Source organism: Anas acuta, chromosome 3 (genome assembly GCF_963932015.1).
Source record: "Anas acuta chromosome 3, bAnaAcu1.1, whole genome shotgun sequence".
In the NCBI taxonomy this organism is placed as follows: Eukaryota; Metazoa; Chordata; class Aves; order Anseriformes; family Anatidae; genus Anas; species Anas acuta.
Window position 1 is genome coordinate 63,027,587 of NC_088981.1, and position 72,089 is coordinate 63,099,675.

The 72,089-nt window shown below is 38.9% G+C and overlaps 2 long non-coding RNA genes across 2 annotated transcripts; one reads left to right on the forward strand and one right to left on the reverse strand.

Annotated features, from left to right (window-relative positions):
* The first annotated feature begins 18,440 nt into the window (after positions 1-18,440).
* LOC137854275 (uncharacterized) lies at positions 18,441-24,850 on the forward strand. Its single transcript, XR_011095052.1, has 3 exons — positions 18,441-18,846; positions 20,006-20,075; positions 22,703-24,850. It is a non-coding gene; the product is annotated as an uncharacterized lncRNA (long non-coding RNA).
* A 24,614-nt stretch (positions 24,851-49,464) lies between these two features.
* Positions 49,465-55,798, reverse strand: LOC137853025 (uncharacterized). The gene is made up of 3 exons (XR_011094168.1): positions 55,709-55,798; positions 52,255-52,471; positions 49,465-51,622 (listed from the first exon to the last, which is right to left on the reverse strand). It is a non-coding gene; the product is annotated as an uncharacterized lncRNA (long non-coding RNA).
* Between the last annotated feature and the right edge of the window lie 16,291 nt (positions 55,799-72,089).

A 72,089-nucleotide genomic window follows, 5' to 3' on the forward strand; every position in this document is an offset into this window, starting at 1 on the left:
TTTTCAGACTGTTGAGTACCCACTACCTTTCACTGAGTTATTGGAAATTGTTGATTGCTCTTCTGAATATCTGAACGCTGCTGTGGACATTGAACACTTTGGAACTAACCTTTATAACACAAATATATCTTGGAAACAGCACATTTTCCTTAACAGCAACAGAATGAAAAAAAAATATCTCTAACTCTCTCACATTTTTTAATGCTGAGGTTAAATATGCAGTCATGGGTAGGCAGGAAGAGGGTGTGCAAATACTCTGCAACTGTATCATTTCATCATTTTTATGAGCAGTGGGGATTATTTTTCTGCAAAGAACACTATGCATTATAAAAACATCTGATTTTTAGAAGCACATTTCCTGGCATCTTAGACTTCAGTAATATTTCTTATTTTCTTCTTTTCCTCCTGAGTTTTCTAATTAGAGCTTTTGACACACACATAAAACAAACAAACAAACAAACAAATAAACAAAACTACTTAGGAAAGCTATGACTAATTATATCTAACAATCTACATTTATATTGCTTTATGGATTTTATTATTTACCTTTTAAAGAAGCAGTTTGAATGCTGGACTGTTTTTCTAATGGTGCTGTATTGCACACTTGTAACAGATAGGAGCATGGTTTCGGTTCTTTTTAAACAGAAGGCTTTTATTGGTACAACCCTCACTCTTTGCCACGGATCATAACTTCACTGAAAGGCCCAGATGAAAAAAAAAGCAACAAATAATGAAGCAAAATCCATGAATTTGAGTACACCTGCCTCTTGTACTGAACTTAGTCCCTTGGAAAAGTAATAGTATTGTTCTCCTCTATCATCAGCCCGTCCCCTTTCATAAGCACAGCACTTTTTTCTCAACATAATTAAAATAGGAGAGCTAGTGTCCTGGGAATTTGTATGCTTCATTTACTAGCACCTGGTATACCTCTTCCTGTCTCTTGTTTTGTCTCCCAGAAAACATATATAGTAGATTATATAGCACAGAAAAGGCAGGAAAGTTCACATGACTGCTTCTTTCTAAAGAAACTTGGCAATATGATTTTATTGCATTAAGAAGTGTACAATCCTCCTCTGTTCTTCATATGAGTACTTCAAATGTTAAATAATAAAAGTACTGAACTAATAAATACTGAATCTCTTTGGTGAGCTCTACCGAAGAGCTCTTGTAACAAGAAAACTCTTCACTCTAATGACCAAAACTGAAAGATTCTTACTATTCCCAAGACAGTTTTGAGACAGTTCTGCCTGTCTTGATTTCTGGAGTAGAAATCATTATTGACAAAATTAGCAGTGCTCCATGGCCAAAGGGATTTCACCAAAGAAAATCTGCCTCAGTGTTTGGCTACTTAAATTATGTATATGTGGACTTGTTATCAGAAGCAAGGCAGTGTCAGCAGTGTCAGCTGAACAAATATTGCTCATCTAATTGCTTTATAAAACCTACAGCAAATACTAGTGAAAATCAAGCCTATACTATGTGGTAGACATCTTTAACTGCACTTTGTCCCCACTTAAGTAAAATACCTGGCTGAATGAAGGTATTTAATTTAATAATTTGAACAATTATTTAATAATTATAAAACAATACCTTAAATTAATTCAAATAATTATCACACTGTGAACTGTGCTTTTAATTTTTCTTCATAAGTAATGTCGTTCAAGTAAGATAATTCTTCCATCAGGACACAAGACACAGCATCATAGGTGCTGCCCAGAAGAATGAGTGCTGCTCTGGGAATCAAGAGGAAGGAGTTATGGCCTCTGTTGTGCTTTTGAATTGCTTACAAATCCTGGAGAAATGACTACACTGATTTTTTTTTTTTATTGTTTTGTATTTTAATAAGGAATATTGTTGATATTTAGAGCTGTAAATATGGACCCATCTCAATGTCTGCTGCTAACTTTCAGTGGCTACAGATGTCATCCTCTTTGTGCCGGCCTGTTGTGCCTCCCCTGGAGCAGCAGTGCTTTCGGAGGAGATATCTGTAGCCTCAGACATTACAGCCTTCTCCCGGCATCACCTCAGAGGGTGCTCATGACATGCATCCTTCTCATCCCATGCCTGCCATGGCATTGCCACTGTCATCTGCCTTAAAACCTACCATTGAAAAATACTGTAGAATAGGTAGGCCTATGTTACTGTTAGTCTTGGCAGCACCTTTGGTAAAGAAGATATTTGAACAATACCTCTCAGAGCAAGCACCAAAGATATTTTTTATTTTTTTTTTGTGGAGGGTGGGGGGAACAGCAGACAAGAGCTAGCAGACTGAAAAAGCTCCTGGGAACCCAGAGGACGTGTCCAGAAATTTGCTGGGAGACAGCTGCTGGCAGGGGAAGGATTTTGGATCAACTCCAACTAAAGACATCACTGTCTTGAATTTTGCCAAGCCTCTAGCAATATGAGAATTGGCATTGTTAGGAAAAGTGGACAAGATTTTCACATCCTCAGACAAGCTCAACAAGTGCAATAACATAAGGGTGTGACTGCAGCCTTTGGGTATGTTTTTTGTTATTCTGAGGAAGAAAATTGGGTGAAAATTGTCTACTTAAGGATTTGCCTTACCAAATCTCAGTTTCTTTCTCAACTGACACAATGTTCAGCTCGATGGTGTGGGGTGGGAAGTGATGGGAGAGAGATTAAATGGCAACACACAATGCCCCACTTAGATGAAGTTAAATATTCCATATTGATTAGGAAGGAGTTATTGGATCCACAGTTTCTATTAACCCAAATCCCAAGATACCAGTCTTGTATTACATGCCATCTACCCTCCCTTCCTTTAATGGTGGACTTGGGGTTTCTGGTTAAAGTTTGGACTAGATGAACTTGCAGGTCTTTTCCAACCTAGATGATTCTGATTCCTAAAGGGAAGATTGAAATATCCTTGCACCATCTCTGTGAAGCTGAACCGAGGAAATCTGTATAAGATGCAGAATGAAAACTAGAACCAAAACACTCAGAAAAATTGGAAGATAAGATGCTTTTTCTTGCTGTGCTGGTGCTGTGTTGCCTCTTGACATGAACTTTTTGATACCATGACAATATCATAAAACATTTTTTTTTTTCCAAAGAGATTTGGTTGTGCTATTTATTTTTGGAAAAAAAATAAAACATCCAAAAAAAGTGCCAAGAGATTTTCCCAAATGTTTTGCTCAGGTCGGGGCTGTATTTGTGACCAGAAAAGGTTTTTGGCAATGGCAGTGTATTTTATTAAATTATGAATTGCTCTCATGTCTTGTACAAAACAACAGTATGCCAGAGTTTGCGTTTCTTTAAGAGGTCAGTGTTACTTTTTCTTTTTCATGGAGTGGATGCTGAACGATTAGTTTATTTTTATGGAAGGCCAGTTCTCAGATATTTCAGGTACTGATGCAGACTCCCTCACTGTACAGTAAAGAAGTACCAGAGGTGTTAGTGTTACTACCAAGAGTCTAACACAGGTTCTGCTGTGCTAGAAATTTGGGGAGATGCAAATGACTTGTGATAAAAGCAAAATAAGTTTGGAGAGAACTAGTAAGTTACAGTTATTAAAATTAGTGGTATCTGTGAAACTCATTTTGGAGTGGCCATTGACAGTTCATTCCTCTGCTGAGGTAGATATCTTTTTATTTCTTAATCAGAAGAAATTACAGGAAAAAGAGGAGAACCTCATGAGGACAATGAGGTAGCTGGCTGTGAGAAGAGCTGTTTACTCTTACAAGGATGCCTTCTCTCTCCTTCTAAACTATATTCTTAATTTTGATTTTAGGAATTCAAGGACAAGCACTTAGTGAAGTCAAAACAAATCTTGCCCTGAGCTTCACCAATCTGCAAATTTTTCCTGATCCCTCTCGTCTTGTCTAGAGTAGAGACACGTGCACTGGGCTCATGTGCACTGCTCTGGCATTTCATGAGGACTTACAGCTGAGCAAACACGTTAGTTGCTGCACCTCTGAAGGCTGCTGTAGGAGCCTCTGGTTCCTTTTGAGCCCCCCAGGGTGTTTGCCAACACCATCACAGCTTGTGCTGAAACCAGAGCCCTCCCCACACTGGCTGATCCCAAAGCTGGGTATTTCTCACAGCAAACAGTTCAGCAGGTTTTGGCTGTGATCAGAATGGTCACTCATCCCCCCTGAACAGAATTAGTCCTATTATTTAATGCAGTATTAATGCCATTTTTTATATTGTTTAACAGAATCTAGCTTTGCATAGTGCAAATAAATCAGCAATGACACCTTATCTGATGCTAGTGCAGTGCATTTTCAATTCAGTGTTGCAAAACAGCCTGGCTGGGCTGTGAACATTTGCTTTTGTTAGACCTCCTGACTCAAGAAGAAATGGAAACAAGCTCAGAGATTACTTAGAAATGAATAATACTCCAGATGTTGTTAACCCCATCTTCCGTTGGATATCAGCAGAGGCAGTTGGTGGGTGCAGCTATAATATATCTTTAAAGTCTCAAAGGATTAAAAAAAATAAGTCTGTCTCTGGTTCAAAACATAGAAAAAAAGGAGTCACATAAGTAATTTATTTTACTAAAAGTGGCTCACAAAATGTTCCCTTTCAAATTAATCTTACTGAAATCTTAAAAATCACAGGGTGTTAGGTTAGCAAGCCAGAAGCATTTGCTCTGAACTTCCACTACAATCACCACAACTCAAGCCAAGAACCATCTTCAAGCAAGCAGATTGCTATTCTTAAGAGGTTTATAACATAGACAAAACAGCTATGTGTACCTTTTTCTAACAAAAGGAAGAAAGGAAGAGAGGGAGAAAGAGAAAGAAAGAGAGAGAGAGAGAGAAAGAGAGAAGGAAGGTAAAGAAAAGATGGCAGCTGCAAGCAACCCAGAGACACTGAAGCAAGAAATGAGGTGAGAAGTGTGGGAGAGAAGAATTTGGTGAGACTGAATGTGCTGCCGGAAAATGCTTGGTGAAGGTGCTTACATTCCTCCACACAGAAAGGATGCTGGTCAGAACTGGCTACCCACCCCAGCCAAATGCCTGGTGGTATTTTAAAGGACTATTATTTATTCATTTAAACCAGCTAAATCCCTTGTTCTACTGAATACTCGTACAAAACATTTATCACACAACTTGGTAACTTAACAATTCAAACACTGGACCAGAAAATCAATTAGCCAAAACAGGCATGCTATCCGCGTAGGAGTAAGGGACAAAGAAATACCTCATTTACCTGTTGTTTTCTCCCCATATGGTAGGGAATTTGATAGACCTTGTCAGCATTGAAGATTATGAATTCCAAAAGCAAACTCAAAAATCAGATCCCCAGATAAAGAATGTTCCATCAACGGTTCTTTTGTTTGTCTCTTCCTGAAAGGTAGAAGCAGAGAGGGGCAAAGACTGAAAAAAAAAAAGACACAAGACTCCAGGTGAAATATCCTAAATTGGAAAAGAAAATTCTTATTCTGAAGGAAAAAAAAAAAAAGAAGAAGAAAAAAAAAAAAGAAAAAAGAAAAAAAAGCAGATGACAGTGGAAATAAGGTGCAAGAAAAATCTCAAACTTGGACCACCCAGTAAGTTCCAAGCTCAATACTTTCCTTCAAATGCCTCCTGGATTCTTTCCTGGACAGACATTCCACAAGCAGCAGACTGAGACTCTGAGAAACCCTCTGCACCCTGCTTTCTTGGTCAGATAACCAGCCAGACCTGATCTGATTCACATTGCAACAGAGTCAATCTGAAGGGTAACATTAAGTAGCCACTTCACCTGGCAGAGCACATCGATTGTGTCTATGCAGAACTATTTGTTACCTCTGCAGTGTAGATGCATGGCTTCTGCCCAGCATGCCCAAAGGACACAAGGAGCCGCAGGGAAGCATCTCTCATCCTACATAGTAGGCATTTCCAGGAGAAAGAAAAGAAAGCCTTTAACGCTTGGAGAAAAACATATATTTATTCCTTCATACCCAGAAGCAGAATTTCAGATATAATTATTCTTGTCTTTGCTTTCTTCCATGTTCTGAGCAAATGCCAGGTACATACCCAGCTTACAGGCGGCTATGCCGGCCCTTCACAGCTGGGTGAATGCCACCCAAAGGCTGGATTTTTCCAGAGCAGACTCATGGCTTACTTCTGCTCTCCCTGCAGTCATCAGCATCATTGCCCACCATCTGAGAAAAGTTGAACAAAACTATAAAAGCACCTGAAAACCCCATTTCTAATTACCCTCTTGCCTAGATGTGGAGATTAATTTAAACATATCCAATCACCACCTGTTGTTGAGATAGGTATGTTTTTTTGTTTTCCCCTTTCTCATACTTTCTTTACTTTTCTATTAACTATTGTTAGTATAAGAGTAAAAAAAAAGAACAACAAAAGCAAGTATTTTTCAAACATTCATTCTGCTCCCCTTCATTTATTGAATTCAACTCTAGGAAACAGGGTTATGAATTTTATTGAAAGAATGGAGATCAATGTCACAGCTCCCTGCACATTTTATGTATGTTAGAGCATATAATATGGTATATATGTAACACATTATTATAGTAGCATTTGGTAGAATACATGATATGTAGTATATTACCACCTTAGAGCATAGTTCATAGTTATAGTGTATGATACGTTGTATAGCATGGTGTGTATGTGTATCTAATATATAGGTGCACTGTATGTATATATATATACACTGTATTTCCATATATAGAATATAAGAATGCCTATTATATATGCAATATTTTATAGAGTATGTAGTATTAAAATATAGCATCCTGAAAGTGTTACTGTGCAAGTTATTCTGTGATGAACAGCTAATGAGGCTGCATGCATTTATGCAGTATGTCTTTCTGTATACTTTCACCACAATAACCTGATATTACCTATGACTTCATATTTCTGTAATACATACATTTTTCTTCCACGCCACCTATTTTCCCATGCCTCTGTGTCTACTGGATTTTGGTTAGAGAAGCTTCAGTATGATCTGTACCAGTTCCAGTGCTGACTGGCCAGACAATACAGGGTCCCAACTGGCCAGCTGACAAACCAAACCAGTTAGATAATTACCACTTTCATACTGCAGCATTGTCATATATATATATAGCTGGCTAAATTTGCTCAGGGGATCTCAGGACTGATAAGCAAGCCATAGTCAAGCCTACTCCACCCATGCTGAAGCCCTAAAAGCATGTTAGCAGCAGCTGCAAGGTGACCAGCAGCGTGTAGGGTGGCAGCTTCTCCCAGCAGCCACTTTAACTGCTTCTGTCGACTGTGGTCTCCCCGTGCACAAGAAGTAGCAAGATCAGCTATTGAGCAGTCTTCTCTGGTTCCTCACTACATTGGTCTTTCCTCTCTTCCTCACTTTATTCTCCCTGACAGAATTATCTTGTATTCTTGTCTTTGTCAAATGGAAATCCTATTCTTGCTGTGCTGCTTGAGAAGTCTTGTCCTGATACCAACCTGACACATAAAAATATCTATGAAGAAAATATCTAGGAATTTTGAGGCTTGTTCAGTACCTATATAGTCACAGTGAACTGAACTACAGTGTACTTTAGTTCACCTTGAGTGGGAGATGGGTATTCTGTAAAGGTGGTGGCTGAATGCAAATCTTTCTCAAATCCCTCTAAAGCACACATGGAATAAAATTGCAGACATATATAGTGCCATATTTGTTAAAGGTAGAAAAATATAGAGCTATCAGTACAACCATGTCTAATTCTTTGATCAAGCTGTTCATTTTACACACAATTATTTTTCAATGCACAAATCAAGACAGAATTCTTTATCCTTACTATTAATAAAGGACAATGTCTTATTTACGCAGGTGCAAAGCACTCCATGAATGGGTACCCTGGCCTAGGTGAATGCAGACTCTTACTTGGAAGCCATTGGAAAAACACCACTGGTTTGTTTTGATTTTTTTTTTTTTTTTTTTTTTTTTGCCATTATGGATTGGTCATGGTGTCAACGTATGGCACTGATTTAGGCCATTATTCAAATGAACACCCTCTGCCACTGCTTTCTAGTTGTCAAACCAGCAGCAAAACATTTCAACCATCAAAGCACCAGTTATTTTGGTAGGAGACACATCTTAATGCACAGTATGTGAGTTACGCCTTGATGATTTGTACAGATGAGCTGCTTTTATATTCCCTGAAATCTTCTCCATGTTGTTATTAAAAAAATATGAAAATACATATACCATACAAAAATGTGATTGTGTATTTGGCTGCTTGCATTTGTGTGTTTGTTCTGGTGGTGGGAATTTTAGTTTTATGGATGATCTCATGTTGCAAAATTCATCTCTGCATATGTGTTTCGCTAATGCTCTGGAGTGTTCAGATCAGCATTCTGGCAGAGCTTGGTTTGGGTCACAGCAGACAGGTCAGATATCTATGTGTTGGCGTTTCTGCATATTCAGACACACCCACAAACAGAAACATGCATAGTGTATGTATACTGCATGCATATACTTCTCCAGTCTACTGGGGAAGTTAATAACCCAGATAAGTAATGTAGATGCAGTACCTCACTTTCAGATTCCTTGTTTTAAAGGAGATGAATGTCATTCAAAATGTCTTTGTTCTTATTAACAAGCTTCCCTAAGTCTTTCATATTGGTCCTTCTCATTTATAAGCTGCATCATGTGCTTCTGCAGGTGATGCATTTCTGTATTTTCTATGCTCTTGAGAGTAAGAAGAGTCCTCTTTAAACTGCAGCCTTTAGAAATACGTTTGCATAGAGGAGATGTAAAGTCAGACAAAGAGTATCGGCATGCATACTCTTTGTCTACATTGTATTGTCAAAGAAGGCAGCAAACTGTGGACCTCTCTATATCAGTGATTCCACCTAACTGTGCACAGAGCATAATTAAAGTCCAACATTTTGCGTGCCAGACACTTGGTTTTGAGTATTGTTGCAGGCCAGGACACTGGTGCAGCCAATGATGCTGCTTCACAGAACAACCTTGTCTTTCCTTTGAAATGTTGCCAGGTGCCAGGGCAAGTACTGACACGAGGACATATCCGAGACCTTATTGTAATCATTTGGTTCCTGTAATGCCATTCTTATCTCCTTCAGTCACTGTTCTGGTCCCTGTTCAGGCACACAAAGAAAAGATCTCTGAGAACAGCCTAGGGTGAGTTGCCTGATCCAGCTCACAGGCTTCCTGTTAAGCCAGTTATGCACAAGTAGATGAACTGTTGCCACAGTTTTACAGATGCTTAAAAAAATATATCTTCAACTCTTTGCTGAAAGTGAGAAGCTGCATGTTTTGTTGCTCAGCTTCCCCCAAAGAAAAAAAATAATGTGCACAGAAAAAAACAAACACACAATATATTGTTTAGTTTACAAACTTTCACCATGAGATGGAACAGCTATGGGCATACACTTAACTTATGTCCTCCCCTCAATGACTGAATACGCAGGAGACAGGAAACTCAACACTGATTGATGTGAAAACTTACTACACATAAAATAACTCACTGAAAACTCTCCTCCTGTAAATTAGCTAATGTGAGGCTCTCCCAGGTGTGTAAGAGTGATCAGCTCCCTAATAACTTTATCTGAGCCATGGGACAAAGAGACAAATGATTATTATCTATATTGTTTCATTTATATGGTACCCAATGGTGTGATTTGTCCTAGCCCCAAAATCACTGTCAATACCGTTACTTAGCTTCTTCTCATACACTTTTTTTCTCATTAGTCCCTTTTTCTCTTTCCTTTTTTTTTTTTTCTCCTCTTCTTCCACCATCACCTTGAAACTTTCTGTTTAAAGTTTTATCTATACTTGATTATTTTCAGATTAATTTGCAGAGATACTGGAAATGTACATGGAGGAAAAGAAAGTGGTAAGCAAAGACAGGCAAAAGGAGATGGTGGCAAACCATGAAGGCAAGGTTAGGTTTCCCTGCTGGTTTCTGAACATAGCATCAGTGAAGAAGCCTTTTCTCATTTCCAAGACCTCTTAGGTATCATCTCTTTCCAGTATTGCTGTGCCAGATGAATTCTCACTGGAGGTTTAATTTCCTGCTTGCAGAGGTGCTTGAAGAGAGAGATTTTTGTCAAGATGTTACAATGGGCCCAATGAAACCTGTCTTGGAAAATGGTATAATAATTTCATGAAAGAAAAATGATGGTGGACTTTTTGAGGTTGGATTTATTTGCCAATTCTCATGTGCATGAATAGGTTGCTAAAGGTTAACTACACTCTGGGATTGGTCTTTCCTCAACAGCAATACTGCACAAGGCATCTCTCTCTGACATCAGATGCAGGTAACACCACCTACATTTCTACCACAATTAGCTAGGATATCAAAAGTTTAAAAGAACAGCCTAAATTTCCAAATATGTCTTACACAAACATCTTGTGCAGAGCAAAACTGACCAATAACTGAGACATCCATTAAAACAACAACCAACCAACCAACCAACAAACAAAAACACAACCAACCAAACAATGCATTCCCATTCAGTGGTGGTATCAAATAACTGGAAGGGCAAGGTTTGTATATTTGGCTATATCTGTGCTGTGGGACCTGGGAGCACATCCCAGATCCAAATCTAGAACATCTCCATGAGACCATGTACATTTCCTTCATCTCTCTGGCCAAACTCTCTTTTCAGAGTGCTGCAAAGCCCCACCACCTAGTTGAGCATGTGCCTGGGAATAACAGGATGACAATTGCATGGGATTTGGGACACCACACTCTCATAATTTACAAAAATGGTTCTGATTGTAGAGCTAGATTTTTTGTCTTATTCATGTAGGTATTTCATTAAGAGTAACTCTTTTAGCACTGGTAGAGTAGCTCCAAAGTAAAATGTGTAACTGAGAGCAGAATTTAGGATCGGCATTTAACACAGAGAAACAGCAACTCTCTAAGGTACTATAATTATAAATGTAATTCTCTCAGACCACATTCATTCCTGTATAACTCTATTCAAATCCATAGAATTACACTGGGGATTAATTCAGTCCTTAAATTTAACCGCACTGAGAATAATTATAATGGCCTATGAGTACAATATTTTCATTTTCCAAGGGGAGAAATTTGCCAATATGTAATATGGTCTCACGTACGTGATTGCATATTACCTCTAAATCTGTGAGAGCTTACGATAATGGTAAAGCCAAAGAGGTCATGCTGTTTAGGCTGGAAAAGGGCCAGCCGCATCATTGGCTGAACACCGAGGCTGCCTTCGAAATGGATGCACAGAAACGATGTTGAAATGGTACGACATATGTCGATTACTAAATCCCCAAACTCTTTTGTTGTTTCAGCAAAATTCTCTCTTTGAAGAAAAGGGGGCCCAACCCTAGGAAGGCCACAGCAGCTGCAGTTCCTGCTGACCTCACTAGGAGTTGGAAGAGCAGAATTGGAAGCTAAACAATTTGTTCTGATCAAATTTGACTGGTACATACTCAGATAAGTTTATTTAAAGCCAGTAGAATTATGGATATCTAAAACTCATCTCAGTTTAGTCATAACTAAGGTCTTTGAGATGGCATGACATGCTCATTTAGCAAATTCTTGGTCTCAGTATTGTCCGAATAATCAGTAATTCTATGAAAGATAGAAGTAGAAAATACTGAGCTCCTAAGAAAAAGGATAGAATTAAATACCATTTTTTACAACATTCAGAATTCCACAAGTATTTCTACTGAAACATAATGGAAGAAACAAGTATTTAAAAAAGTGAAAAAAAAATCAGTCCTTCAAATGTTCTTGTATTTTAGTTTGTTTTTCAACAGCAGCTAGAATTTCATAATTCCTGACTTCAAAACACTTTTGGGAAACTGAAACTTCTCAAAATTTTCAGTTAGAATTTTTATAGATTTTGATATCTTACCCTCCCTCAATCTTAGTTTTTAAAAATCTGGGGTATTGAAAGCTTAATTTGTTTCACTAAACTGAGAGGAATATAAGATGTTTCAAAAAGAAAGTATTTTTATGAAATTGCTTTCCCTTTCAAAAACAACTTTTTATTTTAGAAAAATGTTCATGACAATTTTAAAATTGTTTTTTTCAGGGATTCAGTGGGGCTATCCAGACAATGATCAGTATCAAGAAAGAGGGATTCTGTTAAAATAGGTTATTTTAATCTGGTCTCCAAAGAATGGTGAATATTTTTAATGCCTAGTATTCAGTGCTAAATATCTTGTTTCAGATTTTGTGTTGGCTCTTGAGATTTGCTAAAAGACCTTTTCTCTCTTTCTCAAGTACGGGCTATATGTTACCTCTTTATCTCACAGATTTGCTTAAACTGGTGGTGGCAGCTGCCACCACCAGTTTAAGAAAGGCTTGACTTTGTGGTCCAAATAACTCTTGGAGCATGTAGATCTAAATGTCATCAGATTGCAACATTTTAGCACAGGGTGACAATGTTCTGTTTTGACACAGTGTCATCACGCTGCATCCCAGTAGGAAGATGTTTTGACATACAGTGCTGATAAAACATCAAAATGTTAACAATTTTTCTTTAATATTCATGCCTTCTGTGATGCCTGTAGCATACTAATTAATAACAGAAAATCAGAAGCCCAGCAAAGATCGCAATTAAATTTATTTATTTAATTTTTATACAAACAAGTTCCAACTGAATATTCCTATCCAGGTGAACACACGTACTCCATAAGGACTACCAAACAGGGTGCTACCAACCTAGCATCTTAATATACAGGGAAAAAAATCCCACCTCCCGCCCTCCTGCTTTTTAACTTCTTTCTTCTGTTTTTGCTATACCCAAAGGAAAAGAAACTAATGGTCAGAAATAACAGAGTGGAAAAAGCATGACCTTAATATGACAGACTGGCAGTAACATTTGGTAGAAACTATTTTAACTGCCAATATGTAGAAAACAAACAAAAAACAGGCTTGTATAAGAAAACAATTGAGTCTTCTAAGAGAGATCTCAAGACTTTTGGGTGTGGGGCACAGTGAAGAGAGGAAAGATTTAAGTTGAGCAGAGTTAGCAAGAAGTCAGCCTGGTTGGAGTCCCAGTTAAATGGTCTGCTCAGAAATGCACAGCTGAAAATCCTGGATATGCAAACAGTCATGCAGGAAGGTCCTTGTGAACCTAAACTGTGTGTCCTTGCTTAAGCAGGGAGGTTGGACCAGATTACTTTCAGAGGTCCCTTCCAACCCTGACCATACTGTGATTTTGTGAAACCTGCACCCTAGAGCTGGAAGAAACAAGTCTATCAATTAGCTCACCTAAGACAAAGGCCCTCACAGGAGTTTCTCAACAGGCTTCAGAGAAGGGATGGGTAAAGCAACTCAGGCAGCAGACCCAAATGCTGTAATGGCCTTGTGCAAAGCACCAACAGATGGGGCAGAAAAACTGCAGATGGAGGCTGTCCAACAGCCAGGTGGAGAGGAGCAGAAGTTTTACACTGGATTGAAGGCAGGATTTGTACCATCAGACATTCTTTCCACAGTTCAGCCTGTACCTATGCTGCACCAGCACAGAAAGCTGCATGGCTTCACATGCCCATTTTTCATATTTTATGTTTAACTTATTTTCATCGATCAACTAAAGGGCATCAATCTTTGTTTTAGCCCTTGCAAACTATTTATTTTAAGGTGATGTTAATAAAACAGTGAATTAATTATTTTACTATATAGAATGATTGGTAAAAAACTTACCTGGCATTTTTAAGATGAAAATCTTCTGGAACCATTGACAGTTTTGACAGTTTGAGACCTGTGGCTGTTTTCCAGTCTTGATCTACACTTCTCTTTATGACTTTGTGATTTCAGTGTTTTCCAGAAAAAAAGACAACATATTCAGAAACGTCAAATGACTCTGAAGAAATTGTCAAGCCACAGGTAAGCCTTATTACTACAGATTAGTATAAACATAAAAGCACACCTCATCTTCTGCAAATTCATTATATTATTCATGCAAATCAGTTCTGCTTTGGGAATAGAGCTATTGATTATTTGGATCTATCAAATGATTAAAAATTACTTGCACAAATGTGTGTACAGAATCAAGTCTTTATTAAAAACTCTCTGGACACATTCACCTTTCCTTATGAATTTTCATGAGCTGTAACAGTATAAACTTTTTATTGTTTTAGCATTTAATTACTTGCATTAATTTTCATAAAACTTAAATTTAATCTCTTTCTTTAAAATGTGAGAGCCAAAGAGAGACTCACGTGTTTGCATGGTCTGAACCAAAAAATATTTTATTCTAAAGCATTATCATTAATGTAAAGATTTGTTCTGGAGCCCATTTCTTCAAGAACTAGTCTCTCCAAAGTTTTTGGCACATGTTTAAGTTACCTTTGAATATAATGAATGACTGCCATGAAGAATGGCCACAATCAGCAGCCTGTGCTGAGTGTGTCCTGCACTGCTATAGGCTGAATCCTGAAATAATTCAGCATTTTCACTTCTTATTGTCTTCACTAGGACTCAAGGTGCTTTAAACAAAAACTGACTAGATGATGACAATTCCATTTTATACAGCTTCCAAGGTTTAAAATTTGTTTTGGTTTCACATTGAACTGTCTATTATAGTATTAAAACCTGAACTATTCAGCTTGGATCCTGAGCAGCATTTTTTGATTTACATCCAGATCACCTTGAGTCTAGAAAAAAACAAAACAAAACAAAAACAAAACAAACAAACACAACCAACCAAAAACAAAACAAAACAAAACAAAACAAAACAAACAAAAACAAAAAAACAACAACAAAAAAAAACCACTAAAATTAGTTTTCCTACATGAAGATAGTAGATTACAAGACAATCATTTATTTATTTATTTATTTTTCCCCCAAAAACAAATGAACAAACCAAACCAACCAACCAAACCACAAATACAAAATGCTACACCTCCAAACTTTGAGAAAAATGAACCCCAGATCTTCTGCTCAAGTAACTCATGGCATAAACCTTGGTTCTTCCTCCACTGTCCAATCCAGGCAGCACGAGCACAGGTGTGCACCACCACCTTCACCACGAGGGCAACAGGTGGGTTCACACTCAGTTTGTTCCAGTGTGAGAGCATACCTGCATTTGTAACACAATTTCAAGTGATTTCTAGAGAACATTAATTTACAGAGATGTGTAGGAGAGTTGCAGGCCCTCTCTCTTTCTCCATTCCCTCATGCTTCCTGATGCTGCCAAGCATCCAGGCCTGCCTCTGCATGTCCCACAGAGCTATCTGCATATGCCCAGCAAGCCTGATGCACCCAGACACAGCACACATGTGCTGGCCATCTGTATGGTGTGTCAGAAATACGTCTGCCGTATTTCTGCCTGTGATTCCCCAGACAAAGGAATAGGAGCTGTGTCTACACACACTCAGACAAAGCTGGCTTGATGTGACCACACACTTGGCCAGTGTGCTATAGCCATGGGTCTGCATGCTCGTTGTTAGCTGAGGGGTTTTCTCCTTTCCTTTCTTGTTGCTCTGTCAGTGCCTGCATTGATCCCCGCTTGAGTCACCTTTCAGAGGCCAGACAGGCTGAGGAAGTGGTTACCCTTTGCAACTGCAACCATGTGAAAGGTCTCTGGGCAAATCCTCTCACTTACTCAATTATCCCTTCACTGAAGTGATTTGCACCGCCGTGGGCGGGGAGACCCATACTCCCAGTGCACTACAGTCATTTATCAGGTGAAATGAAGCAAAGAAAGCAAGGTCAGCGAGCGTCCATGCTGCTTACAAGCTGCAGAGCCCTCAAGCCTGTCGTTGCCCAGATTACTTAAAAACTCATTCCCTTCCCAGGGTATGATCCTCTTTATCAGCAGCTGCTCTCCACTCGCTAGTGAGAGGAAGCGTGTTAGCTTTTGTCACCACATCCCAGAGCAGTGGGCACTGCAGACAAAAGCCGTACCCGTGCTAGCATACAGGCTTTCATTGGTTTTGGAGTGACTGTTGAGAAGCTACTCATCCTCCTGATAAGTTTTTATGAAAATCAGTATTGGCAGGAAAAGAAATGAGGAACAGGCAGATGGAAAATGATTGCTTAAACATTATTTTCTTTTTGATGCTTGGAAAAGCAATAAAACTATTTTATTTGTCTTAGCAACTTTTAACAAATACTTTTAGCTTGGTTTCTTGTGGAAGGGAAGCTTTTACAGCTATATTATCTTTTTTCCTTCTCTTGTTCCTAATAATTTCCATTTCTACCAAGATTCAGAGACAATTTCATTTCCGTAAGCTTAATGACAATAGGTGTCCCTACAGAGAAAAAATATCTCTGTGTGTCCCAGCTAAATCTGACTGGAGTATGAAAAAAAGCCTGTAGAACACCAAAGTTCATTACTTTTGAGTACCAACAAGTTGCCACTCTTACAGCCAGTTTTATTAAGCAAACTGGGTCTAGCTCAATTTCAACAGGCAAAATAGTTGTAGACTCAAGCCAGTAAGCTGACAAGCAAAAGAATCCAACAGGAAAATTTGGTGAAGAAATTTTGACAAACCAGATATGTATTTTTCGAGCCTAACCTCTAACTTTGATCAATATTCTAATTCTAAGTAAACCTAGCATTAATGTGATTTTTCCAGATGCATTTTCATACCTATAGGAGATACATCACACCATTAAACACAGAAGATGGTTCTGGGATCATGAGCTGTTCTTCACAACCAGAGCAGAGCTCTATTTGTAGGATTTTGGAGGAAAGCATACCGTGCTGTCTACTGGATATCAGCTATGACGAGATACAGATAAGTATAGATATATGCATGCACATGCAAACACACAGCCACACTCATTTCAGATCGTGTCATATTCCCAGCTCTTCCTGCCTCTGCTTTGCAGAGGGACTTTACTGAGAGTCCACCCAGGAGCCCCAGCATAGTCACCAGTTCTGATTACATTGTGTCAGAACAAGGTGTACTTTATCTTCTACCCCAGGGTGAATCTGTGAAGTTATTACTGAGTTTTGGATTTACTACAAATCTGTACTGTTGTCACAAATCAACAGGAGAATAACTTGTTCTATGGCACTAACACTTCTATTAATGCCAAAAGGTAAGTTATCTGGTTGTTTTGTCTAGTTCTTCTGTACTATATACAGCAAACAACCAACTTAGAGATTTAATGCAGTTTTAAACTGAGTTCACCACAGTTTGGTGGCAAAATGTGGTGAGATCTTATATTTTTCTCTCATAGGCAGCTCAAAACATAGGTATTTTGCAGATAAAACACTCAGTCAAATTGAAAGCCACTTTCAGAGAGCCCTGCTGCTGAGGAAGCCAGGTCAGCATTGAGAACTGATACTTCAAAAATCACCGCACAGCTTTCAGGAATTGAGAAACCTGTATTTTGTATAGACTGTGAAGACTCTTCAACCAGCTTGGTGCCTGCCTGTTGTCAGAAGGATCATTGAGGGACCTAGTGGTGGTGAGAATACATGTGTCTTCAGCTAGTCTGAGAAGCCTAGATGCCTCTCCTGGAGGTTTTCTCATCATTTATTTGACAGTTTGTTGATATGTGACTATTAAATGGTAATTCTCTTATTATCTATCCCATAATTTGTGGCTAGATTTGGCACTTGAGGCTGGCATACAGAGACATTACATCAGTTTTCAGGATCACAAAGAAAAAACCCTTATAATAATGTAAAACAAATTTAGCTATTCCTCTTTTCCTGTACTTTAAAGTGACACCAGTAGGTCTACTTTTCCTGACACCATACCTACCCGATTTCTTTTGACTTAAACATAAACGCCAGTTTCTGATTCTTATCAACAGGCAGGAAGCTCTGGCCTTGGCTCTACTATTCTCATTCACGTCTATGTCTGCAAGGAGGGCAATATACAAGAATAACTGAATAATCAAAAGCTTCTTTAACAGCAAACCTCAGGCCAGTGGTAGGCATATTTCCCAGCCAAGAAGATGAGGGAAATATGAGCAATGAGGAAGTTGTATATCTGCAGTATAGATGGGAACTGGGTCTGCACAGCAGCTGTTTCAGAATTGATAAGCCTTTTTTCCTTTTCCTTCCTTTTTTCCTTCCTTCCTTTCTCCCTGTCTTTTTCTTTCCTTCTTTTCTTCTTTCTTTCCTTCCTTCTTTCTTTCTTTCTTAAAACAGACATTTTCTTGGAAATTTTGGGGCTTCATCCATTTAATATGGTTCTTTTAACATGGTTGTTTGCATTTCACTGCCTTTTGTTTTCTTGTCTCCTAACTAGTCTATTCAGTGCAGGGCTGGCTTAACAGCACTAACAATACTTACATGGGCTCTTTCATGGAGAGCTGGCCAAGAGACTAGCATTGCAGAAGACATCTTTAAGAACAGTTTTTGAAAACACTCTTGGAGCCATGTCCTCATCCCTCCTCATGGAACAATGCAAACATTATTAATTATCCTCCATTTCTCCAATTTCTTGCATGCATACAGAGGATGAACCCCACAGTTTAAAAGCTCATGTATTATTTGTATAGCATTCCTGGGGCCAGATTTTGACTGTATGCCAGTAGCTGCATTATGCGTTGGCAAAGCGATGGTCTGACCTTTGATGGTCTCCAGAGACATGGTGAGTTTGGTTGCAGCTCTGGGGAGGCATATTTCTCCTCTGCAGTTTACATATCTCTCTGCTGGCTGGTGAGGAAGGGGATGGTATCACAAGATTTGAACATCCCACTTTGAATGCAGCTGCTTGTCATAGGCAGTATCAGATGAGAGAAAGTGAAAGACCTACTATGGGGTGGTTCCCTTCAGGACAGCACCCTCTAGCAGCTGAAATCAATGGGATTCTCGCCTCCTCCAGGTGAGCAATTTCAGGACAGCTTTGCTCCTCTCAGAATAGCAATGTGTAACCATAATGTAAGAAACAGGGTAAGAAAGCAGGGGAAATGCATTCAGTACCTTGTTCCATGACCCTGAATATTTCAATATTTAGTTGTGTTCCATCCTTTTTCTCTTCTATTTAGTGGTAAGTACTTTGCAGCTGAGATTACCTCCCACCATGAGTATACTCAGTGCACAGTGGGGTCCTTATCTTGGAAACTTTCTAGTGACATAGGTAAAATGATCCAGAGCAAAAATTTCAATTCTTTTCTGTTTTGGTGATGATGAAAATATAGCAGAAGCTAAAGTTTCACACAGAGTCACACTGAAACCAAAGAAAATATTTAAAGACTGACTGTATAACTTCCTCTCCCTTGCTGCAGAACTGTTGGACTCCCTTTTTTTTCATAAACAGAGAATTTTTAGAGGGGTTTCATTATAGATTAGTGGTTTTGTTTGTTTGTTTGTTTGTTTTCTCATTTGCCATAGACTTGGTCTAATTGTCCCTTCATTAAAGTACAATTCTGGAGGCTGTTAGTAAGGATGAAACAAGACACCAAACTATAAAGAAAAAAAGATGTCAGCTGTCTTTGCTGAGCTGGCAGGCCCTGAGAAAAACATGTATTTTTCATGTATGAGGTAAATGCAAGTTCTTGCTTTAAGAAGAGCTAGGGCTTTGATAGAAATCTTAGAGTCTTAAAGCACTCACCCTGTCGAGAGCTAAATATCTTTGATGAATATGGAGTGCAATGTGGTACACAGATGACAGAGCAGGCGCTTAGAAAGTACAAAACAAAACAAAAAATCCTAACCCTTGGACAGTGAGATTAAGCAGATAGGATGATACTACACAGAACTCCAAAGACACTACATGTGCGGACACGCAGTAAATCACAGCCTTTTATAAAGTCATGCAGGCTGCCATTTCAGATCTATCATCAGCTCTGGTGAAAATGATGGACTATGTGGTAAGTAGGTTCAGTGCCATGCTAGCAGATGGGTATGAATGTAAACAGACAAGAGACTACACAGGAGCTTCAGGATGGGCCCACTTGGGTCACAGACAAGGCTTAGAAACATGGAAACTTTCTTTTTGTTTCTGTGATTTCTATCTCTTAGGCATCAGTGCACATGATTTGCATGCCTATCTGGATCTGGGCTACTACTGAAGAGTTATAAAAGAGCTCTTGTGGGTGCATAAAGAGAGATCTTTAAACTCCAACTTCTGTCAGAGTTTCAGGACAGAAAGCTAAAAGGATAGAGATACAAAAGAGCGCATGAAATCTCTTTTCTTGTTTCATCAGCACAGGACTCCTCTAGAGTCAGCAGAGGTCTGCGTGCCTTCAGCCTGCCGGTGCTGTGTTCACTGAACAGGTATGGAGATGCTTCTTCCTTAAATAAGTCATCTTGCAGGCAAATTCTGCTGGCGAGTAGGGCCTTCTGTGTGGTCATAGTGTGAACAAACAATTTTCTTTTAGTGGGTAGAGATTATCCTAGTGGCTTCATCTTCTCAAATTGAAAGCAACTTGCTGGAGCAGCAATCTTTATTTAATAATTTGCCACACAATATGCATAGCTGTCAGATGACAAAAATCCACCTTACTCTGTCATTACAAACTGACTTTTTGTAAGTAATTATTTCTCATCTTCATTCATCTTTGAGGAATTAAATCTCTCCAATATAAGATCTTTTTCTCTCTCGGGTTTCCTCAGATGAAGCATGCTGCAGCTTTACAGTCATGTTTGTGCTTGCCTATCATTTATATTATTTTTGTTTCAAGGCACCAGGTCAAACTCTGTCCTCACTTACTCTCTGCAACCACAGAGACTTCAGTGTGGCTGCAATCGAGGATGGAATCTGACCCATTGTGTTTGTTTTTAATCAGAATATACATGACTTAATGTTGCCTTCTCCTTCATTTTAATCTCCCAGGGCAGTCTGAAGAATCAGATGTTGAATCTCAAGGGATTTCTCCCTCGTGAAATATTCTAAATATGTCAGGAAAAATGTTTTGTCAATTCCAGCTTGTTGATTCACCCCAGCCAGCTGGCTGGGCAGGCTCAACCACTACACACTGCCATGCAAACTGGGAGGTCGGAGCTGAGAACATGCAGGCAGGATGGTGGGGCCATGTGCTAGAGCAAATTGGATGAATTCCATGTATTGTAGTAGATGAAGTGTTTGGTCTTGGAGGGAAGAAAAGGTTGTATGCCAATTGTCACTCAGGACTTCACTTAACTGACTGAAGTAGAGAGAAGTTGGAGTTGAGGTCTATGCCCATGTTTTCACTATCCTTGACTAGACTCTGCCCTGCCTTTCTACCAAAGGCATCAGAGTCATGGTACACCCGTGAAGATGGAGGTGCTGGCAGCTCTGCCTTGCCAACCTCCAGAACTACTAGTGCCTTCTGAAGGGTTCCACACCGAAAAAATAAAAATAATAAAAAAAACAAATCCATCAACATAAGTATTTTAAAAAAATATCCTTCATGAAGATATAATATTATTGAATATTCACGAAAATACAAAAGATTAGAATATTAATTGTTTTTTTTTACTTGGCTTATCATTAGATTTAAGGATAGCCTGGGCTTTTTGTTTCTTTTTACAAAACTGACCCAGATCCTGCAAATAGTCTGGAAAGTTGTCACATATCTCCAATGCATCAAGAGATTTACCAAGGAAACTGGATTTTCATTTTGTAGTTTATACATATTACAATGCCAAGGAAAGACATAACTGTGGCCGTGATGGTTAAGAACATCCATTAAGAACATGGTTGGGGATGGTTTATAGAGGCATACAGTCTGAGAAAACACCTTTTTTTTTTTCTTTTTTTTTTTTTTCTCACATGCTGCTGCAAGGAAGAGGAGTATCATAGTCCCATCACCACAGGAGTTCACTGAGGTGTTAATCAGATGAGAAGGAAGGTGTTTTTCAAAACAGCAAAAACAACTGTTTTGAGAATGTACAAGTTCTTCCCTTAGAAAACATGAATTTGTGAGCCGAATCCCTGTGTGTTTAATGAATTTTTTAATACTACAGGTTGACTTCTGAAAGTAAGTCATGACTGTTTTACTGAGGTCTATATTTTCATAGCACTTCAAATGCTCAGATTGCATATTGCTCTTGCCTTGGGTCATAGCCTTAAAGACCAAAATAATACTATAGATGCTTTAGTGCAAAATGAGCAGGGAAAACAACTAAAGCAAAGGAGCAGACAGAGAAAGCAATACACAAAGAGACAAACGATACAAAGCAGAACCAGACTTAGACATCAGAGGTCAACCCACAAAATATTGTGAGGGGTGAACACGTAAAAAAGGAAATTCTTCCAAGGAAAATAGTCACATAAATGTTTTTTAAGAAAGCTGCAGGGCTCCCTCATATGGGCTCCTCCTGCAATATATACCCCTTGCTCTTGTGCAATTGTCTTTGGCACACAGAGACACACAATACAGTCATGAACTGCTTTTTGTGTTGAGATATGTTTATCTATGGAAATTTTAATTCAATTATAATTTTAATGAAGGTTTGTCATAGGAATTAAGAGGATTCATTATAACTGAAAGTAGATGTAGCAAACATAAAAGAGTACAAGTTTGTTTTGACCTTACTTTACTGACTGTTACTTCACTTAACAAGAGAAATACCAAAATGTCTTACAGAATTAGAATCTATGAGAAAAACACATGGTCAGAATAATAGAAAAAGTGTGCAAGAGAGGTATTGTACTGTGGATACTAAAAGAAGTGGAACGTGTTTCTTATCATTAATCAGTCAGATTTGCCATGATCTTTTAATGGAAGAAAATAAGCTATTAATAAAGAATTTAGTCAATATTGACATTTTAATGTTTCCTCATAAAATGTAAATCCTGCCTTATAAATTATTAAAGGAAAGAAGCTTTAATAGCACTTGTTTGGGGACATTGGAATAAATGACTTATTTTGCTTATGCCTATACAAATTATGGTGCAATATTATTCCAAATAATTCCAGTGACTTGGAAACTTCAACATCTGCTTTTCAATAGGGAACACTTTGAGATTTTCTACTGTCCTCAGGTGGTACCTTCTGACTTGTGCTCAGAGTTGTCACTGTCAGTGTGAACACTATCAAAAACCTGGAAAGATGGAATGGTGCATTTTCCCACAGGAAATAACAGTGAGCAAGTTGCATGTTTAAGTTAGGCATATTTATGTGTGATGGGATATTCAAAAGTAAGCATCCTCCAGAAGGATCCCTTCTGCAATCAAAGTGATGTCTCATCCTCAGTGTAAATGAGATGGGTGTCTTCCAGCTCTTTCCTTTCACACACATAAGATAATTTTTGTATGGGTCTAGACATTTCCAGTCGCTCCTAGTCAAACCTAAGAAAGTTATATCTTAGTGTATATTTTTAGAATGAGATTTATACTAATCCCAGTCAAAGCTTAGCACCCAAAGTCATCTCCAAAGCTAGGCATGCACTGTAAGAAGGAATCTGAATAGCAAGTCCCCTTGGGTGCCTGGTTCTTGGAGCAGGTCCCAGAGGCAGACCCTGCCACTGGTCACTTCTTGCTGGCTGGCCTTTATTCAGGAAAGCTTCAACCCTCATGACTGAAACAAAACATCCTTGAGGAACTTATGAATAAGTCCATTTGCTTCCTGCCTCAAACACTTCTAAAACATTAACCTGAAGCGTAAACGTTTCTGCCTTTCATTTCCTTGGGGATGACAGGAGAGAGAGACTGAGACTGATTGCAAAAGCTGTAGTGCTTGTCTGAAGTTTTTAGCCTGACTCTGGTCAGGCCCCAGGTGACCAGCTAATGAAAATAATTCAAACTTTACCAAAACAAGAGCCATTTATAATGTGGAAATTCTAGACAGACAGCTCCACAAAACCCTGGGAACAAACATGGAGATAAATCTGCAAGGAAAAACACCCCTACCTCACTGCTCACAAGGTCAATTCTAAATAGCATCATGGGGCACAGCCCCCACATATGGCAGAAAATTAGTTAGCATTAGTTGTTTTGTTTTGTTTTTCCATACCTGTTTGCTTTTTTCCTCTAGAGTGATGCAGTATGAGGAAACATTTTGCTTTGGGAATATTAGACAGCCTTTTCAAACCCATGTCTTTTACATAAGCAAACTGGGATTATTCTTAAGAACAGTTTCTATAACCATAAATGAAAGAGGAAGAATGAACCCTGGAAAATGGGTAAAAAAGCCCTGACTTGAAATAAATACAACACAGCCATGAAGCAAGACATGGAACAGTGAGAAGAACATGCATGAAAGAGGAAATGAGCTGGGGCTCTCCAATAAGAAAACCGGAAGCTTTCAGATGTCAAAAATCTCCCAGAAACAGAAAAAGGAAGATGGCTTGCATACCATGGCTCACAGGGTTGAGAGCTTGGTCAGCACCTCCAAAGCACAGCTGGAGGTAAACAGTGACCGGGAGCCATGGCACCCCAGTGAAATTCTCCACCAGGGCTGGTGTCCCCAGGCCAGGAGATCAGCAGTCTGCTCCTTCCTGCTCTCCCGGTAGGAGCTCCTGGGCAGAGCGGGGCCATGGGACACGCTGGTGCTTGGTGGAAGTTTCCCAGCCAAAAGACTTGCAGTTATGAGGAAAGTGCATGCTGACCCTTGCAGGCTTGGGACCATCCTCAGGACATGCCTGAAGACCACACAACGAAGACAATGAAGAACAATTTAGAGTCAGTACCAAAACTCTCACCAAGATGTTCTCAGAGATCGTCTCAGATATGGCACAAAATGATGAGTACAGACTGAACAGACAGCACAAACAGCACAAACTGAATAGATTCAGTTAAGTCCACTTAAAAGCCTTATCTAAGCCTTTTTAATGTAGGGATTGCAACTTAATTAAAATGAAGTGCTTATAATGTGAGTTTTGTAAATAAAAAGTCTTTAGAGGTGCACAGCGTGGAACTATTCTTTTTTTTTTTATTGTAACTTCATATTAAATTAAAAAGCATATAAAAACCTTTGCATGAATACATAAATATATATACACCTTGGCATTTATTAATACTTTATTTCATAATAGCTATTTTCCAAGCATCTACTAAGACCTCTGTGAAGGCACAAAATGTATTTCTGATTCCTGTGGAAATCAGTAATTGGAAAATTGTCTTTTTAGTAATTCCTGCCTTTTGAGGTGTATTAAATATGTCCTAATTAAAAGCATTGTAAAACTTATTAAATATGTTAAATTGAATCATATCCCAATCCCACATATTACATCCAACAGCTAAGTATTTTTATCTCACTGTTCAGTCCCAATGAAAAATAGTACTTCCCACACTTGCTGTTTTCTAGGATCAGCGCTTGAGCAAAGGTCCTCTCTTAAGACATATCTGTTATCTGCCTGAACAACACATGCACAGGAGACTATGGAAAGGTTATGGAGAGGAACATTTTAAAGGCATTTATTATTTCCAAAATAAGAGAAAGAGAAGAATATTATATGTAGTGTAAAACCATCTCCATATTAAAGAAAACTATAAGGCAATGGTTGCTTCTTTCAAGTTCTCACTGTTGGAAGAGAATTATTTCTGAAAGTGATGCAGAATTCTCAGCATAGATAAAACTGCTTGTAGACAATTGCTGTATCATGTTGCATGGTGTACAAGACTAGCATGATGTGTTAATGCCTATTCTATTTCTTGAAAACAGTTTTTCAACACATCCGTGAAATCTCTGATGGAAGTCAGGTCCGGGCTTTTGTTCCAGGTGTCCAACATTATTTTGACAGGGCTCATTTCAGTGCATTATTAAAACTGCCATGAATTAGCAAAACAAAATTAAAATAGAAGTAAAACTCCTGAAAGTGTCCAGTACTGTAATTCTGCTTTCTAGTTTCCATGGATACAGCTATCAAAAAACCATCACAGCCACAGGAATTCAGGGAAAACACCTGAAGAATTTTGGTGTCTGAGAGTTTGGTGTTTGGTGTTTTCCTCAATTTGCTTGAGGAAAAAATGAGTTAAACTAAAAAAAATAAAAAATGAAAAATAAAATTGGTCAAAAGAGTTTGTAGGAAATTTTGACAGTTTGTCACTTCTTCAGTACAAGGTCCCTCATTTTTAAGTTGCAGGATAACACATTATATTTTTGTTTTTTACTTAGCATGAACCATATTGGGCCATAAACATTCTTTATGTGATGCAAATTCATATGAAATATTAAAAACAAAACAAAACAAAAAAATATCCATGAAGACCTATGGTACTACTAGGGCACAAGTTGGGAAATGCTGGGAAAATCAACATCATAACTTGCAGCATTCACTACCACTGCCTACTAAACAGCCTTCAGTTTTTGGATATAAACTTTTGCGACCCCAGCTTTGTAACAGCAAACCTGGAATCATTGCCATGACTTTCCTGCATGCAAAGATGCCAGTGCTGCAGTGATAAAGGGTGAGTTGCATCCCTCCCTTTCCTGTCAGGAAGAGTGTAGGTTACAAGTGTTCATGTCAACTGGCTGAGGACATCTGGGATGCTAGTGGGAATGGTTCCTTTCCTGAGGAAAGCCTTGGTCTGGGCACCAGCAGTGACCATGTACCCTCCTGCATGGCTCTAGCTGCTACATATGGCTGAGTGACTGCACAGCTTCTCTGAAAAAGCATGTAGTCAATGTTCATGGTTAGAGTGGGGCAAAGTGAAGGGGAATGTCCTTTTACTGCTTGTCTACATGTTCTTCTGTCTTACCCGAAACACATCATCTCTAGGGATGCTTAGTAGAGGCAAGTAGCTTCAGCCCTTCCTCACCCATTCCTGACAGTCACTCCAGATGCCTCCAGGGTATCTCATATATGAGCTTATCAAGTTCTCCTGATGACTAGATTGTCAGCTTTGCAATGATGGGCTGAAACCAGAGAAAGAATGGAGTCATTGTCTCATTGTTATTGCTTAAGATGAGGCCCTGTTTTCCGGGAAGCTTTCTGAAAACAGTACACTGCCTGCTTGTTATTTTCTGAGCAGCCATGCTTCAGAGGGAAATCAACATAGGCATAGCATGAGTCTTCCAGTAGCTCAGGAATCTGGTAACAAGCTCAACAATTGTATAAAGAATTAACATTCCCTTAAAAGAGTGTCTCCATGCCCTTGAGACCTATTAGCATGGTATCCGAGTTACAAGAAGATCCCACAATAGCAAGAGAAGGGGAAAATTGTGTCTATTTATCTACTCTATTTATATCTTTTTCCTAATAAATCCTTTGAGAAAGAGGAAACTTTTGCAGGGAAAATTTTATGGACAAGCTAAAGGCTAACAATTATTTTTGAATGACTTGAATAATTTCCAGAGAACTGGCCTTTTCACAGACAAGTTGTTGAAAGAAAGGGGGCAGAAAGGAACTGCATAGAGCATTCAATTCCTTATGGCTGAGTTACTCAGTTGGAGTTTGAAGTTAAATTTAAGGTACAAAAAGATTTATTCAAATAACATTTAATGTTTGGCTTAATTTCAGATAAACAAGCATGCTGCAGTTGAGTGAAGCTGAAAGTTTTCCCTGTTCCCATGTACCGTAGGTTTTAAAGAATGAGTGCCTTGGCATTTTGTATAGGTCAAGCTAAGTGGTATCATAGGTTAAGTTCTGGCATTCAATCTAAACGTCCTCATGTTTGTACTTTACAGCCAGGTTTTGGACATTACTTGAAAAATTGCTTATACCCGAACAAAGAGTGATCACTGCACAGGCCCCTTTGAGAGATATTTCCCTCTCTTCTCTGATTTCCTGAGTCAGAAATGCCATTTCAAAGTGATATGCAAACCATCAGGCATTTTGAAGGGATACTGGCTTTTGGGCTGAAGCTTTGCATGTCATAAAAAGTTTTCATTATTATTATTATTTTTTTTTTTACTGGTATAGGAGCTGGAGTGGCATATGCAGGCTGACTGGGAAATAACAACTCCTTATTGTTCCTCGTAAAGTCTACCTTCTAAGATTTCTTTAAAATAAATAAAAACAAACCACAACAAAAAAAAACTGTTTTAGGAAAGGTTTATTACTCTGAATGACTCAGGGTTTGCATTAATCACCTCCTAGGAAAGCTCTCGGTCGTGTGGGTTGTGTGTCTCAGCTTTCCTTGCTCAATGTGCTAGAATAGTCTCCAGCATTGTTTATGTTTGCCACAGCATAATCACTTAGCAGATCTCCAATAGTGATATTGTTCAGACCTAGATGATCCAATGTCATCAGCTAAGCATTTATATACAGTGTCTTGCTGTTGGAATTTAGTGCAGGCTTTAGTTGAACCAGTCTCTCCAAGAGAATGTTAAGAAACAGAACGCATAAACTGAACTGAGATTTTGCAAGTAACACTAGACGTAGTGGGTGTGCTCAAAAACTTTCCTCTGGCTTTCCAGATTTCAAAGAATTTCAAGATATCCCCTATTCTTACAAGGAACAATTCTGCTACTTGCCAATATTCCTCCTCAGCTCAGACGGGAACAGTTTATGCACACTCGCTGCTGGAGCAAACAAAAGAATTCCATAGCTTATCCACTATAGGAGACCTGGTGTTAACATTTTTAATCCCTTAGTTACTTTTCAGCTTGGGTAGGGAATCTGCTCTAATCGGTGCTGTCAGCAGATTTATCTTACATGTACTGCAGAGCACACAGCTGAATTTTTAGGGTCATTCATACCTCTTGTAGAGAGGAAATCACATTTCTTCCTGGGGGAAGGCATATGTGGGCACACATACTGGGGAGGGTCGAGTGGTGGCTCCTTCTTTCTCACATCACCTCTCTGGAGAGTGGGCAAGTAGTTTTTGATGCTTCCTGGTAGCTAAGGGGGAGTAGGGAAAGAATCTGTGGTAAAACCAAGAGTGAAACATTTTCACACTTCCAATAAAACAAAGTTTAGTTTCTAAGTGAACCAATGACATTTGGCTTTTCAGGTTTTTTTGTTTGTTTGTTTGTTTGTTTGTTTTTTTAAGAAAAGGAAGGGGAATTTGAAATTAAGAGGTTAGAAGATGCAGGTGATGCTCACAAAGACAGCAGAGCGATTCCCTCATCATCTAAACCCTACTGGTTGGAGAACTTATCCATGCACGATACTGGAAAGACATGTTCCTCTCTCCACCCACATAAGAGCAGGGACACAACCCCTCTGGTGTGAGAGCCCTAACCCCTGGGCTGTAGGGGCCTTGTCACTTTCTAGCTATGGCCAAGGAATATCTCCATTCCCTTTGGAAGCTGGTTAAATAAATGAAAGCTAAACTCCCTTTTTTTCTACTTGAGCACTACTACTGACAGTCTCACTGTGTTCTGAATTCTTCCATTTTGTAAATGTCTTTGTTTTTAGATTGTCCTTGTGCAGACAAGCCTTTAATGCCAGATTGAAGATCTCTCTTACTTCTCTTTTAATCTGGTATAGAAATCTATTGGCCTTTCATACTTCTGAGGCATCTGTAAAATTTGTATGTTCTACTTTAATCAAAACCACACCGTGCACTTTGTAATCTTTCACCTCAGCTACTACAGCTTCTGCCTTTTTGAAATTTGCATCTCATCACACTTCTCTCTGCTGTATACAAAGTTCTTCTAAGTCCAATTTATTCCCATACAAATCAAGCCCTCATCACTTCACTCTTTCAGACACTTCCAGCAGATTCTAGTAAATTCCAATGCCACACATAAGCCTGTTATCAAAACTTGGAAACTTTGGAAAGCTACACCACACTTTCACATTATTTTCTTCACATTTTCTGATTCCTAGACCTATGCAATACCTGAGTCATCCATATCTAAACATCCCCTTTGCTTATTTATTTATTTATTATTTTTTCCCCATAAAAGCCTCATTTTCAGTTTTTCTTTTTGCTTTTTCTTTGGAGTCTGATGACTGAGTTTTCTTCATTCCAGTCCTTCCTTATAATGAGTTTTTCGTACTTCTATAGTGTTCAGCCAAAGCTTTCACTGTCTGATAGACTTAGACTCTGTTCTCTATGTTTTAGAGACGAACACTAAATACATTGTGAGAACCAGTAAATTATAATTACCAATGCTGTCTGTGGAAAATAAATTTGAGAGGACTCAGTCCAAAGTACGCCTTAGACATTTCTGACTAAAAAAACAGAAATAAAACGTTCATGTCAGCCACAGGAACTACACCAGAGACAGACAGAGGGACTGTGTGTGCATGTCTTTCTGTCTCAAAGCCTGATCTTTCCCCGTTTCAGTCAATGGAAGCTTCACTGTTAACCTCAGTGTGCCCGAGACCAATCCCAGAAATGGGCTACAAGAAAGACAAATTGAGCTCCCAAATCCTGAAGCCAGCATTAGAAAATGCAAAACAGGTACATCTGGGTACATAACTTCAAATGAAGAGATTAAATATGCTAGGAGCTACCTCTAGCAAAACGTAACACATTTAATTACTAAAGTAGAAATGATAGTTCCTGTGTTAAAGGTTTTTGATTGTTTCTTTGTTTGTTTTGTTTAAAAATGTTTCTATAGTAGTATTGAGTTCTCTCACAATTTAAAAATAATAACTTAAATACATAAGTTTGCATAAAATTATATCTTATATATATATTTTAAATCACATCCATAACAGATAGTGAATAGCCTTGCCTAGTTTTTAAAACCAGCAAGTTTTACTTAATTTAGACCACCTTAGTTGTCTTCTTTCCAGAATCACTTGTTCTTTCACAGTCCATTGAAAAGGAATGAGTTTCTACTATTTACAACAGAGAGGGAACTAACATGCACATAGGTGTGGATCCTACTACAGTATGTCTGAAAGTGCCAAATTAGTTCCCAAGGTAGTATGAGTTATGAAGGAAACCTGAATCTCACATGCAACAGCCCTGCAGAGAAGGCTGCCAAGGCAAGGCTGGCTGCAGCCACAGTAAGTACTGTCCTACACAGCCCAGGATGGGCAAGAAAAAGGTGCAAAGGGCAAATAAACCCACCTTACACAACTCAGAGATTATCTCCAGTGTCTGCAAAGTGTGGGATGGCTTGTTTATGTACTCAAGAGAGCATAAAGGAGCTGTAGCAATGCAAAAGAAAGACAGCAGGTCCTAAGAATATAGGAGGGGACATGACAGGGAATAAAAAAGTACATTGTTTTTGCACAGGAGATGCAAGATGAGCTCATTCATTGGAACAAGTGAGATATGATAAGTCTGAACCTAAGGCTCAGGTTTTCAAAAGAGCATTTAAATGCTCTCTCATGTCCAATACTCAGTTGCATATAAGACAGTACTACACAATGCCATTGCACATACAATTCTGGGGAAGACTGGTTCAGGTAAAACATGTAACTGAGAACATTTTTAAAGAGACCTAAATATGTCTACATATATTTTATAAATTGTTAATGTTGGTTTCTTGAGTATTTTGGTAAGTGTTTTATGATGTTGTTGACAGTGGCTCTCTGAGTGTTTTCATATCTGCATTGATGGGAAATATTTGAGCATATAGAGACCTTATTTGAATGTAACTCAGGCCTAGGAGAGAGGAAGATGTGGCTTGCATTGTGGTTAATGAACTGGCTGGCAGAGAAATCTGTTTTAACCCATGTGAACTCAGTGAAGATTATGCCCCCAAAGGCTGACTGAAGATATTCCCATATCTCCCGTTGAAAATCTTCCCACCTACTGCTTTTCAACAGAAAGAATGTCAGAAAGGCCTTTTAGGCCAAAGAGTTCAGTCATGTTATTTTTACCATCCCAACTAAAAATGCTTCATTGCACTATTTCAGCTAGAAATATTGCCACATTATTTGTTGCTGAGCTTCTTCCAATAGAAATACCACAAAAATGCCTTTTCTTCGGGGTATTTAGACTATGAAATCCTTACAAATTGTATATATCAACATAGCTCAAATTGGTACCAAGCATTTTTTTTTAACATTACCAGTGTTTTGTGGTATGTCTTCCCTTTCCATTTTGAGAACACATCATCAGATTAGAGCCCTTTCTGGGAAAAAACTGTCACCATAATTCTTACTTGGCAAAAGATGAAGAAAAAATCAATTAAAAAAAAAAGTATAAAATTTAATCTTTGCCTAAAAAGAAACTTGAAATTTTATTTCCTAGAGAACAAGATTGTCTAGTGTATTTAAGCAGGATAAACAGTCAAGCAGATATATTTCTGGATGACTCATTTGTATTCATATTTATATAGGTCCTTCAAATTCTGTTACCACAGTGGGCATTGGTAGGGAAGTTACATCTGTTCTGTAATAACTTCATTTGGGATATTTTCTAATTCAGAAATAGTTGGTTACATGAATGACCAGATGGCTCCTTCATGTCTCTTTTAGCCTTTTCAGTTTACTGATTTGAGAGATCCAAAGACCGTTTGCAAAAACATTACCTTGGAGACTCCAAAATATGGAGGGAAGCTAGCTAAGATGAGAAATCGTACAAACAAATATATGGAGAGCTATTCTGTAAGAATCTAAGCCCATGACAATTTCCTTAGGCAAGATGCATATCAGGGTTTTGTCACGATGTGTGTATCGTCAGTGTGCAGCCTCAGAGGTTCAACTGGAGGTGAATATGGCCAGAAGTTGGTTTGAGGAGCAGCAAAGAAGTTGGTTGGTTGGTATTTGTGAAGTTGGAGGAGGGGAGGTTGGAACAGATGGTGTGTAATACCAAGCTACTGTCTCATTACTGTTTGCACTGAAGCTCCTAAGATGTGTTGAAAAAATCTGGAATATAAATTTCTTCCATTTTACGAAAATCAGATGTGAAGCAGAGCATTGAATTTTTTTCTTCCATTCTGGGAAACTTTGTATTCAATTGGGAGCCATCTACCTTATGCTTTGCCCCAAGGGTTCAAACTGGATCACAAGCCTGAATCAGCCCCCCACCCTCCCCATATTGCTTTTGGACCTAAATCCTGAAAGAGTTTTCTGACTTGAAGCCTTCTGTAGATAGCAAAAATAATAACTATCTTTGCATTGACTTCTAGAGGTTGAAGACCAACCCATTAAGATGAATAAGATATTTCTATACTTGATTTTATTAAACACATTTATATTTTGTGTCCAAAACTTTAAAAGTTCGTTTTAGCACACCACTGTCTTTGGTTTCCTTTTGTTTTCCTTGAGTTGACCATTTAAAAAACACAGTCCTGCAGCATATCAGGGTAGCAGCCTGGGACAGCTGAGGGTCACAAAGGACCTGACCTCACTAGCTGCTGCATTACAGGTTTCCAGAGAACAATGTTTGGGCAGACTTCAGACATGCACCAAAGCAAGGATGATTTACCAAACAGCCTCAGCATTTCAAGACAATTCCCCACGAGGGTGGGCTCTGGGTTGGTACTGAGGGGCACGGACGTCACGCAGAGCCTCACTCTCTTCTGGCTGACGCCACTTCTGACGTGGAGCAGCCACCACCTCATGCACAAACGTACAGGACATCGGAAATGGCCCTGCAGACTAACCACAGAAGCAAGCAATATCTAGGTAGGCCCTTTCTCTCCAGCCTAAAATGGCTTTTTTCAAAACTATTTGGCACTCCCCTGAGCTGTTGAGTAACTGGGTTAGAATTTTTTGTTTGTTTGCTTTAAACAAAATGGGATCATTATTGTGCAATAGCATTGTTCTGGGATGCAGACAGCTTTTGCAGGCTGTCTGCAGCCTTGTATTTATAAAGTATCTGTGTTTTTAAAACAAAGGTCAGTGATCATGCTATCAGGTCATTACTGTATCTGTGTGACTGTGGGATTAGAGCCTGCTGATAATTGGGCCATCGACTCCCCCGGGCTCCCACGAGCAGCTCCAGTGCAGCCATCTGCAGGGCTGAGGGATTACTGCAGGTGAGTTGTGCCCTCCACCCTGCCCCAGCCACTGTGCAGATCAAGGTTTTCTTCCCCAGGTGTTCCCTGTCCAGACAGGCAATGGGGCTTGATTTAGTGCCACAAGTAATCAGCACCTTCAGATGAATTAAAAACAGGACTGTAAATCTTGACGTGCTCTTTCATCCTCGACTTTTAGGTTCTCAACATCAAAATAGATTGACGTTCCTCCACCACATGGCAGGGTTGGGTCTTGTTTTACTGAGAAATTGAAGACTCCAGCCACAGTGCTCATGTTGTAACAATATAGCATGTGGGAAGAGAGTGAGTGACGTCTTGAATAGAGTACTGGCTTTGTTCCTCTGGGATCCAGGTTTCAGTCGGATCTCAAGTCCTGTGTTAAATGAGTAGTCTCTGCCCCATTCCTGGGGGAACAGCAGTCTGAATTGGAAAACCACGGTGCATAATTCAGCAGTCAGTAGCTGCAAGCCAGGAACCAGATTCTCAGAGCAAGTTAAATGTCTTCCTCCCAGACAGAGGATCCCTCCTGCTCCTCTGGGCTCAGGTCAGGAGCCACCTGATGAGTATCTTGCCCATGGTGAAGACAAAGACACTTCCAACAGAGCTGGCCTCCACAACAAAATGTGGAGACAAGCCTTTGACTGGTGCTTTCTTGTAGCAGGAATGTAATTCTCCAGCTTGAATTTGCTAACACTCCTTCCAGATGTCACTAATATTATTCACAAATGAACCGAGGAACCCTTTGGTCTAAAAAAGCCTTTTTAGACACACACACACACACACACACACACACCCTTAAAAGCGTTGGACATGTAAGCCCTGGAATGGCTTGTACTCTTGGGTGTAGTTCAAAAAATCCCAAGCAGATCCAGCTGTAGCACCCTGTGAATTTCAAACAGATCTTGTTTTTGTGAAGGGGAATTGGCCCACAACTGGCACCAGAATCTGGTGATCGATTTGTCTATTCATTTTAAATGAACAGAATTCCACCTTAATTCAAGCTTCTTTTGGAGCCATAAGTCTACCCAGGACTCTGACATGAGCACAAGCATCATCATGAGAGTGCAGAGAATCCAGGGACCTAGAAGAACAGAGAGAGGAGCCCCAAGACTGGATGCTGGAGCCAAGCTCCATGGAAGAGCAACCACGGTCAGCGTTGTTTGCTGGTTGGTAGCTACCTTAGCCAAGAATACCAGCCCTTGATGATACACTCACAACGTATGGTACAGAAATTATCGAACAGAATGAGAACCATTGTGGGAAATGATGAGACAAAAGCTTTCATTAGCAGATTAAATGAATACTAAAAATGGTACTTGAATCATATGGGCTTTATTCTACATTCACACGCTGACCACTTTCATTGTTCTAAGAACAGCTAAGGGATGCTCCACAACCTGATCTTGCTGCTTAACTATAATGTATTCCACTAGTGTCAATAGACTTACTCAGCCTTCGTGAAAATCTGAATGTAGCCCAATGCTGTACAAATGCTGTCAGCTCAGCACATTATTCTTAACAGTAAGCCTGATCCCACAACTCACAGTATCTGTTGAACAATGAGAAGCCAGGTTGTACCATCTGCACTTCTGGGAGAAGGCTGGAAGAAACAGGCACGCAATTCAAGGGTTGTAGTAGGAATTCAGAGGTCCATATGCATTGCACAAAGCAGTGCTATGCAGAGCTCTGGAAACAGAGCAAATAACGAGTAGCAAGACTGAATTGCCCAAGGCTGGCAATGTTGTTCTGACATGGAAACACAGCTGACAGGCCAAACTCTGTATCTCTGCGTTGTGCTATATAGACATGCCAGTTTGTCTGGAGACTCCTTACACAGGAATCCTTACAGAGTGCTGAGCTGCATCATACTGACGTAGATAAGAAGGCTCTATTTCTGTGAGGGGAAGATAAAAGAAACAAGTACTTTCATCGAAACAGCTGTTTAGACTTCTGAGTAAGTCTGGGTGTCTCGATAAGCCCTGCATGTAGCCAAATACATATAAAAGAATTGTGTGAATTTCTGTGCTGTATCAGAAGGCAATGGTCTCTTCTTTCCTTATAATCAATGAAACTTAGTCCACCTTTCACACAACACCTCTGATACCATCACATCTGTTCTCTTCTTCTTTCCTTCACCTTCCCTTTTTCCACTTCTCTCCCTGATGGCCTGCCTTGAAGCTTCAGTGCAGTCCTCCAGGTCTCACCACTCAGCAGCACCAGTGCCCCAGTCACCTGAAATGTCTGTGCTCAAAGCTGCGGTTCCCTATAATTCTTCAATGTATACATTAGAGAGAACTGTCCCGATTAATAATGTTTTAGATTAAAACTTATCTAGGCTTTCAGCCACTTAAGAGTTGTCAAGCATTGTACTTACAGTCATAAGTAAGGCCAAGCTGGAGTGTGAACAATTGCTCTTTTTCTCCAGAACACTCATTTGTTATTAATCTCTCAGCTAAAAGTGTGATGACTGGAGTGTTACTTCAGGGAGATTGATAAGAGTGCTGTGTCTCAGGGTGGGAGGGGGTCAGTAACTTATAGCTATTTGTTTTAGATAAGAAATTAAGCCAACATTATCAAGCTTGTGTGGAAAAACAAACAAACAAACAAACAAACAAAAACAAACCAAACAACCAAACCAACCAACCAACCAAACAAAAACAAACAAAAACAAACAAACAAACAAACAAACAAACAAAAAAAAAAACACGAAAAACACAGATCCTTAGGCACTTCAATGGATTAGCAGAATCATGAAGGTTAATTTAGCTGTAGGCTCTTATGTGTACAAGACCAGGTTTGGAAATGTTTGACTTACTTTTTTATAAGAGAAACTGTCAAATTACCTAATACTAAATACATAGGAAAGAAGAAAGAGTGTTTCAGAAACTCAGTGATGTTTCAGAGCAAATGTACATGGTTATCAGCTACTGCTGAGGGAGATGCACACCTGCAGCATCCTGGAAGTCGTATCAAGCAGCAATGCTTGAACAAAAGGCCAGAGAGTCCTGTGTTTAAGATAATAATTACAGGGAAAACTGGATGGGCAGCATGCTGTGGTCTTAATTGCATTTAAATACAAAGCTGAATGTTTTAAAGCTGTTCTTTAAATCAAAGCATATTCCCCTTTCATTAGTGGACCTTCAAGGCAGTGAATTCATAGCAAATTCTAAGGTTTTTAAGTCCTTTCCCATACATTAAATCATCAAAGAGTTTTCTGCATATATTTTGGACTGGGTTATGGCCGATCAGAAGTGACATAACTCTGAGACATTTTCATGGTATCTGCTTAGCATTTCCATAGCAAAAGAAAGCATCTTGGGTACAAACCAATCTACTTACTAACTTAAATCCACACTACCTGTGTTTGAGCACTGGAGAACACAAATGCCCATTATCTGAGGACTGATATTCCTCTTAAAACTGAAATCACCATAGTCAGGACCAGATATCTTGAAGGTCTTTTCCAGCTTTAATGATTATATGATTCTTAGCTCTGTCCCTGCACATAGAAATCTTGCTCAGGCCAAACTGACAGAATATCCAGCCCTCACCAAAAAAACATTCCTTAAATAACTCTCTATCTCTCTTGCTCAAAGAAAAAGAAAAAGAAACACCTCTGAACTTTGCCTTGCATTTCCACAGATCTCCTAGCATGGGAAAAGAGGGGGGAATGTCACAGCTGACAGCATCCTCATGGAGATGGACCACCATGAGGGTGGTTCACTTACTTGCCCACAGCAGATGTCACAGCTGCGGTGGCACCAAGCTCTCACCTCAAGCTGGGGGGGTGGTGTTGGGGAAGGTGTGCTCGGGGCCACCCTCTCATTTCTGTGTGAGAGGACAAAAACAACCTTCAAATTCCCACATGTATGCATATAAAAGGGCAAATCCCTCTTATAATATGTCAGCCAGTGAGGTTCTTTTATTTTTGTGGGTGATGCATTCATTACATATGTACTACTCTGCTGAGCTGTTCTTACAGTATCATTTCTCTGGCACCGCCTGCCATGCAGAAAACCAGGTGGATGGTCTTTTACTAAATGGAAAAATCTGCTAGGCACTAAAAAGAGCATGCCCTGGAAAAGAAAATACAAAGCAGCTGCCTAAAGGGCAAGTGCAAAAATTTGAAAAGTGATATGGACTTTGTATCAGTAGCAGTTTATAAACTTCCAAGTGTAGCCCTGATTTAGAGCTCAGAGCAGAAGCTTAAGCAATGTAATAGGGAACTGACTTGTCCTTGGCTTATTTCACAAGATTTTGCAGCCAACCATTGTCTTCCACCTGTCCCAACATTAAGTAAAGAACAATTTCTATCAACAGTAGCCTGGATAGGAAAAGAGAAATACATATGATTTCTGAAGCAAAAATAGAGTTATAAAAGGTAGCCACTCCAACCTAGGGAGAGAATAATTTTTTCCAACCTTCCACTTCCTTAATTTGATTGTCCAGTTTCCACTGGACCTCTTGATTCATCTGCAACGGATAAAGGAACAGCAGAAAAACAGCACAAAATGCGTACAGAAACCACCACACTTTAAGGACTTGCAACAAGAAGACATTGGAAGCAGAGTTAAAGACCTGCTGCAAAATGTCCTCGTAATTACTGGACTAATATGGAGCACTGAGGAATCCAAAAGTATTGAGTGCAAGGGACTTACAGTGGTCAAGATTTTTTTTTCCTTGCATGCATGCCTTTATAACCATTATAGCTAAAGCCATCCTTTAGCACTGATGACAGAATGTTTTCCACCATTCTATCTTACAAAAAATTCAAATTTTCTGTCTTTAGTTGTCTTTGTTGGAATCACGGGGAACATTCTGATATCTGAAAAAAAAAAAAGACAAAGAGGTAAAGGGTACACTTTGGATTTAACCAATACTCCCAAAAGCTTTGGCAAATGCAGAGGCTATCAGATATCTTGCCTTCCCGTCAGGCAGATAAACCTTAACGTGGGCATATTCCATCCTCCTGAATTTCCTAGCCACTAGGCCACCAGTTTTTCTTTATTCCCTGTGTAAAAAGGGTTTTGACCGGGCTGCGCAACTCTCCATAGGCTGACTTCAGCATTCCAAGTTTGTGATGAAGAAAATTCAGGGAGACTTAATAGTAGAGATAACCAGAATGTGCCAGAAGGATGGCAGGATGAATTAATGAATGAACTATTTTCCTTGTCTTTTTTTTACCAGCTCTGAGTTCAGGATCCAATAGGGACCAATTGCACTAAGTGGCAAAATTTGCAGTGATTCTAGTCACTTTACCTCAGAAAATCTTTGAGCTCATAGTTGACAAAAAGAGAGTGCACCCAGTGTCTCAGGAAGGGAATAACTTGTGTAGAGAAGAAAGAAGGGAAAGCAAAAGGGAAAGCACCATGTGCCTGCCGGCCTCCCCCTCCTCCCTCCTTGCCTCTTGTGCATTCCCCAAGGTCAGGCACAATCTGTCCCTTTGTATCCAGGAAAGAAACTGGACGCAAAGTGTTAGGAATTTCCTAAAACTGCCTCGAATCATGTGCTGTTTAAGTAACTGTCATTTCACTGCCTGGTTCATTGACACTTGGGTCTTAAACGGTGCTTGTGGAGGAGTAATATTTTCAGCTCTGAAAGGGTAAAGAAAACAGTTCTATAAAAGCAAAGCCTTTGAACAGTGATATGCTACAGAGAAATATGTTGATATGCTTATTTCATGTAAAGCCTACATTCTCTTTGCATGAAATCAACAAGAAGTTAAATTAAGTATTTCACCAAAATGTAGCATGTAGGAGAAGTCTATTTTCTTAGAAGGAAAAAAAAAAAAAAAAAAAGCTAGCACAGATGGCTGAAGGAAAAATTAGTTTAAAGACATCAGAAACAGCTGAATAAACTTTCAGTAGTCCAAGAGAAAAAGAGGCTCAATCTTCTGGTTTATTCTTATTTTCCTATTTACATTCTTTAAATGCACTGGAAATGGCATTCAACTTTTCTAGTACTTAGGCCTTTTTCATTTGTAAGGTTTTTGGGTATGGATTATAGCATTTAAGATCATGGGGAAGAACACTATTAAAACAACACTCAATCTAGTGCTGTTGTTAATTTTAGAGTCTAGCTCATAGGCACACAAGACTTCAGAGCTGTTATTAGTCCACACCTTATGAATACGCCACGTTCATTTTAACCTGTGATTAAAAATCAGGCTCCTCTATTCAAAACAAAACAATAATAACAACAACAAAAACACCACCACACCAAAAAAAAACACAACAACACAACAGATGAACAACATGGATTTTTGATAATTATTCTTTATACTAAAGTTTGATTGAATGTAAACCAGTGGTTTGCTAGTCCTAAAATAATTGTACATGTATGATGAAGATGTCGCAGAGTGCTGTTGTAGAGATAGATACTGGGACTCTTTCGAGAAAGATCAATGAAATCTTGTTGCTATTCAGGAACACCACCAAGTTAGAAACAAAACTTTTTTTTTTTTTTTAGTCTTTAAATTTAAAGTGAGAAAATGTAGGGTAAAATTTTCATTTCACATACAAGGCACCATATTTTCTGATATTAGAGCAATATAGCTCCAAGATGAAAGGTATAATAATACAGAATTTTATGAATGAGGACAGAAACATATTCTTCCTACCTTTTTATGAGAAGTTGTCTTTACTACTAAAACAAAGGTTATTGTACAAAATCTTATTTTTTAAAACATATACAGTTTTTATAGAGAGCAATCCAAAAGAAAACAAAGAAAATCAATAAATTACAGTAAAAGGTCTGAGTGAACAATGAGATGAGGTTAAATTAATTTTCTTGTTTTTTTCATTGGGATGTCAAATTATTTCCAACTGAAATTTGACAAAAATTATTTCTTCACCATTTTCTATGAAACAGAGTTCTGTCTTGGATCATATCTAATTTTGATCTCTTGCAAAAAATAGTGAACATTTTTAGCAACTGTATTTTTAATGTATAACATAATATTTTTTTTCTAATTCCCTTCATAATTCCTAAGAAAGGATATTTATCCTGACTGCATTTTAGTCTATTAATTTTTAGACCAGTGTGGGACTTTTTTCTGTTCAATAACAGTATGGTGCCAAAGCTGTGTTTTATAATCTGTGTTTTTTAACAGAAATTACAGTCATTCTATAACAATTTTCTTTTTGATTAATCAAACCTTGTTCCAGTGGTTGAATGAGAATTTTAGTCATATTCTTCTATGTCAGCTAAGAGGACAGGTCCCTAAAGGAAGAAAAATTTGACAATTCAAAGAGAGTTGAAAGACCAGAGAGGAAACTAACTGGTAGTAGAACACTATCTAAAGAGTCCCCTTGCTGTGGGACTGTGAAAATATGATTCTTATTAGAGAGAGCTGAACTTCCACAGACGAGTTGAATGAATCCATTGGTGTACATGCATGGAAAGCATAACCTAGCTCCTCATTATTATTATTATTATTATTATTATTATTATTATTATTATTATTATTATTATTATTATTATTATTATTATCATTTTTTTTAACATTTTCGATAATGTTGAAATGAAATCATTGTACATGTATGTCCTGACATACCTTCCAATTTATCATTATGTCAGGCATGCTGTTTGAACTGCTGTTTGAACCAGGCCTAAAGCTTATGTGAAACATTCAAACTACTTGTGCATTGCTACTATAAAATAGTAATAAAACAACCAGTAGGCCATGTTTATGTCTTTATCATATAGACATTTTTAAAGACACGGGTTATCAGCTTCTTCTTACGACTGTCTAAAGAAACTAGCAACTGTCAAATACATAGAATCATCAAATAATCTATTAGGTGATATTCATTTTTTCTTTATCACAGGTAAATGTTCATTACAGTGATTGACGTTTTTGATGTTTTTTGAGAAAACTTTCTCCTGTGTATCATAAATATCATAACACGATATTGCTTTCTGCATCTTCTGCTTGATTAAAACTGTTTTTTACCAATAGCATAAAACGGAAGCTTAGGCCATTAACTACAACTGTGAGACAGCTTAGGTGAACATAGATTCAATGCTCTGTTCAGTTAATATTCCCTTTGAAGTCACAGGGAGATCATCCACAATTTCAGTTAATGTTGTAGTAAACCTGCAACATCTGGTTTAACAAAACATTAGATGTGTCTCTCTTTGAACTCCAGATTTAGTTGTGCTTCCCTGCTGACTGGATATATTCCCATGTTGTGTGGAGAGTCCACCTCTAGACAGTAAGATTCAGAAGCCTCTGGAAGACCTTATGTCATATCAAGGCAATGGAGCTCAGTTATGTCTTATCCTAGTTTCTGGACTGCCAACCAACAGTCAGTCTTTGGAGCTTCATACCGACTCTTTGCTACACATAGCTAACACAAATCCTCTCCCAGAAGCCAAGCAGACTCTTTGCTGTTTAATCCCTAGGTGTGGTGTATAAAATATTCACTTTTGAGCCTTGCCATTTTGTAATACAATATAGTTCCTTACTTAATAGAGAAAGTGCAAGAGATATTAAAACCAATAAGCACACTAGCTGAATGCAAATCCTTTTCTCTGTTGTTCATTCTTTCTCTGAGGGGGTGTCTGCATTTGCATAGGACACCAGGGTCAGAAAAGCAGCCATACCTCTAGCACTCTTCATCCTGAGTAAGGAACTGCTCTTCATAATCATCCCTCTTTTGTGATCAGACTTCTGCAATAAGCCCCTGGAGGTGTCAGGGATGACTATCAGGTATACCACTGAAAGGTAATCTCTCCAATGAACTCTTTCACTTGAGAAATTACCTTCTTTTTGGAAGCAAATTCATTATGAAGGCAAAGCATGTAACTCAACAAATCTTGCTAGAATTGTTCATCTGAGGGAATTTTACACTAGATATAGATTAGATTGAGTAAAAACGACAAAACTTTTAAAAAGGAGTTCCTGTCTGAAATTCAGATATACAGCCAGTTCATGATTTCCAACAGGATTCATGAATTGTTATAAATGGATTCTTCATGTCAACACTGCATTTGTAAATGTATTGCTGAACTGGGGTACATGGGAGATTGGTGAGCAACAGGGACTGATTCTTCCATAAATTTTAATGCTGACTGTGAAATTAAATTTTCTTTCTGAAAAGCCAAGTCAGCTATGCTTTGATACTGTGCTGTGAGACCCTGCTACCAAAATTAAGTGGTCAAAGACAGGAACAGAGTTGCCAACACTTGTGATTTTATTAGGAGAGAGATGGCTTTTTCTTAAAACCAAGCCTTCCGAAGTCATACTATTACAGGAAACTGTCATGTTCCATTCCATTGGAATAAATAGTTTCTGTATTTTGCGGTTGTAAAGAAAAGTTGAAAATATAAATCCTATAGACGGGGCCACCAGAAGACAAAAAGACACTGAGTTTATTAGTATTTTAACAAACATGATGGTTTATGAAGGTCTGAAGTTGAGAACACTGAAATAATGTTATTCAAACAAAGAAAGCAGTGAATAATGATGTGAAAGTAAAATCTAGAGTCAGAGTGCTTTCCCTATCGTACTGAAAAGAGGAAATAGCATGTATAGTGAAACTCCCCAGCTTCAAAGCTCATCCACATATTTATCCTACAGTAGTTGTTTAAAAATATATCTTTATTCTCGGAGAATGGAGCACGTACTATGTCAGATGAGAACTAGTAATACACTAATGGAAAGATAAAGCAATGCTTTAGGTCTACATGTTGGAACTTTACTTTTCCTGTTTCTCCAGATAAAAATGAGAGAGATATGTTAAATAATATGAAGCCAAGCTATTGCAGAATGTGCAGAAACTGCTTCCTGTGAAGAATTAAGGTTTAATTAGCTAAAAAGGAAGTGTACTGAAGGATGATAACTGAGAGTTGGTCACCCTGTCTCTCTGATGAGATTATCCTCTGTACCTCTGAACTTTATTATCCAAACAACAAGTCCATGGCGTGATTTGGTGCCTCCAATAATCTTGTGCTAATTTTTACTCATGCTGTCTGTCAGGAGGCCCTGTGTTATTTGCAGAATGGCTCTAGATACGGTGAACAATTGACTGCATTAACTGTGTGTGCAGAAGCACTAGTACAGACATCAAAAATAGACGCTGGGTCTTGATCCAAAGTCCACTGAAAGCAACAACAACAACAAAAAATGGTATTTTGAATCAAGACCTTTGACTCCTTTTGCTTAATATATTTTTGTGCATTTATTTTAAAACTAGTTTACCTAATTATCCCAGGAAGTTCAGTCCTATGTCTTCTAAAGTGGAAGACTGCATGAAGACAAGATCAGATTTAACTGACAACCAAAGTACCAAAGGTCAGTGACATACTTTTTCAGATACAAGCATCACCAGGATACAGACAGAACTTAGGACAGGCAACAGCTTGCCAATCTGAGTACATTGCTAAATTCTTCCTTTGCTTCCTTCTGGCCTTATATACTTTCTGGCTGTGAACTGACTTTGCTCACTGCCTGAAGACATCACCACCAGAACTTTCTGCAGGGATTTGTAACTACCCACGTGCCAAAAGACCTGCTGCCTATTACAAGTGATGATACTGGTTCTACCCCACCTGGTGCTTGGCGAACCACCATTTATCATGAAAATAGGGTGGCAAATGCCATTGTTAAGGTCTCAGTTGCTCCACAGCTAGGAGTGCTCTCTGCTGCAAATAGCAAGTGACCCTGTGTGGAACAAAGCTGCAGAGTCAGCCCCCTGGAAAAATCTCACTCTATAAGATACACTCTATAAGACAGTGTCTCACTCTAATACAGTGACACTACATTCTTTAAATGAAGCTTTTTAGAGTGAAAATATGTTCAGGCATTCAGAGCTTGTGGGGAAGGAAAGCATATGAAAGCCTCCATAAACTGCTGTGGACAAAGGGAAACAACAAAAAACGAGAAGATAAAGGGATTAAAGAATGATATGGGGTGAGATGTAAGAGTCATTGAGAAATGTGGATCAAAAGCAGCTGTAAGAATCTTACTCTCATTTGTCCTTTAGCAATAGTTTAAGGCCATCACTGTCTGAGGGACCCCACTGTGCTAAAAGTATTGCACAAACTCATTGTAATTTTTACAGACATGCTTTGCCCTGAACCGTTTCTAATCTCAGTTGGTGAGCAAGGGCACAAAGGCACAGAGAAAGGAAGCAGCTTGCCCAAAGTAGGTTAGTAGCAGAAATGAAGATAAGATCCAGATCTCCGGCAGCCAACTGGATGTATCCCATGGAGAAAAGTGTAATCTGCCTCCCAGGCCCATGGAGAAGCTTCCAGGCAGAGAAATCTGTTCAAATAAAAAAGAGATGAAAAGGAGAAAGTGTGGGCTTGAGGACTCTGGCATATGTAGGAACATGTCGACTGTCTGCAACTTTCTCCCAATGAAAAGTTCCAAGGAAACAAACATGTACAGATGATTTAAACAAAAACCAAGACTTGGTAGCTGCAGCACACAGCTATGCTATATGCTATAGCCCGTTGTCTCTTCAGAGAAAGAAAAGTGTGGTAATCCAGAAAAAAAGAAAAAAGAAAAAAAAAAAAAAAAAAAGGATAAGTATGTTATTGTAAGCTTTAGTGGTTTGGGGAAAATTCTGAACTAGAACATTTCTTCCTAGTTAAAAAAGCACAGATCCATTTCTTCAGATATTTAAGGCTCAGTTTCTTGCTGTTTTACTTTAGCTTCTCTTCCAAGCTGTTTCTGATGCACTCTTTAGAGATTTGAGTGATTGAAAAATAGCTCATGAATACTCCATTGAAATGTCAACATGACTGTGAAAAGTCAATAACCATGGATTTTAAAAAGTGACTAATTGGTATAAAACTAAGGTGAAGTACAAACAAGTCACATACTTCCATTGTGTTGCATACTGTCATTAAGAGGAGTATGGCATTTTCTTTTAACTTGCACCAAGGAGTTTTTAACAAAAACCTAAGTGCCAGCCCTAAAGTCCAATGTAGAGATGGGTTAAAGAGTTTGGCTGTTTCCTCCATCTCTGATCTGAGTTAAAGGAAATAACCATATTCATCTTTAGAAACTGGATTCTGAATAAAGATTATCCAAAATGAGTGAAAAGGACATACTTTTGAAATGAAGTGCCTACTTCTTAAAATTTGATCTTCCCACTGGATACACTGCATCAGTGTTAGAGAGGGTCATTACCCAGAAATGCAGGCCTCTCGCTTCCCTTGCTATCCATGGGACACAACTCAGGTAGTATATTTTGCCTCCAGGCAAGCACTGTTTGGTTCTTCTCACATTAATTCCAGTTCATACCCTTTCTGCATACAGATGATCATCACAAGCACACTTCTCTAGCAGCTCAGAGTGAAGCTTTCTTTAGTTCACATGTAAATATATTGGATTGTCAATATTTTATGGTGGTTACTGTCTCCTTTAATGAGAAAAACATTGCCAAACCTCTAACATCATGAAGAACACATGTTTCAGTGTCAAAGCAATTAAGGCAGGCAAGTTGCATGCACTTCATTTTCCAGGGCTGGATAGCATCATCTTTAAAACTGACGCTGTGTTCCCAGTGCAGGTTAGCTCATTATCAGCAAGGCTCTGGAAGGTAACATCACATAATGAATTCCTTAGCCTCCACATTACTCTGGAAGTCTAGCTGCATGAGATCTTTTTTCAGGCACATGTGAAGGGGATCATTAGTCTGGTCATTAAATTGTAGCACAAAGTCTGGCAGCATGGACTCTGGTCTCACCTCTGCTACTGACATGCTTTGCAGAATGCAAGCTAGTGTTACAGTTTCCAAATGTCTGCATGAATTAGAAGATCAGCCTCTATTTTCAGAAGCAGCTGAGTAGACATCCACAAAAGGAGATGAACCAGGCAATGGAACAAAAATGGCACTGTGTCCGCAAAACACAAAGTTAAGGTGTCAAGCTCACACTTTGCTATTCTTGGCACCTACTGCTGCCTGTTCCATGCATGACCCACTGACATATGCCACCGTGGCTGTACAAAGAGCTTTTCATCATAGGAGAGGGGCTCCTGTCCTCTAACCATCTTTGTGACCCTCCTCCGGACCCGCTCTAACAGGTCCATGCCTTTCTGATGGAGGTACAGAGAACAGCATTCTGTACATTCTTTGTCCAGTCTACTCAAAAGAAAGGTGATGTGATTAATTATTATTATTATTATTATTATTATTATTATTATTATTATTATTATCATTATCATTATCATTATCATTATTATTATTATTAAAATGGCTTCAGTTTCACTTCACAATACAAACAATCTCTAGGGATCTAATATTAAAGTGCTTAAGCACCAAATACTGTTGAGGAGACCTATTCCTGAAACTTTACATTCAAAAGCATTTTACTTTTTTATTGCTGAATGCATTTATCTGTAAAACACAACTGACATTTATCCACAAGGAATTTATCTCCTCTCATGCTGCCCAGTTGTCTGCAGAAAGCGAAGAGGAGGCTGAGGCTGCCTGCTGATAACATCACATATTTTTTACATTAGGACCTATGCGTCTGGGATAGGGTTTCTGCATGTCACAGCTCAGGCTCACTTTGAGGTTGACCTGAACATATTCTCCTGGACCAGCCCCTGAAAATGCTGGCTGGATATACATGGAGCAGATGTTTTAATGGATGCATGATCATACTTTCATTAATAAAGTTCAAGGATCAATTAATTCAGGGGTCCCTCTCCCTTACCCTCCACTTTTTTTGATTATACCCACAGGCCTCAAAAGGGCTATAATTAATGGCAAGAAATATGAGAGCACAGAGGGGGCCCTTTGTTGTGAGGGGAGGGGGTATCACTTCCCCAGCAGGGTGTGAGACCAGGACAAAATTTCCTCTCTTTGGCCTCTGACACTGTTTGGATACACTTGCTGCATCTTCTGGGAAGGGGAAGGTTGCAGTGTTGCTCTCTGGCAGCACGTTACACCCCACTGGGCCCCTCCACCAGGCATGCAAGCCACAGTGCACTGGGAAAGAGAGGTAGGTGATTACCCGAGCTGCTGCTGGTGGCTGTCTGTCATGGACACCTTCGTGCAGAAAGGGGTTATGCCTTGGTGCTGAAGGCACAGCATTCTGGATACCTTAGCTCTGGAGTCTCTGAAACAAAATCCCTGCTTGTTTCAGTGGTATACACATAATGAAGATACTTAAAAGGAGCCTGCAGAGATTGCCCACCCCTTCCATCCCCAGAGAGCTTCCAAAGGATGAGCCTGAAAGTCTCCCACACAGAAGTATTTATTTATTGCTAGCCTTGACATTCAGGGACACAGTAAAAACAGGATCTATCCCTGTGCCAGATTATAAAACATGACAGAAAAGGTGAGGTCTCCCACCACTCACTGTGGGTGCATGCTGTACTTGCTCCTGCAGAAAGGTTTCTGCCAGCACCATTGTAACTCTTCCCAAACAACATGTTGGAAAAAGTCCCCTCATCACTCTCTGGGGTGGAGTTATACAATCAATTTTTTTTTGCCTCTGTCAACAGAGCACATCCACACTGTGCCTCAGGAGGCAGGTAGGTCACCAGAAGGTCCCTCCTGTCCGCCTGCTACCCTCATTCTGCAGCTGTAACCAGTCCTGATGGGCCCAGCTACAGGGGAATGTGGGGAAGAACTGTATTTCTTTTCTCCTCAAATATGGTTTTCCTTGTTTTTTAGTCATAGTGAGGCAAATCCAGAACCTAGCAACTGAAGAGCTCAGTCACATTGTTAGACTCTTACAGAACTCTCCGCAACTATCTTTGCTGGGCTGTTCTAGGACCTAACATAAGTGACACTCAACAAACCAATGTGGAGGTCTCAATTACCCTAAGGTGTGAATTAAACCTTATGCAATAAAGTTGGTGAACATTCTAGAAACTGTATTTATATATATATATATAACTGTATATATATATATTTATATTTATATGTATATATACATATAAATAAATAAATAAATAAATATAAAGTCCACACTGGCCTATCTTCACTGCTATGAAGCAGAGTTAGCTAGAATGGAAAGCTAAGGAATTCACCCTCAACATCTCTTATGCAACAGGCAATATTTTTTATACCCAGCAGTCAGGCCAACTATTACTCGTGGGTAAAGGAAACTGTCCCTCACTATCTGCTGGCCTGGAAGTGGTAGCAGAGTGCTCTGGACTCCTGACAAGCACCTTGGCTAGAAGAGCATGCTGAGTACTACATGAAGCACAAGGAGAGATGGAGAACTGGGGTCACATACAGAATCTGAAGCAAAGTGACACGTGTAGGCACACAACTAGTGTCTCACCCTGAGTGCACAGTGCAGCTATACACGAGCTGTCCATGAACCCTGAAGCACAGGAATGCTTACATGCAAAAAGCCACAGAGCAAAATCTGTATTTGAAGCTGCTGCTGCATTCTCCATGATACAGTCATCACGTATGTCAAACCTCTTGGCATGCAAATGAGACATAAGCCACTCACAACAGAGCTGTTTTGCACATCTTCACAGAGCAGCATGCCCTCTGCTAAAGATGAGGATGCAACAAACCCAGCTTGTTACCAGCCTGTGTTGAACTCACAGAAGGCACGAGGGCTGACAAGTGACAAGCGCCACACAATGATGTGCACCAAGTGCCAGCTCTGGGCCCCCATCCAAAGTGGCTTTTCTCTAGGAAAAGTACAGCACATCCAGTATCACCTCACTGGATATATTCACTCGCTTCTTCTTTCAGTATTTCAGTGATCTTCAGAGCCACAGCTGTGGAGAAGTCTTGCCTTTTTGGCAAGCACGCAGGATGGCCGAGCATATCAAATGAGCTTTCTAAGCTTAATTGATAATGGCAACAAGTCTAAGGCAATCACACATAAAATTCTCTCTTCTCTCAGATGTTGCTGGATGAGTGCTGGCACAGACGCCTTCTCTCACAAACATTTCAGATACTGTTTCTTACATTTTGGCTAGAGCTTTCAGTAAGACTTGGAAAAAGACCAAGATTTATCATGGGCCCGGGTTATTTTTTTTTTCTATTTTTTTTCCTTTTTCTCCACAGACAAAACACTGCTTGATTCACTTTAAAAAAAAAAAAATCATCATCTAATCCTGTTCTCGCTTTCAGTTCTCACTGAGGGTTTGGGGTGAGGTCAGTAATGCTCTGAAGTGGCACCTTTGCAGTCAGCATGTTAGTGATACAGAGGTCAGATTCATTTCACTTACACCTTGGCTAATGGACTTTTTACAGAGTATATACACACACTGACACCACTTTCTGTGTCTCCATAAATAAAATCTCCTCTGAGCACAAGATTGTACCTTTATGGGACTTTTATTAAGTGGCATTGTTCAGTTAACTTCACCTAAGTACATGTCAAGATTATGTCTGGGCTGGTGTGTTAAAGCAAGGAGCTGGAAATGAAGGCTTGCAAAAGTAAGTTTTCATCAGTGGGGTTTTGAGGCACTTTGCAGACAGTGGAAGAGCACAGGGTGAGTGGGTTGGGAGGGAGCTAGAATATAGTCTAGCTGTACCCAGACCCAAATGCTTTTAGGTCCTAATGGGTGTTTGAATACAAAGTTTTGGTAAAGCCCATTACTGAGGTACAAAATCTTTCCATGGAAGGCAGATCTGATGCTGAACTTTTCTCACACTTCTGGGATGTCCTCAATTGTGTCTTGGTTCTGGTCCATGCCTACATGAAACAGCTCTGCTTCACAGTGACCTGCATTTTGTGGTCCCAATGGCTATTCCTTGCAGCCTCTTTCCGGTGTGGCTTTGAACTGCTGCAGTCTCTGCTTCCTCTGTCCCAGCCATGCCAGTGTACTTATGAACACCATAAAACACCCTCCTTGCATTCCCGTCTGAGTACCAAGAGGAAATTCTCATGTGAAGGCTCAGGTGGGTAGTGATTTTATATGCACCATGTATGATCATCATTAAACTAGAAGATACCGACACTAACTGCAGCCCAGCCAGCCCTAATGGATCCCCTAATGAGGACCATATGGCCGTAGGGGCAGCAGCCTGGACTATGCAACGGCCAGGATTCTCAGAAGGTGTTTGATTGTTAAAACATTCATTCAGCATACAAGTCCAAATAATGCAGAGAAGAAGACAGAAAATAATAGATTTTGAAAAGGGATCCAAGAGAAGACTGATTTCTAGCTATTCAAAGGCTCTTCTGCCATTTGTCCCACCATACCTTTCACAGAGTAATATACATACCACACAAGTGAAAAACAAACAAACAAACAAACAAAACTCACAGTAACAGGGTTTAGATTATTCTTTTTCAAGGAAATTGGAAATCTAACCTCAGCTCTCTTCTCTCATGTGCTCTCCCAAGTATGAGCACTTTGTTTGCAAGAGCAGTTTGTTGAAAGCCAATATCCATGCCTGTGCCTTCCTATTCAGAGATAAATAAGAATAAAATGTCAGTGACCCCTTCTTCTCATTTCCCTAGCTGCCCTGTCAGAACAAAGAACTAGGGCTGAGAAGCCATCCCAAAGTTCCCCACTGTTCAGTTCAGCTGAAAACTGTCCATAGCTTTCCACTGCAACATATCACTTGCTTCCTAACTCACTAAAAATAGATTGTATTTCTTGCTCCACTGAAACCTGTACAAAAGAGCCAAAGCCTTGAAAAATCTGCAGAAGAGCCATGACTTTTTATGACCATGACCTTAAGTGACCATGTTAATTTACTCCTCTTCCTGGCTCCATGCCAAATCCCACTTGCATGATCCACACAACATGTCCAAGTTGTCCAAAGTAGACCAGGGGGATTTCAGTTTGCTGCTGTGTAATTAGGATCATAAAATGACAGCACTCCTCAGCATTAAGCCTAGCGCTATTGGTGCTGAAGCAGGAAAGAGGAGAAAAAAGAAAAGAAGAATGGAAGGACTCACAGAAACTGCCTCCCTTGCAGAAGAACTTTTGTCCCCCTGGACTGACAGCAGCAAGCACAGCACAGACATCTGATCAACGTTCCTTTTCGGAGCACATCTATCTTTTCTCTTTCTTTTCTGCATTTAGTGCGTGAGCACAGACGTCAGAGCTGGCTGTAGGCCAGGAGTATATCCTGGGTGGCCTCGGTCCTTGACACAGACTCGGAGGCTGGGAAGCAAGGCCTGGTGGGGCTGTGAAAGTATGGTGGCAGCAAGGCGGTGTGGCTGACCCTGTGGGAAAACAAAAGCATTTTCTACCATTGCATGACAGATTAGAATAGCCTGCTTGCCTGGTGCCACAGAGAGATTCCCTCCCCAACTCCCCCCCACCCCTCCTTTTACCCCGCTCCCCAGTAGATTCATGTCCATCAGACAGCTCTGAGGCATGGAGTAGGTACAATCACTTCTATCAGACGGGGGCCTTGTGCTTTACATGTTGTTGAACTCTTCACAAATCTTTGGAAAGGAGAAGCACAAAATAGCCATACCATTTAAGTATAGTCACGTACAGGCCATGCACCAAACTTGAAGGGGACATGCACGACACAGGGGCCTACTTGCTCTCTCTCTCTTTTTTTTTTTTTTTTTTTCTTCTGGTAGTTTGAGTGGAGCATGAGCAGTGTACGAGAGCAACTCTCAGCTGGTAACCAAGAGGTAACCGATATTTCTAGCAAGTACAAGTCTGAGTGGGATTAGGTTTCAAAGTAAACTTTTTGGTCTGGCCAGCCTCTTTGGAATTACAGAAAAACATATAAGAGACTGGAAAACACAAATGTATTTTAAATGACTGGTGTCCAAAAATGGAAGCATTGCAATTTTATTTTACATATATTTGTGTGTGAAAGTCATTTGTAATAACTTACACGTGTGCAATTTGCCCTAGATCCTATAGGTCATTGAAGAAGGGGAAGAAACAACCTTTTGGGGCCATAAAGTGGCAAGCAGAAGTCCCCAGTCCTGTGTAGTTCCCATTTGTAGTTAATTTGTGGAAACCATCCTTTCTTTCCTTTACACACCAATTTTTTCCTCTCACTTATGTTCTCCTTTTCTGCTTTTCTTCCTCCTTACATAACACCTGTTCTGTAAAAAAAACACCACCACCACGAACAACAAAAAAAAAAAACACACCATGTTCTGACTTATTCACAGCTCCAAAAACAATTATTTAATCAAAATATTGTAAAAAAAATATATGTTAATATAAACAGGAAAAGAAGCTTTTAATTAGACATAGGAGAAAAAGCAGAATAGCCCTAGGATCTCTTTTGTGGAGATCATTGGGCCATTACGGCAGCTATTTTCCTGATGTCTGCATGGACTGAAGCCAGCTACTTTTGCTCCTGCTGAAGAATCAGGTTAATCAAAATGATGACAGCCAAATGGACAGAGAGCAGGATTCATCCAGGCCTCTTTGTCTAAACTCCAGATGGAATTAAAAAGTTAAAGCACAGACAGCACATCCAGGATGGCCAGGCCCTCATGTGACAAGCCCTGTCTAAAAATCGTTCCCATTAATTTGCAACTGTCAATCACCTAAGCATTCTGCTCTGAAACAATGGCTGGCCCCGGATCACAGCTTCTCCCCATCTCCTCACACCAGCACAGCAGAGAATTAGGGATTTTTTTCTTGATTAGTAAAGACTTTTTGGTGCAGTGCAACGGGCTTGGTGCAATAAAACAAGCTGCTTAAAAGCCATGGGATACTTCACACAGCCCCCACCCCCTATGAAAGAACAATTTAATGGATTACATTTAGTGGCTGCATTCGGTTTGTGTGAATAACAAATTTTTCAGCTTGGCAACCAAACTAAAAAAAATGGGGGGAGGAGGGAAGCAAATTCATTGGTTTGAAGCAAAGTTAAAAGCAAGGGAAACAAAAAACAAGATTCACCACCCCAGTGGAGAAGGAGGAGGCAGTGGCATCTTTTTTTTTACCCAAGAGCTCATGGGTTATTAAGAGCTCTCGCCCAGGATGACCTTACTCGTAGAAAAGCTGAACATGGGTCCCAGCCGCTGCTTCAGTGATTACAAGGAGAAGTGTCACCAGGAGAAATTAGGAAAATCTTTCCTCAACTGTCTATGACCTACTGCTTTCTACACTTTTTTCTTTTTTTTGGGGGGGAAGATAGGGGTTGGGGAGGAAGGGTAGCTGAGTTCAAAGTCAAACAAATAAGGAAGGGAATGATACAGGGTCTCCTGTTTTTTGTGAGTGCCCTAACTATGAAGATACAAGAAGAAAGGAGATGACAAAAGGTTCTCTCTCTCTCTCTTTTTTTTTTTTTTAACCTTATCATCCATATTTCCTGGGACAAAACAGTACAGAAATATTGGCCCAAATCCCTGAATAGATTTAAAGGTGACTAAAAATATATATTTAAAGGCACATTTAATATTATGAACAAAAATACTCCCTTGTTCTATTGTTCATTTTAATTCCATGACAATTAAATTTCTATTAGATTTCCCATCCAGAGAATTCTCTCTCTCTTTTTTTTTTCTCTTTTTTTCCCCAGCACATAACCAGTATCTTGAATTTAATTCAAGACTCAAACACATTTGTGAAATCAAATCACATTCATTTAAGATACGTGAAAAGCAAAAGAAAAGGAGACAGGAGGAATTTTGAAAAGTCAAAAGATATTATTTGAAATGTCAGGATGGCTTTTTTTTTTATAAATAAAATACTTAGAGTATTATGTTAAAAGAAAATGAAACAAACTTTTCAGATTGACTTCAAAGGAGGTTTTTCAAAATGTTCTAAGAGTTTTTATTTCAGTTCCACCTAAACTGAGGATCTTTTTCCAATTGTTCAATCCAGCAACCAAACTGAAAACTCTTGTTCTTCCCAGCTCTTGATATAAAACAAAATAATCTCTTGTCTGAGATTGCTTTCCTCAGTACGTTGCTATTCTATCTGGATGACCCTGCCTTAAGAAATAAAGCCAGAGTCAGTAGCCATTTCCCTTCCCAAATTTGGGCTGAGTCATCGCCTTGCACATGCTTGGCTTTTTATGTTTGCCTGTCTAAAGTAGCATGCGCACAACGTCTAACACGTGTATAGCAGAAGGATGACATCACACACTGCTTTATAGAATCATACGATGAAGATCATCTGTCATATACCACATGCCACGTAAAACTTATGTAATTTGTTGATCCACATTTCCTCTATTATTTAGACCCATGAAGTTTGTTGTCATAGAAGAGGGGAGAAACTATTATCAACTTGCATTTACATGTGATTTAACAGAAAATGATACTCTCTCACAATCCATCTTTTGCTAAGAATACAAGAGAAAAGAAGGGAAATAAACTAGATGAAAAAGAAGGACTAAGGGTTTGAAAAATTACTTTGCTCCTGGGGAATGGTGCTTTTGAAAACGAATGCAGTCATTATCCATCTGGCTTACTAAATAGTTAGCAAAAAGTCCCTCTGAAAGGGCTGGCTTTACATTCATAACTGCAGCTTATTGGTCTATTGGCACTAGCATGCCTAAACACAAGGGAAAGTCAATACTATATCATTGCACTGCCTAGCTAACACCTGGAATATATTCTCTGGAGTGAAAACAGCAGGGAACTGACCAGAAATAACCTCTCTCATATTATTCCTTCAATTAGACCAAAACAAGTTTCCCTTTGAAAACTTAATAATAAACACTGCAGGTCATTCACTTGTTTGGAGCCCCTTTGGGAAAGCTGAGCAGATGGGTCCCCTTATCTAGCCCCCTCGCTGTCACAGAGACAACAGCTGCAAATCAGGACAGATATTGATTTTAATTGGAACCAACAGCATCTACATACCGTCTTAATATCCACATCTTCCTGGAGGAAAAAAAAAAAAAAAAAGCAAAAAAAAAAAAAGCATCTCTTTAAAAGATTGGTTTGTTTTGTCCTGTCAGGTTGATTAGACAGAATGAGGTAATTCTCTGCAAGATGAACAATTATGCCATTTTTCAGGTTCACTGCTTAAGTAGATACACACAGCAAATCCCTAGGCAAACCTGAGGTCCATTTCAGAGCCTTTGTACATACAAGCAGCACAGATTAAAACATTGTTCATCCAAACCGAGGCAGTTATATTCTCATTATCAAACAGATCTGAGGTGTCGTTAGGGTCTCTTCAGTGGTTTTCACTGAGGCATAAGTATTCCTTAGCCGTGGAGAGAAGTAACAACACAAAGTGAACATCTACTTAAAATCAAATTATCTAGGACATTTTCACCACCCCTAGGGTAAAAGCAGTTCTCCTCATGAATCTTGTAAATTCATCAAGCCTCTTATTCCCCAAGGAACCTCAGATGCATTGCTATTCACCTTTAACAGACGCAAGGAAGCTCTTCCCCCCTTGCAAATCCCCTTCCCATACGGCATGTTAATTCCCGCGAGGGAGGTGAGATGAACAGGTGCCATGGTTCTTGACTTAATTGCTGCGAAAAGTAGAGCACTAATAACGAGCTGTTCACCGCAGGCAGTTTCCATCCTGGCAAAGGAGCCCTGCCAATCTCGGGGGCGCCCACCAGCCCGTGGCACTGTCAGCCGGCCAGCTGCTAAGGCTGCCGGGGCAGGCAGATTGCAGTCTCGGCAGCCAGCCAGCCCCAGTAGACCTTTCAGGGCTGTCCTTGTCATCAGCCTTAGATTCATTCTTCCCAAGTGGCAAACAACATCACTCTCCCTCCCCCAGGGACTGTAAGAAATGGCTTTATCACTAAGGGGGTGATCTCAGGGGACTGCTACAGACCCCGCAATAAGACATGTAGCAGCATCAAGAGGATCAGATCCTTGCCCACAGATGTCACTGTGGAGGCACGTGGGGGAGGCAACTGGGGTGTAAATGGGAGGGATCGTGCAGGGCTTTCATTACCTGCTCTACTGTGGTGCCTGGTGGGTGAGGACCATCACAACATAGGTTGAAGGCAATGTAACTGTTCCTTCCCTGTCTCTATGTACTCCATGCATTGATAGGCACATCTGGGCCTTCTTGTGTATATGCTCCAGAGAAAGGTGCTCATGGGATCCCTGGCACAGATGCCCAAAGGGTAATGCTCCCTGCCATGTGCCAGACAGCTCCAGGAGAAATTCACCCTCCACGAGAAGCATCCTTGCATGGCAGCAGATAACCTCTCAAGGGATATGGTATAGCCCATAGCTTGATTCATTTAAAACTAGATGTAGTAAGTGCCAGCAGATGAAGTAGAGATAACAACCAGGGAGAGGAGGGAGTTGAGGGAAGGACTACTGTCAGTCTCTGACATCTGTGCTTCTGAGCTTGATGAAATCGCCAGAAACAGCTGCCCTTTTGGCTAAGATTCAACAAATACAAGGGTTATTAGAGCTTTTGCAGGGCTGAAGGGGAACACAGAGTTCCAGTGGGTCTCTTGCATCTCAAAAGTTGTGTAGCACACTCAGATCACTTCTCCCCTTCACTACCTGATATGCCTTTTAATTTTTCCTCATGCCACTCACCTCCAGTCCCCCTGCCAGACTGCCCTGTGAACTTGGAAAGCTTTGTTTCCTCAAGTGCATACTTATCCTGCATGCAGGTTTTCCCAAGCTCTCACTGCTTCTGTTAAAAGCCCCCCTGGAGATAAACTACAAGACTAACACTAATTACCATAATAATTTGTTAGTGCATTGCTTTGATCTTTTCTCACCTACCAAGTAAATCCTGTTCTACTCCATCTCCAAAAGTGTTAGATGTGATTACTGATAACTAATAACTAATTAACACAAGAGATTAAATTTTAAAGAATATATGACAGTAATTCAGATAAAAGTTTGATCTCTTGATAAACAAGGAAGTGGGCAAACTTATCACTTCCCAGGAGACACGTAATAGACCAGTTATTGCCAGAAATGTAATGTATAATGTGAATGGCTTACAGCTGCACTGCTAAGCCTACAAGATGTACTGTTCCCTAGCAGTTTTTGTAGCAAACACCAGTACTTTTAAAAAGTAGCAAATCCAAAGTAATCATATTTTACTCTTGCAAGTGAAACATGAATTCCTTTGATAAAAAAAAAAAAAATAATTAAAAAAAGATTTTTTATCTCCTTTCAGGATTAATTTAATTTGATTTCCACCTCAGAATAAGACAGTTTTGAGTGTTTTCAGTTTCCTTAGTGTGTCATCATTATTTCATTTTGTAGGATGTCGGTCAAGTTACACAGATGAGCTCTCACTGTACTTCTAAACATGTTAACTAGGATTTAGAATCAATTGGATGCATGCTCTGGCTTTAGAGATTTTGACATCAAATCATGATAGGTAAAAGTGGAATGAAAAAACAGATAAGTGTCTGGGAGCATCAGGTTCTACATAACTGTGAGGCAGTAAGTCTCTGCATGACTGCTTCATGTTATCACCTGCAATATCTTGGATGTCAGAAGTCTTTGTTAGATGTTTGTAATTTGTAAGAAGCTATTCATCTGATATAATTAAAGGACAGTGAGATTACTAAGAAACTTTTTAGATTTTGGGCACCTAATATTTTGTATTCATGGTCCCAACCAGGCTAATGAGATCTTTTCAGGGCAGATACAGCTGGTATTCAATGGTTAGGAAAACAGCGTTAACAAAAGAGTATTATACTCTCACTTGTGTATACCTTGCTGCATTATACTACAACACTTGAAGTGCAACATTAAAATATTGCTCCAGGAATTAAATGGTTCCTGAAACAGTAGTGTATTCCATACTGCCAGAAATGAGGGTGTTTGTGCAAAGGGTGTACCGTGTAGGTCTGTTTTCCTGTTGGTTCCAGTACATTTTCCACAGTGCTTAGTGTAGAAGAGTGGTCTGAATTGCTGCAGTTAATAACAAGGTACACTCCTCCTCAGGGTTTAAAACATTCAATAAGGATTTGGCATGGTTCACATGCCCAACTGAGACATGCACAGGATCAATTTTCATAAGGAACTAGAGTTCACAAACGCTGCTGAGGAAAGAAAGGGTGCCTGTGGATGAAGGGGGATTAGAAAACGTATCTCCAGGAAATGTTTGCAATTATCTTCTGTTTTTGTTTCCTGCCATATCCTTATATCTTCAACTCCTCCTCTTGTCTCCCCCTTTCCTCTCTCTTCCCAAAAGATAGAGCAGTGCCTCTGTGTGTGCTTGGGCCAAACTGATAGATTTGATTTTGATGACATTTGAAAAGGAAAGGAAAGGAAAGGAAAGGAAAGGAAAGGAAAGGAAAGGAAAGGAAAGGAAAGGAAAGGAAAGGAAAGGAAAGGAAAGGAAAGGAAAGGAAAGGAAAGGAAAGGAAAGGAAAGGAAAGGAAAGGAAAGGAAAGGAAAGGAAAGGAAAGGAAAGGAAAGGAAAGGAAAGGAAAGGAAAGGAAAGGAAAGGAAAGGAAAGGAAAGGAAAGGAAAGGAAAGGAAAGGAAAGGAAAGGAAAGGAAAGGAAAGGAAAGGAAAGGAAAGGAAAGGAAAGGAAAGGAAAGGAAAGGAAAGGAAAGGAAAAGAAAAGAAAAGAAAAGAAAAGAAAAGAAAAGAAAAGAAAAGAAAAGAAAAGAAAAGAAAAGAAAAGAAAAGAAAAGAAAAGAAAAGAAAAGAAAAGAAAAGAAAAGAAAAGAAAAGAAAAGAAAAAGAAATCTTTTTGTCAGAGGTAATTTTTTGTGTTTCTTTCATCAGAAATACATTATTAAGATCCGAATACTTTTCTTCTCAGTCTCAGTACCAGCCCTAGCACAGCATGCTACTACAGAAGATTCTTGCATGACAAATTACATCAGAGCAGAGCAATATATCATCAGATCTGAGCCATGACCACTACATTCATCCAAATGGCCAAGTCCACAGATCATTTTAGGCCTCACTAACATTAGAGCATTCAGTATGCAGAGTGTGATTTATTAATCTGAGGTTTGTTTAAATAAATAGACTTTGCAAACTGCTATGTGCAGACAGATCTAATCACATACAGACTCTACTGTATGATAATGTGCACAGCTGAGAAATAATTCTTACCCATTTGGCAAATTAGATGACACATTTTCTCCTGTTGCCCCTTTGAGAAATACCAATGAGAAATACCAATATAAAACTGATGCCTATTTCAGTCACGGGAATGTACATTTAAACAAGAGTGGCATAATATTTTTATATACACTTTTGAAGTTGAATGGCCAGGTCATCTACTATCATCTACTAGTACTGCAGTTCAGTTACTAGGTTAAAATATAGTTCAACATCACTGGTATAAATAAGCACATATCACTTATTAACAATATCCTTGAGTTTAGATAGAGCCCTGAGACAAAGAATAGATAGCCTGTGTGTGGGCAGCTTCATTACCACTGCTTCTACAATATTTGAATTTGACCTCCTGATCTTTGCAGGGCTATAACGCAATTTAATTCAGTCACTCCAGATTTCATCTGAGGTTCCCTTCACTAAGAAAGGAATTTAGTTTGATGTGTGCTTGAGTTAAAAATGCTGTGAAAAAGTCAGGCAAATATTCCTCTCATTTATCCCTGTTCAGCTCTAACAGAACCCATTGGCATAAGCAAGAGGAGAATGTTGTTCATTGTCTCCCCATACAACTATGTGTATGTCGTTCTTAACGACTGGAATCAGAAGAAAGCTGGGCAAAAGAATGGAAAATTGGTCTCTCAGGTCATTTCTAATGATCTACAAAAATAAAGGCTTTGTTAGCTCTTTCTCAATTCTAACCTGATTGATTGCTGATGCTTTTGGAGGTAGGAAGGTGCCTAATCTACTGCACACACTCCAAGGTGAATGCTGAGATAATAACAATACACGAGAAACACTGCTCCCTATTAAAGAGGCTTTTTTCTCAGAAATGTTTATCCTTATTTAACTCATTGCAATTGCCAAAACACGGCTAACATTTGAGATGTGAGCAGAAAAGTCCTCCTCATCCAACAAACTTATTTCTCCTTTGTCTAGCCATTTTAGGACTGAAGGAGTCAGTTTGCAGGCAAATCCCAGTTTCTTTGTGAAGGAGAAAGCTGATATTAGTGAATGTCTAGTGAGACTAATCATTACAGATTTGATCTTGTAAACCCTGTAGCATTACAGAGCAGCAGTACCTGTAAAATCAATGCAGCATTACCTTATCAGATGAGCCCTGACTCCAAAGCTTACCGTATGATGCTGTGGCTAGTCCAGTCCAGTCTACCTGAACTTGTCTTTCTCTCTCTTCTTTCTAAGTACTGAAAGCTATTCTAGAGTCCCTGCATGATCAAGGAAGAGAAATAAATGGAGACTTAAAACTTTCTCTGAATTTAGGTTTTGGTTAAGATCCTTCTTCTAACTCCAGTCTTCCATAACTGGCTCAAGAAAGAGTCAGAGCATAAGTCAGGGTGTCAATGCCTTCTTCTCTCCTCTGGAAGCACTTACTTCCAGTTACTGTTTGCTGAAGTAATAGAGATTTATTAACCTGCCAAATGTAAGAATACCCTTAAGTCCAAACTACAGGCAGGCTACCTGACAGGATACCTGATCTCCAGTTCTGATCTCAGGCCTGTTCTTCCCCATGTGGTATAATATGAATGACTTAAAGCCTTCCAGAAGCTTCCTTGTCTGAATCATGTTCTCTTGACAGCCTTTGGAGAGCCTAAAGTCACTTTTTAATGTTTTGTGCTCTTCCTTGCCTTTGAAAATGTAAGCTGTATTCTGCTTCTGATGCTAAGTGCCATTTCAGAGGGGAATGCAAAATCCTCCCTCATGTACTCTGGTGTGTTTTGAATGTGTGGAAGGACCAGTCTTTTTCATACTTCAGGCTCTGAATCTTAAGATTTAATTAATTATCTAAATCATGGTCAGTATAAATGAAAATTCCATGAGAGTTCATTTAGTTATGTTTCCTTCTGGTATATATCTCTTTTTTGTTTTTTGTTTTTTTTTCCTACCATTCTTCTATCCTTTGGAATGAAACAGAAAGAATTTTTTAGAGAATTATTTACTTGATCAGAGACTTAAAATTGCTTCTTGGTAAGATGCACTTTAATGTTTTTTAAAAAATAATTAATGAAATATTTTGATTTAATTATGTTATTCTGAAGAAGACATGTATACATATGAAAGTAGGATATTGTATAGGTCTGTATGTATGATAATGGGTAATTCATTAAAAACACATTCTTCATCCTTCCTGCCCTTGGAAATGTGAAAGGTTAGCCTTTTAGAGTTACCACCTGTGAGATGAGGGATCACTAGTTCCTTCTTCCTCCGAAGGACCCACATTGCTTATTCTTGCTGTAATGAAAAGTTGATTGATGGGTGTCAACCCCCATGCTGTTGACATGCTTATCTAACCCCAATTTATGCAACAGGTATGACCTCCTCCAGCCAGATGGTTTGAGTCCTGCATCCACTGTAAACTTCCACCACCCCCTCAGCACGCTCACCTTCAGCGCACATGCCCATTGGCAGCAACCTATATGTCTGTCTGTCAATGGCTCTGTAATGAGACCAATTTATTAGGTTACATAATCCTACCTCTCTAGGAAAGGGGGGGAAAATTGCACAGTGCACTGGAATAAATCTATCCTGGCTTCAAATTCTCAGGACTGTGGGAGGTAGTTTCTTTTAATCTTAAAAACAAAACAAAAACAAACAAACAAACAAACAAACAAACAACAACAACAACAACAAAACAGCAAAACAAACAAACAAACAAACAAACAAACAAACAAACAAAATGCCATGTTTGAATGTTTGAAATTAGTTCACTTCAGGGTAACCGTGCAATATTTTCTGACTCTTATGGCTTACTGTTTTATTATATCCAGGAGGATCTGAATTAAATTGCTAGATACAGACTGCCCTGGGCTTTGTAGAAGGTCAGACCCAATCCAGCCATGTAATTTTTTAGCTGATATGGCTTTAGTGCAAGTCATTTTACCAGCAACTGTTGTTTCCTATGAAAAGTGTACAAGCTGGTTTCATTGGAGAACTTTGCTGCTTCATTTTGTATTTCATTACTGGAGATGCTCAAGAAAAGAAGAATCTAGGTAAATCTTCAGAGTGTTGCTTATTTTACATGCAGGTTTGCAACTTTTGGGTTGTAGTGACAAGGCTGTTCTAGAGGCATGTATGAAGCACTTTATAAAAGATGGTCACCCTGCACCAGGTCCAACTCCAAGAACTTGCAGAGTAAATAGGTAAGTTAAAACCAAGAAAGACAACATGGAATATCCAAGTAAATTTCAGGAAAATTATTGCTAACAAGTTGTATGGCAGAAATGCCCACACACTCTAGCTAATCTCAAGATCCTGTTGTGCTAACTACTTCAGTGACAGGCAAACTCAGATTGAGGCCATGTAATAACATAAATTTGAAGCATTTTTCCCCTGGAACAATGTGTACTTTTGTGTAGTATAAAATAAGCGCCCAACACTCCACTTAAGGACTACATCTCCCTACTAAATAAAATGAGCTAAGGACCATTCTCTACCAAGCTGGTATAACAAAGTGCTTTGCATCCAATCTTCCTATCAGTCTCTTACTCATTCTTGCTCATTCCTGAACTGTGTCTGGGAACTGTTTGGAAGAGTGCTTTTTGGCACAGTCCAAACCTAGACTAAAAAGTGGCATAACAAATTAATAGTAGAAGTGATCATGTGCCAGTATTCTGACACTGTTAATCTACTACTACAGAGGTAACAAAATTGGATACAACTGATTTACCTACGGTTCAATATACAAGCTTCAAGCCAGGTCAGCCTGCTCTAAAATTCCCACTCTGTGTCTTACTTTAGAGCACCAAAGCACAGATCTGGAAATTAGTTTTTTAATATGTAGTAGCAAAGCAATCTTGCCTCTGCCTAAATCCAGGATTTCTATGTGTATGTAATATATTACAAAACAGTAAATGAATTCATCTCATGTGAACTCTCTTATTAAGTTTTGGGTTTGGGCCAAACATTAGAATACAATGCAACAAGCTTGAATGCAATAAGAAAAATTGCAACAAAAAGATGAAGCTTCTGGTTTCACTGCTCAAACCCAGGCTACCAGCTCCCCTAGTGGAAAGTTTTCTGCATTGAACTTGAGTGAAAATTCCTCAATACGAATGCCTAGATCGTGAGTTTACAGAGAGATGCAAAAATAACCAGAGCACTCACTAACCCCAGAGGGCATTGATGCTGCATTACCATCCATTCCTTGTCAGACCTAACATATTTATTATACAGAACATCTTTGGGAAAGGAGCAGACATCATAGTGATTGGTGAACAAAAGCGGAAAAGAATAAACACAGTACAATGGATATCACTCATGCAGAGTAATTCATCTAACAGACAGAAACAAGGGAAATATCCCCAATCAAAACTATCTGCTCCTTAAGCCTAAACATTCAATAACTTCCCAGCTTTGGAATGTATGTGCATCTCCTCCCTGGGCTTCCTGTGGTTTACATTATCATTTGCAAGGTATATTATGACAAGTTATTTACTTTGGGCCATAGCCCTGAGGCATTTGGGTGTCTTTCCTTTCAAAGAATGTCATAAATAAACATGAATAATCTGCATAAAGGGAGATGACTTTATCATATAACAAGTCAGAAGAGCAGGCTGTGCTCCTCCCCACACAATTCCCTACATATATTTCCTTTTGTCTGATTACAAAGGCTGTAAGCTTTTGTGTGCCTGTTAGGTAAGCAAACAAAGCTTTCCTGCTATATTGCATAGCACTGCATTCATCTTTAAACAGTGAGATACTCATTTAAGTAAAATAGTTTTTAGCAATGAAAGCTATTCTTCTACTGTCAAGATTATTGTTTTTATGCTATGCTAGCAGATAAATAATTGTGCAGGTAATAAACAAGCAATTCTATTTAAAACAAGTAGCACTTGTCAAATAACAGTTCTTCAGCACTACTCTCTGGCATCCCCCAGCATTATCTCATAAGGCAAGAGAAAGGGGACAAGGGAAGCTTTTAGATTAAACAACATGGACTCACCATAGCCCAGCTCCCAAAATAGCAGAGAGAAAGGCAAAAATAGTTAGACATGCTGATTGCATTGTTATAACATTGTTATAACTTAAATTGTATTCAGATGCGAACTCTGACGTGCCAAAAACAGTAAGAGCTGTGCATGAAAGATCAGAAAAGTGACATCTGGTATTGGATGCCCCGCCAGACATGACTAATACCATTGGTATTGTGTAGGCTTTGCCCTTCCTAATTTAATAGTCAAATGTAAAGATTAGGCCCCCACAGCTCCTTACAGTATCACGAGAGCCTGGTTTACTGTATGTCTAAGTAGAATTCCCTACTACCCTTCTCCACAGATCTCCACAGATGGGCTGACTTTGAATAGGCATGTATATCTTTCATATTGCTATGGACAGTTCATCTCATTACTTCCAGCTGGTGGATTTACAACCGAACCATATGACTCCATTCATTATTAGTGGGAAATGAAGGAAATTTGACCACTAAATATTGATTTTATGCAAGAGCAACTTTTTACTGCACAGTATGCAATGTATGTATGCAATTAGGCCCACACTTCAGCTTCATTTTCATTAAAGCTGGAGTTATAACTGTAGATTTACAATACATTATTAACTGCAATACTCAAGTATTTTAAAATCTTTGACTTTACTTTCATGAATATCAAAACCAGCCAATATTAAGATATTAAAACTGTACCTTCCCCTTTCCTGAAGTTAGTCTCTGAAGTCAGGAGTGTAGATAAATATATATATATATATATATATATATATAATTAAGCAGCCTGATTCTTCCTCTGTAAGTTTCAATACTTGTTGCTACCAGACCAGACTAGCTAGTGGCATTTTTTAACTGTTCATATAGTAAAACAGAATAATAATATGCAGTTTTCCTTTACCTCTTTACAGACATAGTTTTCAAAATATTTGAAGCTATGAACTGTAGTTATTTGGAGAGATTGTGCCATGCAAAACCAGCAGGCTTTTTCCAAGTCACAAAGAAAACTGAGGCAAAGCTAACAGAAGAACAGCATCCTGTCATATATCCCACCCTCTGTGTGAGCGAGCTGTACCAATAGACATGCAGATAACAAGGTCTTTGAAACAGTTAACCATGCTTTTGTTACATGTCAAAGCATGTAATGGGAGTCCTGAAGGGATGACAGGGATGATGTGGATGATAACCCTGAAGGATCACAGGAACACTGGTCCACAAGAGAAGCAACATGTAAAATTTTGTAGTGAAACAACCATCTAAGGCAGAACTTCCCAAGGGCTGGAAATGTGAGGGCCAGCATGACATTTCACCTGAGGAAGATTTCACCTGTTTTAAAATTACTTTTCTATTTATTTATTTACTTAATACTTACTTCATACTTTAACTAACTAAAAGGTAGGTACAACTACTCAGACACACTTGGACATGAAATTAGATTGAGCTCAAATACCGTAACATCTCTCTGCAAACACTTGCTTCACAGTAAGTGTGATAGAGCTTAAAAAACTAAACAAACAAAAAACCCCACACAGGTTCAAATTTTGTCACTTTATTGGTGTAGAGTAATACAACTGCTCTAACATGTGAGGTACAATTCATGTACATTGCTGACCTATAACATTGACCTTTTACTTCCTATAACAGAACAGCACAATTATTCTTGTTAGAATTTGCTGCAGGAACACTGCACATTCCCTTGGGTGTGAATTAGCTCTGTATACATCTGTAAGCTGATAGTCTTCACACAAAATCATTTAAAACTGATAACTGAAAGTCTGTTAACAAACCATAAAAAGCCTACACAAAGGATCCAAACGATAATCTAGGCATCAAATAGAAACTCCATGTTGAATCAGGCAGGCTTAACCTGAATATTATCAATACTGAAGAGAGAAGAACAAACCTTACGATTCAGAGGTTCACTTTGGTTTGGCTAAGGACCCAATACTTGAACATTCATTTGGGTTTCATCCAGACTGCCTGACCATCTTTGATCTTCAAAACTGGCCTGGAAGTCTTGCAAAAACAGGGTATTCTTGTGAAACTTCCAGTAATTTTTCTTTCTGGTTGGGCTTGAAATACCGTAAAAGTAGTCTTTTTTGTGGTATTTCACTGGGTTGTTTAACTCCAAGCACAGTGTCAGTGCTCAATAAATAATACATAAGTGTAGTCTTTCAACACTTCCACTTCCAATCCTGATCAGACATGGGAAGTGAAGATGAGTGGTAAAAAAAAAAAGAAATTGTCTCAAGTCTCAAAATCTCTTTAACATTTGGTATTCTGTGGTTTTGAAGCCAGAAAAGGAGGCTAATGTGAAGCTTTATGGCTGCTGTGCAATAACAGTCACTGCCATCACTGGAAGAAAAAGATATGGTTTTGTTGGCAATGGTCAGGGATGAGAAGGACCATGGGAGAGCCCTTCCAAAATCCATACTATTTACAGGGTTGAAGTTTTAAGCTAATACTCCGAATGACAAAACATATCCCTTATCTTTTAACACCCAAGAGTTCTCAAAAGTCAAACAGAGCTTTCCAGTCATTTAGGCACTCAATGTTTTCTCCTTTATTTTCAATGCCTTATATCACACTTTTAAAATCTCTGCATAAATCTCTGGCTCCTTGTAAACAAAATGGTAGCTAAGATGACACTTTTTTCTGCCATTATTGCTGATAGGGGTAGAGAAAGGAGGGCTATCTATGTGACAGTTGGCCACCACAGACAACCTGATTTCTTAAGAACAAAATGTCTCAAGGCCTTAGACAACAGACATCAGATTTAGGGAGAGGGGGATGCAAACTGCCCTGGGAAATTTGAATGATTTGCATATAACCCACTTGAGAATTGCTTCAGTCATTATTAAAACTCTGACTTGGAACAATTAAATAGAACAAGCTGGTATTTCTCTAATTTGGAAGTTAGACATTTTTTATATTTTTCTGTTGATGCTTGTCCTAAGTTCTAAACAACAAACATGACCATTTTTCTTTTGGAGCAGAAAAAAAATGAGCCTAATACTGACTTTTTTTTTTTTTTTTTTTTTTTTTCCTGTTAGGGCCTCAAATCACAAAGACATGAAAACATGATTTTTTTTGCACTTGCTTTCCAAGTTATGCTAATTTGATTTTCTGTCTCCTAAAAAATTCTACATCCAAGGAAAATGAAACACTTTGTTTAAAAACATTTAAGCCACAAATATGAGCAAGCGCTACTAAATTTTACAATACATTCCATCTAATTTAATGTGATAGAATACTGAGCATATGCACTTATACATATAGTATATGAAGAGAATAAACCACTCCACAATTAAAGCTAATATATGCATAGAGACACACACTTATACGAATGCAGGTAAATATTACACCTATTCTGTAGCTTACTTATATATAATTGTATTGTACTGAAAACAAAAATGCTCCATTATACAATTTCCTGTAGAGTAAGGATAAAATGAAGATAAATATTCATTAAAATACCTATTTAGCTTTTCTTTCTTCAAAGGGAAAAATGTTGACAATCTGACTCAATGTCATACAGCAATAGCATCTGTTAGTAAGAGATGTATTTTGTATATTTGTAATTTGACTGTCTACTTTGGGTTTTATAATGCATCATGTTTGGATTTGTAGCTGAACACTGACATGACTAAACATCCTGGAACAAGCTTTGATAATCAAAACTGTGTATCATAGCAGACTGTGTCCTCTCATGAGAACACAACAAAACGTCCATTAACTTTAAATTACCTTATGTACAACAAAAGAAAAGCCTCAATTCCAAATGGACTCAAGTAAGGAGTTTTGCTTTTCAACATATTAATAAGTTTAAAAATGTGGGAGTGGCTTAGTACTTTAACTCTCACAGTCTTTTGGATGCAAATAATGTGACTAGATGAATTCCAAGGAATCTATAATACGCGAGCTTAAAATAATCTCACTTTGTCACTTCAGCTGTCAACTTAAACTATCCATCCCACAACAAAATGTGCCATTTTCCATTGCATTAGAATTACAGTTATCACAATGCTCACTATCTCAGACTAAACCCATTGCCATTACAAACTTCTGTTATTAGACTTTGTACTGACGCAGTCCCATCATGCATGCTTGCCTAGTGCTACTGACCATGCTGCTGAGGTTCTGAACTCAGGCAGGAGGGCAGTAAGCAGTGGCCAGGAACCAGTCACACCCTGAACCACTTCCAGCAGAGTCTTCGGAGTGTATGTAATTTAGGCTTATCTATCACAGTTTTGAGATTACGGAATACCACCCATGTTGTGTCATCTCATTTCTATGCAGAAGAGTTCAAACCTTTTTTTAGTATTCCACATCAGGACAGCATTTTGTCCTTCTGAGTACCCATGTAAACCACCTCTCTAGCCATCCCAGGTCTTTTGCATCCTCTTTGGTGGGGAGGAGCAAGGCTCAATGCACGCTTTCATAAGGGGCAACACCAAGATCTTTGATATACACTGGAAAAACAAAAATGTCCACTTCATTCTCCAAGAGGGATCGCTGAATTGATACTGCTGTTTCTCTCAATAATTTTTTTATTTCCATTTGTCAACTCCAAGGTTATCATTCTATAAACAAAATTAGGATTGTTACTTTTCCAGGTGTGTTTACGCTGATTTTTTTTGCTGCCATTTATTTCTCCAGCTCTCAGCATTGTGTGCCCCTGGTAGTTTATCAAAGACAGATTTACTGCCCTAAGTAAATCAGCATCATCAGCAAACTTTGTCATCTCACTGTTCCCTGTTCCCTGAATCGTCTATGAAAGCTGTACCTTGTCGTTTTCTGCTCAGTACCCCATATTACTGTGGTACTCTATGCATAACCTCATGAAGTATGAAAAGTGACATTTTTTTCCCTGTCCATTTCTTCCAAATTTTTAACCAGATATGTATCTCTGTGAAGATCTTCTTTCCTATGTTATGGTAGTTTAGTTTCTGTAGAAGTTTTTAGCAAAAGACACTGTTACACCCAAAATATTCCAATTAAATAATGCAGTCTAGAAAAAGAAATATATTTAAACATGTATTTCCCTTTGGTATTTCTTAAATATACAAAATTAAATGGAACTTCAGAAAGGCCTTGTTTTTATGTCATCTACTTGGACTTGTGAAAAGCATTTGACGCTGTCTCATATAACTTCCTTTTCTCTAAATTGGAGAGATGTGGATTTGATGGACTGACCACTTGGTAGATAAGGAATTGGCTGGAAGGTCGCACTCAAAGAACTTCAGTCAATGGTTCGATGTCCAGGTGTAGACCAGTGATTGGTGGTGTTTCTCAGCACTCGTATTTAATTTTCGTTGGTGACATGGACAGTGAGATTGAATGCTGCCTCAGCATGTTCATAGATGACACCAAGCTATGTGGTGCAGTCGCCACACTGGAGGGAAGGGATGCCACACAAAGGGACCTGAACAACCTTGAGATGTGGGCCTGTGTGAACCTCACGAAGTTCAATATGTCCAAGTGCGAGGTCCTGCATCTGGGCCAGAGTGATACCAAACACAAATACAGACTGGGGTGATGAATAGATTGAGAGTAGCCCTGCAGAGAAAATCACAGTGCTCTACATACACCAGACATTTACATAATGACTAATGACCAGACATTAACACATAATGACTAACGCTTGTGAACAGCAGGTTTTTCATCCAGACTGGACAAAACCTTATTTGGCAGTTCCATGCTAGAATGCCAGTCACAGCAACCTCAGTATTAACTTGCAATATGTCCTATAAGCCGGTTTGTGTTCATCTTGAATAGTTACACCTTTGCCTTTTCATTCAGTGAAAAAAATGGTGCCTTTTTGCTTCAGTTTTGTAATAGCCAGACTGGCTAGTGAGTGAGGCAGGCTTGTCCTTTGCATCACCAGCTTATTATATAATAGGAAACACATGAAGCAATTTTAGTTTATTATTTCTTCACTTGCCAACATGACTTTGGTGTAACTAATAAAATACAGAATATTTCTCTGTGTTCTTTATTATAAACTATTAAAAAAAAAAATAACACAAAAAAAAAAAAACACTTTTTTAAGTAAAATGAAAAAGTTATTATATATTGGCCATGCTGGCATATAACAACTTGTCTTCCCACTTCTGTTTTTAATAGAAAGGAAAAAGGACATATTACTTTCATAATAACTTGATTACCTTATGGGCCAGGCCCTTCCTCCAATTTGTATAGTTATTGCCTTGTAAATGGTTGTAGTGTTTATTTAGCAAGATGCAGTTAAGTTGTAGTGCTTTACATTAGTGATCATGCCAAATCAAGCTACTAATGAAAATCCACTACTGAGAAATGATAAAAACTATTAAAAAAATATGTGAAAACACAAACTGTTGAATATAACAATGTGCTAATCTGAGGAGCATCCTACTACTTAGGTCTTTTCAGTAATGTTGTCAGTAAGATAAAAAAAAAAAAAAAAAGTGTTCTTTACCTCCAGAAAAATTATATTCTTTAAATTGTCTTTACTAAACCTCTAATCACTCAGTGTTAGTGAAATTTCACAGGACTTAGTTATAACTTTCTTCCTTTAACCCTAACAATCTGTGATTTTCCGTGTTTTCTAGCAGATTTAATTTCTGTGACTAAAGGCAAAGTACCTCACGAGTTTCATGTTGCATTGCTAGTTTCCAACCACTTGTGATTGACTTGCTGTGATGCACAGTTCAATTTTGTTCTAACTTTGCCCTGAACAGGGTACAACAACAGAGTGATCTACACTGCTGAACCATAACCCAGCTATTCCCTCTGTGCTGATTTCCCATTCAGAAGTACCAAAAACCTCAAGTTTCTACTGAAAAAAAATGGGGGTTCTGATAGCTGTAAAGTTCCATGCTATTTCAGATAATGTGCACGGTATTTAAATAATGTAGAATGCCTGAACTTACATTTCTGTTAGATCCATATTCAGATGCTTCTCAGGCAAGTAAACTAATGTTTACATTTTTATTGCAACCTGAAATTATAAATAACATCTCCTACTTTGGGTGAAGATCATTATACCACTCGCATCAAGCTTTCATTTTAGACAAATGCTCTTGGTCTTTCTCTGTGGTTGGAAACATAGAATGTTGGATGTCCAGCAGGCCACATGGCCACAAAAGCCTCAGTATTGACAGAGATAGAAAGTAAGTCTAGTCCTTTCACTGCAACAATTATGATCTGATGAAAGAATTATACAGCTTTTCACATGAACTGGGACAGAATTATTTTTAAAAAGGAGCTTCAAAAATATTATAGAGGCCTTCAAACCCTCCACAGACCACTGGCAATCCACAGAGAGTCAGCTGTTATTCTCATTTCCAGCTAAGAGAAACAAAACAAATGGGAGGAGATGAAGAACAAAAGCAGACAATGCAAGTGTTTTGTTTTTCAGAGAGGGAAAAACATTTATTACACTCAATACAGTACAAATGCATAAATACTTTCCTAGTATTATTTTTCTGTGTAAGCAACCACTGTCATTGCCACAGGGTATTATGTGAGTGTGCATAACAGAGGAGGTAGTCCACATAGTTCTGAAAGGGTATTGGATACCAGCTCTTTTACAGAGAGATTACCCACTTCAATAAATGTTTTTACACCCCTCCCAATGGAATTTGAAGAGAATTTTTAATATCAGTAATTTTTCAGACATAACCCTCATAGATTTTTATGCCCAGTTTGGGGTAATAAAAGTTTAATTTCCTTAAATTCTTCCATACCCAATTTTCCTTCCACCATACTGAGAAAAAAAAATAAAAAAAAATA